Below are 72089 nucleotides of genomic sequence, written 5' to 3'. Positions count from 1 at the left end.
AAGGAGGAGACAGCTTAACTTATTCCGTTTAGCCCAATCGATAACCTCATTGACCAACAAGACTCCGTCCAGCATATTCCTACCGAGCACAAAAGCTGATTGATTGCACGAGATAAGACTCCCCAGCATTTTTTGAGCCTTGCTGCCAGCATTTTCGATAAGATTTTGTAAAGGCTTCCAACCAAGCTAATCGGCCTGTACTTGGTTAAATCTTGGGGATTCTGATTTTTGGGGATAAGGGCAATAAACGCCGAAGAGACAGACTTAACCAGTTTGCCTTTGGAATAAAAGTCAGAACAAAACTTAAGCAAATCATCCTTGAGGATCAACCAGAAACTTTTGAAGAAATCAATCGAAAGCGCCTCCTTTAATTCTTCCAAAGAAAATGGGCTTTCAAGCTCCAAAGATTGAGACATAGAAAGAGATTTCAAATTAGGAAAAAAACACACTGGTCTATTATGTTCTGGCTCCGTAAAAAAGTCGTTAAAATGATTAAAAACGGCCTCCTTTATTTCGGACACTTCCTCTAACCTCCTGCCATTATATTGAAGAGAACACAGCTTATTCTTGCTTCGTCTTCCTTTTAGAGAGCAGTGGAAAAACCTCGTGTTATTATCTCCCTCGGTTAAGAAGAATCTCCTTCTTAAAGAGGTTTTCCCAAAAATCTTCCACCACTTTTGCCCTCCTTCTCACCTCCTCGTCATGCACCGTACCTGCAAAACTAGCAAACAAGTCATCTAACAAACTCAGCTCTTCTTGGGCGCTTTTTATTTTTAAGTCAATCCATCCAAAAACTGATTTATTCCACCAAGCCAGCTGTCCCTTTAGAATCTTCACCTTTTCAACCAAACAGAAGTCCCCTCTCCCTTTAACAACTATCTTACTCCATTCTTCCTTTACAAAACTGCCAAAATCCGGGTGTTTTAACCAACCATTGTTGAACTTAAAGGGTTTCGGCCCCCAGTCCTTCCTGTTATTTTTAATCCAAATCGGCGCATGATCAGAGATGTCTCTAACTCCTATATATTGCCCCTCGATGTTCCAATCCTCTATGAAACTCTCAGATAGTAAGAATCTGTCGATCCTGCTCATAGATTTGCCGTTACTGTTGAACCATGTGAATTTACCTCCTATTGTAGGTATGTCCACCAATTTCATTTATGTTATAAAATCCTGGAACTGAGATATCTCCTTCCTAAGGCAACGACCTGTAACCCCCACCCTTTCTTCTTGGGCTGACACAGCGTTAAAATCTCCCCCAACACACCAGTCACCCTGTTGAAACTTACGGCTATACTCTACCAGCTTCTTCCACGTGGTCCTTCTATTCGAATTAACACAAGAAGCATAAACGTTTACTAGATAAATCAGCTTACCATCATTCTCCACACACTGCCCTAGAAATCCCTCTCCTCTAAAGCTGAACAAAACCTTGAAAAAATCCTTCCTCCACATCGTTAAAATCCCTCCCGAAGCCCCTATAGCTTCCAGGTATGAAAACTCAAACGTGTCCTCACCCCACATTTCCTTAACCATGCCCTCGTTTAAACCTGACATCTTAGTCTCCTGAATGAAACAGACGTCCGCTTCCCCTGTTCTATTCATAAACCCTATTCTTTTTCTTTTCACTATGCTTCCCCCTCCTCTAATATTAAAGGATAGAACTATCATTTCACCTCAGAATTGTTCGCCTTGGTAATCCTCCCTTCATGACGATCTCTATTCTCTAACTCCACTATTTTCTGAACAGGATCAAAAGACTCCCTTGAATTGTTAACTATACCTAGTCTATTCATTGATTTCCACAAACCTTCAGACACCATCCTCTTTCCTCTATTTTGGATTCTTTTGTTGCAGTTCAAAATATCTTAGTGCGTAAACGAGCCACTCGACATTTGGCTATCGTCGGACCCTAACTTGGAATTAGAGCAAAAGGGGGCATTACCTGGAATTTTGACTTCGAAAAGTTGCTCTGAAGGTAGTCTCTCCTCAACTGGGTAACAGAAATCCTCCACCTTGATACCAAGTTCTAAGACCTCTCTTAGTTTCTTCCTGACTACCTTCGAATTTTTCACCCTAGCACATTGTTCATCAAAAGAGACTCCTTTCTTTCTATCTAATTCGACCACCTTTTCAATTTCCCTGGGAAGCAAAGCTTCCGTGCTGGAAGCACTAGGGTCTCCTTGGGCCTTCACAGAATTCAACCCATCTACCCTATCCTCCCCCTTACCACTAATTGGCCCAAAAACATTCTTTTTGTCAAAAGAAAGCCTTGTTTCTGTTCCCGGTTTATCTATAATAAAAACTCCTCCTTGACCCCACTTTCCATCCACTTTGGCAAATGAGTCAACACTAGAAGCTGACTCTAGTGAACATCCTACGATGCTAGAAAAGCTGTTAGATATACTATCCGACGAACAAAGACACTCCTTTTGATGGACATCCTTTGCCAACAGCGTAACAGCATCCTATTCCTCTTCTCTCACCTCCAATAAGACATCTATCACCTTTTTGCTTTCTGAAAACACAGGAGTACTTTTGGCAACTTCGGATAAGACACATCCCGCAGACCCTACTTCCAGCTTCTCTCGAATGGCACCCTCTTCCCTAATTGAAGCCCCTCTCTAGTCTCGTCTTCCGACGCGTACAAGCTATCACCGGAGATGCTAGAGCCAGATTCATCACCATGGAAACCACCGTGTTTGACATTCTTGAACGCTTGATCTTCTATCACCATCAAGTCCACCCAAACTCCATCCAAACACACCGAAAGCTTGGTCCTAATGAATTCCAGATACTTCGTGAACACCATCACGTTGATAACGTCAAACCTCTCAATCTCCTCCTCAAGCACGTCGCCATTTGCGAACACTCCAATATAAGCCAGCAAAACTTTGAGAAAGGAAGCGTTCCTCACGTGACAAGGAACGCCATACACGTATAACCATGCTACCCTCACGCATTCCACATCAGAGGTTTTCCACTGCCGCACCTCCTTGAACCACCTTTTAAACCATTCTCCACCTTCTAAAAAATTACTCAGCGCACCCTTTTCCAATTCCTCCAACAGGCACAGGTTTAGCCCTAAAAGAGTTTCTTTAACCGAAAATATACCTTCTACTACAAGGTTTCCCCCCACCCCATACGCCGTTCCTTGTTCAGCAACAACCCCCACCATAGCCTTACCATCCTTCCACTTCTTCTCTTCCTTAGAAGTGTTGTAAACGAAAGCACAACACGCCTCCTTCTTCAAGGTTGGAACACCCGTTCCGCCACCTTTAAGAGCTTCCGCAAAAGACTTCCCATTAAAGTTTTCCGTAGGTTTAATGGAAGGGCCAGAAGCCGCCATCCCTCCATTAAATCTCCTATTGATGAACCGAGAATTTGACGAAGGCCTGGAGTTTTTACCCCCCTCACCGAATCTGGGAGTCACATCTTTCCTTTTGATATTCGATATGTTCACCTTCAACTTCCTGTTGTCCAACCACAGAGTATTTAGCTTGACTTCCAGCAACCTTTCATCCGGAACTCCTGCAAATTTTGCAAACCCGTACCTTTCTCCCTTCCAGTCTCTTTTTGGTGGAATAACAATCTCATCAAGAACACCTAAATCTTTGAACTCGAAGAAAAAATCCTTAGCCCTCCAATCTTCTCCAAACTCAGTAAAGAAGAACGTAGATATTGTTTCTTTAACACCCCTTCCTCATTCTTCATGATGTCCCATTTCGTGGACAAACCTTTCCTCCCATTTTTGCTACGAACCGGAACCCACTTGCCCGACACATCAGAATTTTTGAGGTCCATGAAGTTTCAAAGTAATACCAGAAAAAGTTAAACCCTAGCACACTCTCATTTGAAATATGTATAGTTTAAATTCAGCTTATTCAATTAACGAATTTCGTTTCCCAAAATTATTTCCCTTATTTCAATCTAAAGCTTGAAAACCTTATCCACCATACGAAAACATCTTTATCTCAATACAAAGTCCTTCCCCTTGAATCTCTATCATTACATTGTCTCGCTCTCATTGTCAGTTTTCTTCCAGTCGTCGGCCCATCGGATCTGCTCAATAAGCAGGCTCCGTCAATTTTCACAGCTCTAACTCTCGAGTATAAAGGTTCTTCTTTAAGTCACGACTCCCTTAGAAATTGCTACTTCTTTTCAAACAAGTTACTGGTTCCATACATGTGAGTTCCCCTATTCTCCTTTTCCCTTTACTTTGATTGACTTTATTTTCAATTTCTCTCAGTATTCACAATTTTCTTCCCGTTATGAACTTTTACAATCTTAAAAAACACTTTCAATGCCCTTTTGATGTTGGATCTAAGATTGCAATGGTTTCTTTTAATTAATAAAATTTTAATTAAAAACCAAATTTAAATTTAAGGCGTCTAATGAAAGGGATTTTATCTCATTTGACGAGTTAATTAAGATAAATTTTTATTAGAAAATTTAATATTTGTAGTTGGAAGTTTTTCACTTGGGATAAGCAATTAATACATCAAATACTTGTCAAGGCACAGTAATCACAAATTTGATTCATTTTGTCTTGTGATCATTGAATGAAAACTTTTCTTTGCCAAAATATATTATGAAGATTTTAGATATATCTTATTGTTTCAATTAATTTCACCAATAATAACTTTTACACAAAACCTTCACAGACACAAATAATCTACTGATACAAATGATCATCAAATCTTTTAAATTACAAACATTAAAATCATCAATTGTAATTGTGACAGATGATTCAAAATTTACTTCAATAGAGTCGGAATTAAAATCATCAAATAAACAATACAAGACATACCTCCATAATGACATCATCAAGACTTTTTTTGTTTTCTGTATATGATTTCAGGATGTCCAGAAACAATGGATAAACATGACACTGCTGAACACGTTGAAATCGAGTCTGTATTAAAAAAGAAACATCAGTTGGCCTAAAATAATATCGGACTGCAAAGACACTAGCCTAAAACTTACCTCCACCTTACGCACAAATTTCGCAGCATATTTTATATCCACGGTTGGCTTCTTAGCACCTTTTTCTTCCATCTTCTGTGATTTTAAATCCATAAATTATTTATACTATTAGAGACATCAATAATAAAATACTAATAAAAAATTGAAAACAAGAAAGTTTCATATAGAAAATTAAAAGGAAAAAAACTAGCAGAAAGAAATAATTTGATTTATTTCATAGTATTTTCCAAAATGGCATAAGAATCAAAAATTTTGATTAAATTAAATGTATTGGTCAAAGAGCATATGTAATATATATTATTATATTTCCTAGTGCCATTTTAGTATTGTATATTGAAAGATGAATTTATTAACATACCTTAAATAATAATCTCATTCTGATATTATAAATAATTTATTATTAATTTAGAAAATATAATAATTAATAATAATATTTTTTTCCCAATAGATGTGTATATCAATCATAAAAATTTAAATACATTGAGTTTCTTTTTATTCCCATGAAACAAGTCCAAGAAAAAATGTTTATGCATATGGCTTACAATAATTGATTAAAATTTTCACCTCGGCTTTAAATATGGTTTTTTTTTCAACAGCCATACGCCAAATTTGGTTTTTAGTATCACATCTACTAAAACGCTTTTAGGCAAAAGCGCTGCTATAGGTTTCGCTAAAAACAAAACTAAAAATAAGTGAATAAAAGCGCTGCTATAGGGGATCCTATGAAAGCACTTTTTTAAAAGCGCTTTCTAAGTCTACCTTAACAAAGCCCTTTATAAAAGCGCTGCTATAGGTAATATATGAAAGCGCTTTTAAAATTGCTGCTATAGGGGTAGGAAACGAAAAACTTTTTTTCTTAAAAGCGCTGGTATAGGGATGATTATGAAGGCGCTTTCAAAAGTGCTCTCGTAGCTTATTCAAAAGTACTTTTTTCTTAAAATTGATGTGAGTATTGGTTGGTTGCTGTGAATATGATGTTAAAAAAGAGGGTGATAGCATATGGGCAGTAGGTGGGTACTGCTACTGTAAGTATGTGGTGCTTTTAAGATGAACCCTAATATCTGGCTCATGTACATTCTATTTCCAACTATCCCTAGTTAAAAAAACAAGCAACAAAACATAGAGTCTATTCTTTTAAAATGATCCATATGAGGTTGCTTTCAATTTTGAATTCCTGAAATCCGATGGTGAATCATATCTCATCTTACGCTGGTATTGTTAGTTGATTTACTAGTATATCTCAATAGTCATGAGGGATGCTAAGTTTTTAATATACAGATTGTAGCTCTAGTTTCCTCTAGTTCTTCATCATTACTCATACCTTGCTTAGAATAGTGTACATGTAAGTTGTACAGGTTTTAGTTCATGTACATGCACACAGATAGCTGTTTCCTGACTAACAAGTGATGTGAAGTTGTATGATCAATGGATAGTAGTTCATGTCTATAGGAAGAATTAGAATGATGATTAGTTTTTAACTTCTTGTTAATTGTTTGCTTAATGATTGTTGTTTGTTAAATAGTATTATGTTTGATTGTGGAAATAAAATTGGATGTTAAAAACCAGTTAATAAGTTACTACAATGTAAAGTTCATTATATATTAATAATGTTGTTAATCGTTAAGAGATGAACTTACTAACTTTGTGAATTTGCTATAGGGGTTACTTGTGAAGAGTGAAAGTTTGACCGTTTTCAAGAATCTTACATTGTGTGGGTCTAGAAGTTGCATACGTCTATACAGGTAATTAATTGTTCTCTCTGATCAAAGTAATTAGTTGTGCTTTGAATGAACGGCTATGATGGATCATTTCCACTTTAATTAGTTGCTTACTTATCTACTTATTAATGATCTATAATTAGTGGTTGAGTCGGTTTTTATTGTATGAAATTTTTTATAATAGAAGTTTTCCTTTGAATTATCAGCGTTTCCTGACCTAGTTCGACGTACAACGCTCATTCTCTCCGTTTTCTTGAGTTCGGTAAAATATGAGGTCAATTTCTTTCCCAAATTATTGTATACTTTGCGTTTTGATAGAAACCCATTACACTGTTTTGTGCCTTAATTAGTTGTTTTTGTTTAGCTTAATTAAGACATGGATGCATTCAAATCAATTGTCAAAATAGTACGAGAAAGGGGTATTGGAATTCGTTAAGTTTGCAGCTGCGCATGCCGAAGACTCGAGTCGAATGACGTGTCCTTGCTTGGGTTGTTGTTATGGGGGTCAGGTTGACGCGGATCAGTTGGCATCGCATTTACTACGGTTTGGAGTTGATAAAAGTTATACATGTTGGAATTTGCATGGTGAGAAAAGAAACAGGAATGTTGAATCGAGGTATCATACGACGTATGCTTCAAACGACGATTGCACAAACACATACGATTATGATCGATTCGAAGAGATTGCAGAAGCGCTTAAAAAAGATCTTGAGGATTGTCCCAAAATGTTCGAGAGGTTGGTAAGCGATACAGAGAAACCTTTGTATGATGGTTGTACAAAATTCACAAGATTGTCTGCGGTGTTAAAGTTGTACAAAGTTAGTTTAATTGACCATGGTTTTTTGTTCATACTTTGCAGGACCAGGATCGTCCGATCGTCGGATTTTGAGAATTTCAGGCTTATTCTGATTTAGCTATTGTTAGAGATGATTTAGTTATATGTATCTGTTGCAAACATGTGAATCAAACTATAATGGTGTATATATTTTATTTTGGATTATAATGGTATCATATTGGTATATAATGGTATATAATGTCCTACATACGGGTTTTTTTTGAAATAATGGTATATATATATATATATATATATATATATATATATATATATATATATATATATATATATATAGGGTTTTGCTACAATAGACCCACTTGTTTTTATGAAGGTCTATTTTAGCAAGCTTTAACTACAAAATGGTTAAATGCACCTTAAGGTGCATGTTGCTAAAATAGACCTTCATAAAAATAAGTGGGTGTATTATAGCAAACCCCATAGAAGTTTGCTATAATACACCCACTTATTTTTATGAAGGTGTGTTTTAGTAAGTTTTAACTAAAAAATACTTAAATGCACCCTAAGGTGCATGTTGCTAAAATAGACTTTCATAAAAACAAGTGGGTCTATTGTAGCAAGACCCATATATATATATATATATATATATATATATATATATATATATATATATATATATATATATATATATATATATATATATATATGTGTGTATGTGTGTGTGTGTAAGGCTTGAATTACAGATTTAGGGATTATTTACAAAAATATTACAGGTTGAAAATAAAAATAAATTACTAATCAAACTGGGAGGCTTAAATTACAGGTTGCACTTTAAAATATTGCGTTTAGAAACGAAAGCGCTTTTATAAACGCTCTTAAAGGCCTACATACGAAAGCGCTTTTTAATAAAAAAAATCACTGCCTAAGATGATAAAAGAAAGTATAAAAGATGTAAAAAAGCACTGCTAAAGGGTACTTTAAAAAGCGCTTTTTTCCAGAAAAAGCGCTGCTACAGACCCACCTTCGAAAGCGCTTTTCAAGGGAAAGCACTGCTATAGACCCACCTACGAAAACGCTTTTTATGGGTAAGCGATGTCTGAAGTAAATCTAAGGCAGCGTTTTTGGCATAAAAAAATATTGTCTTTACCTACGGCAGCGCTACCATAGGCAGCTTTTGAAGCGCTGTAAAAGGGCAAAAAAAGCGCTTTCGTAGCCCTTTTCTGGCGTAGTGTAATAATCAACCATTATGAAGATCTGGCATTTTCATTTTCATTTGATTCATCGCCTTTTTAAAAAGTTAAAAAATGTCGGATGCATGTCATGCATTCTATCCTCCGCCATTTAAACACGTTTTCCAACAATATTTTAATCAACTATCTAACTAAGTTAGGTAAGAGAAGAAGATATATTCAAACTATTTTAATTTTTTTATTAAATAAAATTACACTAATAAACTGTCAAAAGTAATCAACTATATAAATAAGAGAAGAAAATATGTCTAAATTTTTTTTTCAATAAGCCATTTGATATAAGTAATCGCACTAGTGGTGCAACCATTACAAAATAATACTGTTACAAAAAATTAAAACAACCCAAAGGTTTTATGAACCAATCATAAAAACAATGAAAAAACACCGGATTACATCTAACCAACCAACTCCATGAAAAGAACATAGCATTTAAACAAACAACGTCGAAGCTATATGATGCTCTCTCAAATATCATTGCATTCCTCATCAACCATAAACTCCATGTTGTCGCTATCCAAATGGAATTGATCTTAATCTTCGCATTTTTGTTCTTCACCTTCTGTTGGATAGAATTAAAATTCAAAAAATCCTCAAAATTAAGCGGTAGATCTTCCCCCATCCATGTAAAAATCCTGCCCCAAACATGTCTCGACACTTCACTAGAAAAGAGCAAATGAGTCGAATTCTCTGGTTGAATCCCACAAAAATCGCAGAGAAGATTTTGGGATTCTATAGCAACATCTCTCGTGATCAACATGTCTTTCGTTGGTAATCTTGAAATGAGCATTCTCCACATGAAAATCTTGATTCTACTCGATGCTATTGTCTTCCACATAGCGTTCAGATTTAGAATAGTTGAAGGTGACCACACTAAATCTTTGGAGTCCAACACCATGGCTGAAATGCTAGTGACCGAAAATAAAACCAACTAAATTGGGCCTCCACACATAGCGGTCCTCCCCTTCCTTCGCAAGACAAGTCGCGGCCAGCAGTAGAGAGTTGCTGCCACTGCGATTTTGTTTCTACACCGGCGGTGCTGTTGAAGACAACAACCTCTACACCAATAATTTTCTCCTGGTGCCATACAACATCATCATTATCCCAAGTGAATGTCTCAGCTACTGTGCACAGTTTGTCTGCACCATACAAAAACAGTTCCGGAAATAAAGTACACAATAATTGATCACTTATCCACATGCTGCCCCAAAACAGAATATCCTTTCCTTTCTTTAAATCGCAAAAAAAACATACCTCAAGAAGCCTTCTTCTCCATTGTCCACCTTGATATCGTTCAAAATTATATCCCTCCATGAATTAGAGTCTTTTGGTTTACAATCTTCACCATTTAATGTACCACTTTGATTTTTGAACCTTTATAGCGTAAATCCAAGAATCTACTCCATATAGCATTGTCCTTCTCAAGGATTCTCCATTTCCACTTGAGAAGGAGAACTTTATTAATCTCCCCCACATCTCTGAAGGATAGAAAAACACTTAGAAAGGGGGGGATTGAATAAGTGTGACTTTAAATCTTGGACGATAAAAATAAATTGCACAATTATTTTTATCCTGGTTCGCTGTTAACGAAGCTACTCCAGTCCACCCCCGCAGAGATGATTTACCTCAACCTGAGGATTTAATCCACTAATCGCACGGATTACAATGGTTTTCCACTTAGTCCACGACTAAGTCTTCTAGAGTATCCTGATCACAACCTGATCACTCCAGGAACAACTGCTTAGACAACTTCTAAGACTTTTCTAGAGTCTACTGATCAACCTGATCACTCTAGTTACAAACTGCTCAGCCAACTGCTAAGACTTCCTAGAGTATACAGATCACACGATCACTCTAGTTCCTTACAACTTAATGTAATCTATTCAAGAGTTTACAAATGCTTCTTAAAAGCTATAATCACAAACTGTGATATTTCTCTTATCGTTTAAGCTTAATCTCACTAAGATATTACAACAGCAATGTAGTGAGTTGATGAAGATTCTGAGCTTTTGATTGAACAGCGTTTCAGCAAGTTTATTTTCGTTCAGAGTTGTTAAGAATTGGTTAACCTTGCTTCTCATCAGAACTTCATATTTATAGGCGTTGAGAAGATGACCGTTGAGTGCATTTAATGCTTTGCGTGTTCCGTACAGCATTGCATTTAATGTTATACGCTTTTGTCAACTACCTCGAGCCTTGTTCACGCTGTGTCTACTGACGTTGCCTTTAGTAGCTTTTAACGTTCCTTTTGTCAGTCAGCGTAGTCTGCCACCTGTACTTCCTTCTGATCTGATGTTTGTGAATACGACGTTTGAATATCATCAGAGTCAAACAGCTTGGTGCATAGCATCTTCTGATCTTCTGACCTTGAAGTGCTTCTGTTGCGTGATACCATCTTCTGATCTTCAGTGCTTCTGATCTCATGTTCTTCTGATGCTTCCATAGACCCATGTTCTGATTCTGCTTCGACCATCTTCTGATGTCTTGCCAGACCATGTTCTGATGTTGCATGCTGAACCATTTGAGACACATCTTCTGAGCGCTGAATTATGCGTACTCTTTATATATTTCCTGAAAGGGAAATTGCATTGGATTAGAGTACCATATTATCTTAAGCAAAATTCATATTATTGTTATCATCAAAACTAAGATAATTGATAAGAACAAATCTTGTTCTAACAATCTCCCCCTTTTTGATGATGACAAAAACATATATAAATGATATGAATTTGCGATCAGAAAGAGTAGACGGCAAAAGACAAATTACACAGCTATAGCATATGCATATGAATATGTCTCCCCCTGAGATTAACAATCTCCCCCTGAGATAAATAATCTCCCCCTGAAATAAATACTCGAAGAACTTTAATAAAAGACTTCCCTGATTATTTCGGTAGAGACGATCATATAAGCTTCTGCCTTCAGAGAATTCATAGCTTCTGACTTCTGCTTCCATTGGACAGCTTCAGAACTTGAATTTCTTTAGATCCTTAGAACACTCACAGCTTCTGATTCCTGCTTCCATCGTGGACAGCTTCAGAACTTGAATTTCTTTGATCTTCAGAACATTCACAGCTTCTGATTTCTGCTTCCCTCGGATAGCTTCAGAGCTTTGAATTTCTACCAACATCACTTCATGCTAGATTTGTATCAGAACATTGTTGAATGTACCAGAGCATCATCTGAGCATCTCTACATCCTGAAATGTTACAGAACAAAAACTAAACGACAAAAGTCAGCATGAACGAGTTAGAACATAAAATATATGTTTGGACACATTATATGTATCAGAGCCATATAGGCTGAAATAATGTATCAGAGCAAATAATGTATCAGAGCCATAACATTATATGTATCAGAGCAAATAGAATTTTGTCAGATCAAATAGACAAATATGGATCAAATTCTATCATCAGTGCTTCTGATTCATTCTTCTTTCTTGCTTCTGATTTCTGAAGCTTGACAGCACTCAGCTTGCTTCAGTTTCCATGGTTTTGCTTCTTGTGTTTGCTTTTTGCTTTGAAGATTTTCTTCACTTCTTTATACCTGCAAAACACTTAAACCATATAGAACTTGCAGTTCTTGTTAGTGAATGTGTGGGAGCCTTTACCCAGCAACTGATAGATTTAATCAAAATCATTTATCATTTATCTTCTCCCCCTTTTTGTCATAACATCAAAAAGAATATTTAAAAAGATTCAGATGTATAAAAAAAACGACAAAAAGCATTTACTGGAATGTAAAACACAAAGAAACTTTTCATTGATAATCAAAAGATATTACAAAAGGTTCCTATGTTTAACAAGATGAGAAACATTCCTAGCAAATACAAAGTAGAATTTCCAAAGAGGAAATTACTACAAAAATTAAAAACAGAACCCTAGCTAGACACGCTCTGTGTCAACCCATCAAGAATCCCGGAGGACTTCTTGTCTTCCAGACTGAAACCTCCACTGTAGGAGAGATCCCAGAACCAAGGAGGAAGTGAGGGACAGTTCACAGACAGAGAGCTAATGTTGCAAACGGGGCTTTCCCTCAACATAGACGTTGAGCCTATCTTCCCACAACTCAAGAAAGTCTTCTGTCTTTGGATGAAAGTTGATAACAACATCAAAGAAGGTTCTGACTTGAGAGGTATTAGAAGAGCCATCCCGAGATGCACAGAGATCTGTCGCCTTTGAGTCATGGAGCTTCAACAGGCTTAGGGTGAACGCTAGGTTTTGAGAGAAGAAATGAAAAACGAGAGAGAGAGAGAGAGAAGAAAAAAAAACTTTAAGAGGAAAACAAAGAGATAGGAAACCAAAAACCATTTTGAAGAGTATTTAAAAGAAAATAAAGTGAAGCAATTTAAGAAAAACATTTAATGTTGCGTGAAAAGAGGAGAGATAATAAAGACAAATGAGGTGACTAGCACAGTTACCTATGGTCGGCGTCCCTTCAACTGCACGCGCGCTTATCTATAAACAGTAACAACAGGTTTACCATCCCGAGATAAAGCGTTACAGCTGTTTTGCTTTAAAAGAGGTTCTGAATCAACTTAGACAATGAAACGTTAGTAATAACCGAATCATAATTTCTAAAAGATTTCTATCAGAACTTCTGATAAACATTCATTTCAGAAGATACTTATACATGAGAACTTCTCATCTTCTCATTCTGGGCATAGATCCATACTGATGTTCTTCAGAATGAATTTGAACCTATCTTCAGCCAGGGGTTTTGTAAAGATATCAGCCCATTGATGGTCTGTATCCACAAAGTTTAAAGAAATAGCACCCTTCTGAACATAGTCCCTTATGAAATGATGTTTAATCTCAATATGTTTAGCTTTTGAATGAAGGATAGGATTTTTAGATAAACATATAGCAGAAGTATTATCACAGAATATAGGAATGTTACTCTCATATATCTGATAATCTTCCGACTGACTCTTCATCCAGAGCATCTGTGTACTACAGCCAGCAGCAGCGACATATTCTGCTTCTGTTGTTGATAGAGCAATAGTTGCTTGCTTCTTGCTGTACCAGGAGATCAAATGACTTCCAAGAAATTGGCAACTTCCTGAAGTACTTTTTCTTTCAATTCTGTCTCCAGCATAATCAGCATCACAGAATCCTACTAAGTTGTATTCTTTAGATTTTCTGTAAACTAAACCAACATTAGTAGTACCTTTCAGATACCTTAGAATTCTCTTAACAGCAGTTAAATGAGATTCTCTAGGATCTGATTGGAATCTAGCACACAAACAAACACTGAACAGAATGTCAGGTCTAGAAGCAGTCAAATATAGAAGAGATCCAATCATACCTCTGTATAACTTCTGATCTACCTTCTTACTTACCTCATCCTTACCTAGGATGCATGTTGGATGCATAGGAGTTTTGGCTTCTTTGCAGTCCAGAAGATTAAACTTCTTCAGAAGTTCCTTCACATACTTGGTTTGGTGAACATATGTTCCTTCTGATGTTTGATTTATTTGTATTCCAAGGAAATACTTGAGTTCTCCCATCATGCTCATTTCAAACTCAGCCTGCATAGACTCAGCAAACTCCTTTCCAAGTGTAGCATTAGATGTTCCAAAAATAATATCATCTACATATATTTGACAGATTAAAATATCCTTTTCAAAGGTTTTACAAAAGAGAGTAGTGTCCACTTTTCCTCTAGTGAAACCATTATCTAGAAGGAAAGAACTTAGGCGTTCATACCAAGCTCTGGGAGCTTGCTTCAATCCATATAATGATTTCTTTAGTTTAAACACATGATTCGGAGACATAGAGTCTTCAAAACCAGGAGGTTGATGGACATAAACTTCTTCATCTATATAACCATTTAAGAAGGCACTCTTAACATCCATCTGACAGAGAGTGATGTTATGATGAGTGGCAAAATAAATTAATAGACGAATAGATTCTAACCTGGCCACTGGTCCAAAGGTTTCTGTATAGTCAATCCCTTCTTGCTGACTATAACCCTGAGCCACCAGTCTGGCTTTGTTTCTTATCACTTCACCTTTCTCACTGAGCTTGTTTCTGAAGACCCATTTTGTACCGATTATATTAAATCCATCTGGTCTAGGAACAAGATCCCAAACATCATTCCTTGTAAACTGATTCAGTTCTTCTTGCATAGCAATTATCCAGTCTGGATCTTCTAGAGCATGATCAACAGAAGTTGGCTCGATCAAAGATACAAGACCTAATTGACAGTCTGCATTGTTCCTAAGGAATGCTCTTGTTCTGATTGGATTATCCTTCTTTCCAAGAATGACATCTTCTGAATGACCAGAAGTGAGTCTGGATGATCTTCTGACAGATGGTTCTTCAGAAATGCTTAGATTGTCCAGAGAAGCTGATACTTGATCTTCAGATTCTTTGCTTCTGAGAAGCTCTGCTTCTGATGCATTGCTTCTTGGCTCAACAACTTCTGATATGTCAATATCATAACCTGCAAAATTGTCAAACTGCTTTGGTTTTTCAGAACCAAGCTTATCATCAAACCTGATATTGATTGATTCTTCCACAATTAATGTTTCAGTATTGTATACTCTGTAGCCTTTTGAGCGTTCAGAATATCCAAGAAGGAAACATTTTTGAGCTTTTGAATCAAACTTACCAAGATGATCTTTAGTGTTCAGAATAAAGCATACACATCCAAAAGGATGGAAATATGAAATGTTGGGCTTTTTATTCTTCCACAATTCATAGGGAGTCTTATTTAGAATAGGTCTGATAGAGATTCTATTCTGAATATAGCATGCAGTGTTTATTGCTTCTGCCCAGAAATGCTTAGCCATATTGGTTTCATTGATCATGGTTCTGGCCATTTCTTGCAGAGTCCTATTCTTTCGCTCTACAACTCCATTTTGTTGTGGAGTTCTAGGACAAGAGAAATCATGGGCAATACCATTCTCTTTGAAGAATTCTTCAAAGGATCCGTTCTCAAATTCACCACCATGATCACTTCTGACCTTTATGATTTTACACTCTTTTTCAGATTGAATCTGAATGCAGAAATCAAAGAACACTGAATGAGTCTCATCCTTGTGTTTCAAGAATTTTACCCACGTCCAGCGACTATAATCATCTACGATGACTAATCCATATTTCTTTCCTCTGACAGATGCTGTTTTGACTGGTCCAAACAGATCAATGTGCAAGAGTTCTAATGGCCTTGAGGTAGAAACAACATTCTTAGACTTGAATGCAGGTTTGGAGAACTTGCCCTTCTGACATGCTTCACAAAGAGCATCTGATTTGAATTTCAGATTAGGGAGTCCTCTGACAAGATTCAGTTTGTTAATCTGAGAGATCTTTCTCAAACTAGCATGACCTAATCTCCTGTGCCAGACCCACTGCTCTTCAGAAACAGACATAAGACAAGTCACCTTCTGACTCATAAGATCTTGCAGATCTGTCTTATAAATGTTGTTCTTCCTCTTGCCTGTAAATAGGATTGAGCCATCCTTCTGATTTACAGCCTTGCAAGACTTTTGATTGAAGATTATATCATAACCATTGTCACTTAATTGACTGATAGATAAGAGGTTATGAGTTAATCCTTCTACAAGAAGTACATTAGAAATGGAAGGAGAGTTACCAGACTTTATAGTTCCAGAGCCAATTATCTTGCCCTTCTGATCTCCTCCAAACTTGACTTCTCCTCCAGACTTAAGCACCAGGTCTTGGAACATAGACCTTCTTCCTGTCATGTGTCGTGAGCATCCAGAGTCCAGGTACCATGACATGTTGTGCTTTGTCCTTCTTGCAGCCAAGGATATCTGCAATAGGAATAATCTTATCCTTAGGTACTCACATTTTCTTGGGTCCTTTCTTGTTAGATTTTCTCAAGTTCTGATTGAACTTGGGTTTAACATTATAAGCAATAGGAGGAACAGCATGATAAATCTTAATATGAGTTTTATGATATTTCCTAGGTTGTGTCACATGCTTTTTGGTGTGTGTTAAGTGAAAACTTTGTGCATGTGAAGTGTGCCTAATATCATGAGAGTGGCCATACTTGAACTGATCATACAATGGCTTGTATGTGAGTTTCATTTCATCAACAGGTTCAAGTTTGTATGGGGTTTCACCCTCATAACCAATGCCAACTCTTTTGTTTCCAGACACGGAATATATCATAGAAGCTAGCTGACTTCTGCCTATACTTCTAGATAAGAACTTCCTGAAACTTAAATCATATTCTTTCAGAATATGGTTTAGGCTAGGAGTGGATTTTTCTGAATCAGAAGGAGATCCAACATCATTGGATAATTTTAAAAGTTTATTTTTCAATTCAGAATTCTCCAACTCAAGCCTCTTTGTTTCAAATTCAAATAGCTTTTTCAGCTTTTTGTATTTAATACAAATCTGAGACTTGGATTCCAGAAGTTCAGTTAACCCGGAAACTAACTCATCTCTAGTAAGTTCAGAAAATACCTCTTCAGAATCTGATTCTGATGTAGATTCTGATCCGTCATCTTCTGTCGCCATCAGCGCACAGTTAGCCTGCTCATCTTCTGAATCATCTTCTGACTCATCCCAGGTTGCCATAAGACCTTTCTTCTTATGAAACTTCTTTTTGGGATTTTCCTTCTGAAGATTTGGACATTCATTTCTGAAGTGTCCTGGCTCATTGCATTCATAGCACATGACCTTCTTCTTGTCAGATCTTCTCTCATCAGAAGATTCTCCATGTTCAAATCTCTTTGAACTTCTGAAGCCTCTGAACTTCCTTTGCTTGCTCTTCCAGAGTTGATTTACCCTTCTGGAAATCATGGACAGTTCATCTTCTTCTTCAGATTCTGATTCTTCAGGATCTTCTTCTTTGGCCTGAAAAGCGTTAGTGCATTTCTTGATATTAGATTTTAATGCAATAGATTTACCTTTCTTTTGAGGCTCATTTGCATCCAGCTCAATCTCATGGCTTCTCAAGGCACTGATCAGCTCTTCCAGAGAAACTTCATTCAGATTCTTTGCAATCTTGAATGCAGTCACCATAGGACCCCATCTTCTGGGTAAGCTTCTGATGATCTTCTTCACATGATCAGCCTTGGTGTATCCTTTGTCAAGAACTCTCAATCCAGCAGTCAGAGTTTGAAATCTCGAAAACATCTTTTCAATGTCTTCATCATCCTCCATCTTGAAGGCTTCATACTTCTGGATTAAGGCAAGAGCTTTTGTCTCCTTGACTTGAGCATTTCCTTCATGAGTCATTTTCAAGGACTCATATATATCATAGGCTGTTTCCCTGTTTGATATTTTCTCATACTCAACATGAGAAATAGCATTCAGCAAAACAGTTCTGCATTTATGATGATTCCTGAAATGCTTCTTTTGATCATCATTCATTTCTTGCCTTGTCAGCTTTACGCCACTGGCATTTACTGGATGTTTGTAACCATCCATCAGAAGATCCCATAGATCACCATCTAGACCAAGAAAGTAACTTTCCAGTTTATCTTTCCAGTATTCAAAGTTTTCACCCTCAAATACCGGCGGTCTTGTATAACCATTGTTACCGTTGTATTGCTCAGCAGAGCCAGATGTAGATGCAGGTGGATTTGTCGGAGTTTCACCAGCCATCTTTTAAATGAAGCGTTTTTCTCTTCCTGAATCTTTTCTAAACACGGTTAAGTGCTTGCACCTTAGAACCGGCGCTCTGATGCCAATTGAAGGATAGAAAAACACTTAGAAAGGGGGGGATTGAATAAGTGTGACTTTAAATCTTGGACGATAAAAATAAATTGCACAATTATTTTTATCCTGGTTCGCTGTTAACGAAGCTACTCCAGTCCACCCCCGCAGAGATGATTTACCTCAACCTGAGGATTTAATCCACTAATCGCACGGATTACAATGGTTTTCCACTTAGTCCACGACTAAGTCTTCTAGAGTATCCTGATCACAACCTGATCACTCCAGGAACAACTGCTTAGACAACTTCTAAGACTTTTCTAGAGTCTACTGATCAACCTGATCACTCTAGTTACAAACTGCTCAGCCAACTGCTAAGACTTCCTAGAGTATACAGATCACACGATCACTCTAGTTCCTTACAACTTAATGTAATCTATTCAAGAGTTTACAAATGCTTCTTAAAAGCTATAATCACAAACTGTGATATTTCTCTTATCGTTTAAGCTTAATCTCACTAAGATATTACAACAGCAATGTAGTGAGTTGATGAAGATTCTGAGCTTTTGATTGAACAGCGTTTCAGCAAGTTTATTTTCGTTCAGAGTTGTTAAGAATTGGTTAACCTTGCTTCTCATCAGAACTTCATATTTATAGGCGTTGAGAAGATGACCGTTGAGTGCATTTAATGCTTTGCGTGTTCCGTACAGCATTGCATTTAATGTTATACGCTTTTGTCAACTACCTCGAGCCTTGTTCACGCTGTGTCTACTGACGTTGCCTTTAGTAGCTTTTAACGTTCCTTTTGTCAGTCAGCGTAGTCTGCCACCTGTACTTCCTTCTGATCTGATGTTTGTGAATACGACGTTTGAATATCATCAGAGTCAAACAGCTTGGTGCATAGCATCTTCTGATCTTCTGACCTTGAAGTGCTTCTGTTGCGTGATACCATCTTCTGATCTTCAGTGCTTCTGATCTCATGTTCTTCTGATGCTTCCATAGACCCATGTTCTGATTCTGCTTCGACCATCTTCTGATGTCTTGCCAGACCATGTTCTGATGTTGCATACTGAACCATTTGAGACACATCTTCTGAGCGCTGAATTATGCGTACTCTTTATATATTTCCTGAAAGGGAAATTGCATTGGATTAGAGTACCATATTATCTTAAGCAAAATTCATATTATTGTTATCATCAAAACTAAGATAATTGATAAGAACAAATCTTGTTCTAACAATCTCGGACCCCTAAACCACCTTTCTCTTTCGGTTTGCAAACCTTTTTTCTAATTAACCCAATGAATACTCCTTTTGGTCGCACTACCACTCCATAGAAAATTGCTTAAGAGACTTCTAATCTCCTTGATAACCACCACCGACGCCTTGTAAAAAGAAAGAGTGAAAGAAGGTATAGCGTTTAGCACCGCATTAATGAGTGCCACTCTACCTCCAATCGAAATGTTCTTACCCTTCCAAGAAGACAATCTTCCTTTAATTTTGTTGATCACCTTAGTCCACACCTTCCTCCTTCTAGGACTCGCTCCCCCCAAAATTCTGAGAAAAGTGAACGAAATATCCCCTCTATTATAGTTTAGGAAAGTAGTAGCGGATTTCATGAATCCATCTCCTATGTTAACCCCACAAACATTACTTTTAGAGAAATTTGTTTTCAAACTCGAAACAAGCTCCCATCCTCTCAAAATAGCTTTCAAGCTCCAAAGGTTGTCTCTTGTTGGTTCGGCCAATATGATAGTATCATCCGCAAATTGTAACATTTCCACTTTTACCTCCTCTTCAAAAAGAAATGGTGTAAGATCCCCCAATGTCACCGCTTTTCTAATGAGAGCGGTCAATCCTTCCATGGTTAGAACAAAAAGGAAAGGAGACAAAGGATCCCCTTGGCGCAATCCCTTTTGCACTTTGAAGTCACTAGTAGCACTACCGTTTACCAAAATCGACAAGTGACTAGTGAAAATGAAAGCCTCCATCCACTTCATCCACTTAACTCCGAACCCTATTTTATTCATCACAAATCTTAGGTAATTTCAAGAAACAGAGTCATACGCCTTTTCAAAGTCAACCTTTAACAAGAAACAACTTTTTTTTCATTTTTTTAGACCGATCCAATAACTCATTCACCATCATCAAACCATCCATCATATTTCTTCTCGGAAGGAGACCAAATTACCAATAAACTTTTTGATTCTAGCGGCCAACAACTTGGCGATAATCTTGTAGAGACTTCCCACCAAACATATAGGACGATATTCAAATAAATATTGTGGGTTCTTGTTTTTGGGAATTAAAGCTATAAAAGACGAGGTGATTGATTTCACAAGCTTCTCTTGGGAGTGGAAATCGGAGAAAAACTGCATAATATCCTATTTAAGTAGCGTCCAAAACTTCTTGAAGAACTATCTTAAGTTCCCTTTCTTATTATAGTAATATATAGTAATAAAATATCAAAAAATAATAATTAGCAAATGTCTCCATCTTTTTCATTTTCATCAACCACAAAATAACAGTATGCTTCAAATATTTTTCATTCTGTTAATTTATTTTTTAACTTCAACTTTCTTATTTTTCATTCTCTTTTCTTAATTTAAATTTCAAATATCTTCACACGTCTTTTCCTCTGATTTTCTATTTTTCATTTTAATTTGTTCTCTTTCATTTTATTTTTATTTTTATTCTTTTTAAGTTTAAATAAAAAAATTGAACCCCTTTTTAATGTAACGGAAAAAATACAAAAATATTAAATATTAAATATAATTTAAAGTTATAAACTTAATAAATTATTTTAACAAATTATTCAAAAAAGAAACGAGTATATATGATTATTTAATACAATTGAACTTATATTGTTATTATTTATTTTAAGTTTATATGGGTATTTAAATACAATTTATACTTATTCAAATTAGATAATAATTAATACAACTGTAAACAATTATCTTTTCATCTCACAGGTCAATATCAATCTATTTTATTTTATTTCAACAATTACATTTATTTAAGAGACAAATTCTTTATTGTTAAATATCAAAATTTTCCTTTTTTTCTTTCTCCATTTTATGTTCCTTTTTTATATAATTAAGTTTATAAAAAAAAATTCATTTTACAATTAAGTAACTTATTTCAAATTTACATATCTATCTAAATATATTTATACTATATCAAAGGAATTTTACATGAGGGAACCCATAATTATCTTAATAGGTCTCTCACATAAGCAATACGGTGCTTTTTTCTTTTCATTTTTAACATTTAGTAACAGTTTCTATCCGTCACAAAATGAGTAGTAAAAGTTTTTTGACGTTTCGAAACTGTCACAAAATTAACAGTAAAAGGTTTGCGATGGTTTTAAAATAGTCACTAAACGAATGTAAAAGTTTTGCGGTAGTTTGAAACCGCCTGTTATTGTTGAAAAGGAAAAAAACAACATTGCTTACGTGAGAGTCGTATTAAGGTCTCTCACCGTACACATCCCCTTGTATTTCAACGAAAGAAAAAAGTGCATGGAAGGAAGTTTCTAAATATGAAAGGCAAAACACACATTATAATGCATAAGTATCGTTAATAATACATGTTTTTGTTTTAAGATCATTCTCCTAAAACAAATACCACACGTTAAAACAAGGTGATCAAGACTAAGTCAAGGAGATTAGAACATTACATCGATCAAATCCGTCTTAGTACCTTAGGACAAATTTATCATCAACCAAAGTATTTCACATGATCCTTGATCAAATGGAAAGTAGATTTGAATTGCTGAAAGTTTATCAAGTAAGGGATCATAAACAAAATTTGATCACAACTAGGACATACTTCATCAAAATCAACCATCCATTTTGGTGGATTTCGTCTTGTAGACCTATCAACACCCATGTTCCATTAATGTTAATGAAATTCATTACCAAATAAGTCACAATCCAAGGCAATCAGCAACCAAACAAATCACAACGTCATTAAACAATTAAAACTATTTTTAAATGATTTTTTTAAAATGAAAATAAAGGAGAAAATAACAACGTATATTCAAGACATCAAATACAAATCAAATGAAGTTACCATAATTCAGAGACTACCATTGGATCATATAAAATTCATAATTTTTCAATACATAAAAATATTTTTAAACTGTTTAAAATATATTCATAGTTCATCTTTAAGTCACGACTCCCTTAGATATTGCGACTCCTTTGTTGCACAGCTTTTCAAACAAGTTACTAGTCCCATACATGTGAGTTCCCCTATTCTCCTTTTCACTTTACTCTGATTGATTTTATTTATAATTTCTCTCATAACTCACAATTTTATTCCAGTTATGATCTTTTACAATCATAAAAAACACTTTCAGAGCCCTTTATTTTGGATCTAAGATTGCAATGGTTTCTTTCAATTAATAAAATTACAATTGGAAGAAAAGTATAAAGATGTAGGTTTAAAAGAAAATTAAGTGCAGAAAAAAATTTGTGGCTGAAAATATTGATTATTTTTAGAAAAGTACTTGTATTATTATGTCTTCTTCTATTCTTCATCACTTTATGAAAATAGCCACTATTAGAATCTCCCTCTTTAAGCCACTTCAAACTAGATTTTTGAAGGAGCATATTTTCTTTACTCCTCGAATTCCCCCAAAAACTACATGTCGCCTCTTTTCTAGCCTCCACATTCTCCTCTAAAAAAGAAAAAGAATTAGCATTAGTGAAAGAATCTAACCTTTCGTCGGCAAGATTAATCTCGTGCACTCCTTCCGCTAGATCTAAGTCGATCTTACCGAAGACTTCCTTATTCCACTTTTTGAATTTGTCTTTTAAAAGTATAAGCTATTCTTTCATAACAAAATCTCCTCTTCCTTCCACCTTCAAAGACTTCCACTCCTTTTCCACGAAAGGAATGAAAGAGTCAAAAGAAAACCATTCATTATTGAACTTGAACGGTGTCGGCCCCCAATTGTATTTATCTGTCATAATCCAAATGGGACAATGGTCCGAAATGTCTATATCCCCAATCATTTGACCAATAACTTCCCATCGACTCACCACAATGTTAGATAATAAGAAATGATCAATCCTACTCATAGACTTTCCATCTCCACTATACCACGTATATTTTTTCCCATAACACGGAGTATCTACCAAAGCACTGTTAAGAATGAAATCCGCAAAAAGGTCTGCCTCCTTCTTATAAATCCCACCCGCTCTCCCTTTTCTTTCTCTACCATTCTTGATCACATTAAAGTCTCCTCCTATGATCCATTCCTCGTTGCTATAAACCTTCTTCAAGTCTAATAATTTATCCCACAAATCCTTCTTCTTATTCAAATCACAAGAAGAACAAACATTCACAACATAATAAAAATCATCCTTCCAACACACTTTAATTCCCAAAAAGCCTTCCCCTTTGAAGCTATGTAATACATCCATGTTACTTTTCTTCCATAACGTAATCAAACCACCCGATCTTCCCACCGAATTTGAGAAAGAAAAACCAATCTACGGGTTTTTCCATAAACTAATAGCATAGGCCTCATTCATATTGGTGATCTTTGTTTCTTGCATAAGAAAGATATCCGCATTTCCTTTGTTGATCAAAGAACTAATTCTCCTTCTTTTGAGCGCATTTGCTCCCCCTCTAACATTTAAAGAACCAATAATCATTGTCCCACTATATTATGCTCCTTCCTTCTTTCCCCTAACTCCTCTCGCCCTTTTTCCAAATTCATAATCCTACTAACAAGATTGCTTTGACCTTTCTCGTCAACTACCTCCAACGCAACAATTGCCTCCCATAATTTGTCACCAACGTCCCTCTTAAGAAATTCCCATTGCCTTCCGTTGTTCCTACATATGTCCGACTCCTCCAATTGATTCCTGTAACACACCGATGTATCTCCATAACTATCACTTCCCTTTACCTTACTCAGATTATCCACCCCGTTTGCCTTCCCCTTACTTCTAACCTGGCCATTGTTTTTGAAAATATGACTACGCCCCCCATCCTTACCCCTTTTAATAGATGACCCCACTTCTTTAACCAACCTATATCTCACCTTCTTCCTAAAAGAGTTAACTCTTTCACATCCTAGAGAGCACATAACCCTTGACTGTAACGAATCAACCGCCTCTGCCCCTTTAAAATAGTTATTGTCTGCTCTCCCTTATTTAACGATGTAACAGATAGTGCCTCACTGCCTTTATTGTTGTCCCCAATGAACTCCTCCCATGCACATCCAGAAGCGGTCCGTGCGTCTTGCAATTTTTTAGACACAAGCGCATCATCAGATTCGGCCTCCCTACATCCAACAGTATTCTGGCTCCGAGACAGCTCCCTGTTCGCAGAAAAAACCGGCCCTTGAGATCCAGACAACGGCCTGCTTCTGAATTTGCTGAGAGAAAAATCAAACAACCCCCTTTTTGAATTCAACAAATGAACATTGTTCCCAGCACCCTTAACCTCCATTTCCTTATTCAATGTGACATCGTTTACATTCAAAACAACCGTATGCCTCTTCTTCCCGACATCTTCTCTGCCTTTACCATCCAACGATTGCTTCTCTGAAAACTGCTCGATGCTGTCCGACAAACTATCCTCCACACCTTCACACTCATCCAACCACCCTTCTTCCAAGTCAGAAGAACTGCCCTCAGACGACACGGCCAACAAAACTTTTGAAGGAAGTCTAAACTGTCCTGGTGCATCCTCTCTAACGTACAGCTTAAAGTCCAGACCATCAATGTTGCTTGAAATAGCATCGGGTAACTTAAGAGCTATAGGAAAGTTAACCGAAATTCTCGCAACATCAAAAACGTCTCCTTTCGAAATAGATTCATCGATGCAAATAAACCTCCCCCAACATTCAGCCAAAGCTACAAAGAATTCGGAACACCACGCGTGAAGCGGATATCCGTATATTCTAATCCAAACATCCCTATTTTGTTCCACCGCACCTTCTTCCCATTTCTTAATCTCTGAAAACCAACCCTTCCACCAATTCTCACCTTCTCCTATCAAATCTTCAATAAAACCTTCCTCTAATTCCTCTAACAGACACGAATTGCTACCCAATGGTGAAACTTTAACCGCAAAAACGCCCTCCATTTCAAAATGTGTTTGGATATTGTACGCCGAACCCGGAACACATACTTTGCCCACATAAGCTTTGGCCAATCTACCTCTTTGTTCATCAGAAGATTGATAGCGCAAAAGATTATTCAGCGCCCCTTTCATACCACTCACAACGTGATCGTTACTCACCACCTCCGCATAAGATTGGTCTTTCCTATTAGAATCAGTCCTTAAGTTAACATTGCCCACATCTGCAACCCTAACCTGGAATCTGCCCTAGCTTCCCCTAACAGGCCCTCCAAAATTCCTAACACCCCTAAACTGACCCCTGTTAAATCTAGGTAAGTTGACATGGATCTTCTTACCTGCAATAATAATATTGTCCAAGCGAACCGCTAGTAATCTCCCATCGCAAACCTCCACAAACTACGCAAACCCGAACCTCTTCCCAAAGGAATTCCTCCTCGGAGAAATCGCTACCTCGACCACATTCCCAGAACACCCAAAAAGATCGAACACATCTTTAGCCGTTGTCTCATCCGGAAACTCATAAACGAACATAGAAGTGACCTCCTCATTCTGTGAAGTTTCGATTTCGCCCACCGAAAGGAAAAGTTTTCCATCTCGGTACAAAACGCTTGTTGTATGACACTTTTGTCCAACCACCACTATGCATCTAAGAAAAAGCTCCCCGGCAGAGAGAGAGCACTAAAACAGAAAATAAAGACGACGGAAGAAAAAAAGACGATGATGCTCCCAAGACCTTGTCAGTGAAAACAGTCCACCTCCTCAACAAGGTCCCTGACCCTTAGGGCAGGAATTTAAACCGAAATTGAAAAGGTGAAACCCTAACAAGTGCCCTTTGAAAGAACACCGAAAACCTGCAGCGCTACCTCCGCTCAGTCCTTCGACATACTTCGCCATAGACTCATGTCGCCGGAAATCGCCACTATAATGCTTTTTGAAAATATGACATTAATTCAGCAGCCATGTAGAGGGGGACTAGGAAAATCCAAAGTGAAGTAAAGTTTGAGGACTTAAAACAAAGCTTTTAAAATAGAGAGGCTAAAACTTTATAAAGTTAAAAATAAGAGGACCAAAAGTGTATTTAAGTTAAAATCTTTTTAAACTATTTAAAATGCATTCATTGTTCTTCTTAAGTCACGACTCCCTTAGATATTGCGACTCCTTTGTTGCACTGCTTTTCAAACAAGTTACTAGATCCATACATGTGAGTTCCCCTATTCTCATTTCCCTTTACTCTGATTGATTTTATTTTCAATTTCTCTCATTACTCACAGTTTTATTCCAGTTATGATCTTTAACAATCTTAAAAAACAATTTCAATGCCCTTTTGATGTTGGATCTAAGATTGCAATGGTTTCTTTTAATTAATAAATTATAATTGGAAGAAAAGTATAAAGATGTAGGTTTAAAAGAAAATAAAGTGCAGAAGAAAAATTTGTGCCTGAAAATATTGATTATTTTTAGAAAAGTACTTGTATTATTATAAATAATCATGTAAGTTTGATGGTTTTATTCACTTTATTTTTTTTATTTGTTGCCACTTAGATAGCTTTTATCTCGTGGGAGTTGTAGAAGGATAGATTTGGTTCTTAAGAATAACTTTGATTTTTATATGTGAATGTCAAAATTTGTCTTTCACATTCTCCTAAGCATAACAATACTATACAAAACAAATTGCTCTTTTGAAGTTATTCATCCTTTCTAACAATTTTTGAATTTTTGAACAATGTGAAATTGATTATAACTCTTTTATTCTACCTTGTTGTCACAATATAAGAGTTGCATACTGCATGTATTTCAAGCTTAACTTTGTTTCCTTATACTACAAAGAAGAACTAACTTTAGAATACTCTGTAGATTTTGTTTGCAATTACGAGGTTGGTAATCTTAAAAAAGATGCTTATAGTAGAACTTGTTGTAGACCAACAATTATTGATCCAATATTGGTTTCTAAAAAAGAACATAATTTTGGTAATAAAAGATTCTCAACTACTAAGTTTCACGTGAAGGATAAATGAATCACTTCATCTTATTATACTGAGGTACTTGCCATGTCAATTGTGCATTTTTCATAGTTTGTTGAAGTACTTGTATGTCAATTATGCATTTTTCATAGTCTGTTGTTTTCACTCGTGATGAAAATTTTTATTTATTTTTAATAATTAAAATAAAAAAACATGTTCCACAACTATAAATAAAATACAAAATCGTAATTGTAGGTAATCGAAAGTTATTTTTAAGAGACATTTCCCCTCAATTTTCCTCACAATAAAGTGAATAGGTGATATATTTTTAATTAAAAACCAAATTTAAATTTAAGGCGTCTAATGAAAGGGATTTTATCTCATTTGACGAGTTAATTAAGATAAATTTTTATTAGAAAATTTAATATTTGTAGTTGGAAGTTTTTCACTTGTGATAAGCAGCAATTAATACATCAATTACTTGTCAAGGCACAGTAATCACAAATTTGATTCATTTTGTCTTGTGATCATTGAATGAAAACTTTTCTTTGCCAAAATATATTATGAAGATCTTAGATATATCTTATTGTTTCAATTAATTTCACCAATAATAACTTTTACACAAAACCTTCACAAACACAAATAATTTACTGATACAAATGATCATCAAATCTTTTAAATTACAAACATTAAAATTGTATCTAAGACATCATTTTATCTCCATATTCAAACCCTAAATTTTAACATTTGCAATTATATTATTTGTCTTAAATAACTCATTCATATTACGAGCACAATCAAGGAAGAAAATTAGTAAAGTCGTCAATCAGATCATCATGACCTATGAAAAGAAAATTAACCTGAAAATAATCCAATTACAAACATAATGAGTATCACACAAGAAACTTTTTTGAGTATAGTTTTATGATCTCAATTGTAATTGTGACAGATGATTCAAAATTTACTTCAATAGATTCGGAGTTAAAATCATCAGATAAACAATACAAGACATACCTCCATAATGACATCATCAAGACTTTTTTTGTTCTCTATAAATGATTTTAGGATGTCCAGAAACAATGGATAAACATGACACTGCTGAACACGTTGAAATCGAGTCTGTATTAAAAAAGAAACATCAGTTGGCTTAAAATAATATCGGACTGCAAAGACTCTAGCATAAAACTTACCTCCACCTTACGCACAAATTTCGCAGCATATTTTATATCCACGGTTGGCTTCTTAGCACCTGTTTCTTTCATCTTCTGTGATTTTAAATCCATAAATTATTTATACTATTAGAGACAACAATAATAAAATATTAATCAAACATTGAGTAAAAATATCAAAAAATTAAAAATAACATTATGAGGAGAACGATTTAAACACTGTTGTAATACGTAACTTCTTGTCACATTTCCAAACAAAATATAGGTTTTACTTAAGATTAGAAAATTAAAAAAGTTTAGCAAAGAAAATTAAAAACAATAAAAATGAGTAAACAATTTTCACACTTTAATAAAATAAATAGCTTATTCAAAAATTGAAAACAAGAAAGTTTCATATAGATAATTAAAAGGAAAAGAAACTAGCAGAAAGAAATAATTTGATTTGTTTCATAGTATTTACTTAACCTTGGTCATCACTTAGAGTGTAATATGAAGACCACAGTTTTTGAACGAAATAATGAAAAAAAAAAAAAACAAATTAAGTGAGTAAAATAATTCACCCTTAGATGATATATATAAGAGAAAAATGCGAAAAATAAAGTGTTGACTGGATTTTTCAATAAATACTATTAAATGAGTCTTGTATATATTTATAAATATATTTTCAAAAATGGCATAAGAAACAAAAATTTCGATTAAATTAAATGTATTGGTCAAAGAACATATGTAATATATACTATTATATTTCCTAGTGCCATTTTAGTATTGTATTTTGAAAGATGAATTTACTAACATACCTTAAATCATAATCTCATTCTGATATTATAATTAATTTATTAATAATTTAGAAAATATAATAATTAATAATAATATTTTTTCCCAATAGATGTGTATATCAATCATGAAAATTTAAATACATTGAGTTTCTTTTTATTCCCATGAAACAAGTCCAAGAAAAAATGTTTATGCATATGGCTTACAATAATTGATTAAAATTTTCACCTCGGCTTTAAATATGGTTTTTTTTAACAGCCAAAGTATCCAAGCACTACAACATTTTTACTATACGGCAACGGCCGAAAACCGTTGCAAAATCCAAAAAATCCGTTATCAGAACGGTTTTTGGACCGTGCCAATCTGAGGCGTTCCCTTATCCTTTTGCAACGGTTGTTTATCCAACAGCAACGTCTTACGTTGTTTAATATTCTTTAGAGAACGTTGCCAAACAACAACGGCTGCACCGCGTTCGAAAATTATAACAGTTGCAATTGGTTTAGTTTAGAGAACGGCTGTTTTACTTTCTATAGAAATGGTTTTTTACTGTAGTCCATGATCAGCCGTTCTAATAGACTCTAATATCAATTTCTTCTTCAATTACAACAGCAACTACAAAAACACTTTCTAACCGTTGCAAAAGCTGAATATTTTTTTTTAAATATAAAATCGGTTTGTTTTATAAACCTGATAAATAATATCAACCATCATTCACTTATTATATATAAGAATACTCAGATGCAAATTTTAATATGATATTAAATATTTAAAAAATTAAATAACAAAATAACATCATTCATTCATTATATATCCCAATGTCAATCATGTTCACAACCAAAATGACATCTTTAATGTACATATTTGAATGCCAATCATCATCCATAACCAAAATAATATCTTGAATCTCTAAAAGTAAACTTAAACTCTATAATGTTAAGCATCATCTTTATCAAAATAACATCCTGAATCACTAGAAAAAGTTAAACATCTACATCTCTAAATCTATGTTTCTTCATCTCCGAATGACTGAAAATCTCCATTGATATCATCATTCATGTTCTGCAAAATAAAAGTAATTTAATTTAAATAAGATTATTATTTGAAGGCCCTAAAATTAGAATGTAAAGAATAAAATAATTCAATTTTACTTGATCATTAGTTGGAGCATGTGTTGATGCAGAAGAACGTAAGGCACTATTAGCATCAGTTGCAGGAGCTGATATCAAAGTTGCCAGAGCCTCTATATCCAAATTTGAGGTGTTTTGATTCAGAATGGTCTTAAGGAGAAGTTGCATTCTTCTTTCTGTTTCCTCCTTATCTTGACGACGTCTCTCCTCCATCTCTTGTATCACATGTCTAACCTCAGCAACATGATCTCTTTTAAGTTTTGCAATTTCTTCATTTCTTTTCAAGAGAGTCGGTGTTGTGGTTCTTCCGTGGCAACGCACTCTTCCAGGTTTTTGTTTGCCTAATACACTTTCAAAAGCTTCTGAAGAAGATTTACCTTGATTTTCAATCAAGTCTTGAAGCTTTATCTAGCATAAAATACATAACAAAGTAGTAGTAAATAAAAGGAAAAGAACAGAATACAAAATCAACCCCGTACTCAATGTACACAATATAGTAGAAGTAAATAAAAGTCAAAGAACATAACAAAATACAAGAGAGAACAATCAAAATAACACAGCCAGAATAAAAACTAAACTACAATTATTGGACATTCACTAGATGGATGATACTTTTCAAATAATATTCTGCCTTTGAACTTTGGGTACATTGACTAATGTTGATATATTCTGCCAAAGCACACATCTTTTTTATCTGTCCTAACTTTTAAACAAACAAGATCGACAACAACTCGCAATAATACTTACAATTGCAGTATTAGTTTCTTGATCCAACTCCTTTCCTTTCCTACTTTGTCGAGTAGCAATGAACATTTCAGCTTGAGTCGGAGGTTCTTTATCTTCATTACTTTCACGCTAAACCAAGTAAAACAAAGAGTATGAGACTATTAGTAAAGTAACACAATTTAATATTCACTTAGAATAATTTTAAAAAGAATACCATTTTTTCTCTTATAACAGCAAAGCCTTTATTTCCCATTCGATGTCTCCATTTCAGTTGAGCTACATTTTTAGCATTTTGTTGACTAAATTCCTACATAATAGTTTGATGTTAGTCATAAAGCCCACAAGAAATGTTACTTTTTACATTCAGCATAGTATGTATTTGAAAAGTGACTTTAATTCAACACATAATTCAGCATGTAAAACATGAATATGAATATAACTTACTTGATTTTTTCCATCTCTCCAATACTCCAATAGCTTTCTAAAGTCTTCTTCCGGTACCTCTTGTGGACGATTTTTTAGCTGCTCGCGTAAGTTTTTGTTCTTACTAAAATGATTCTTTTTAAGAGAGCATTTGTATCGTCTCCAAGCATCATTTACAATAGAAAATACAGCCTTCCTTCCTTCCTTTGGGACATTGTATTTTTCTTGCAAAAAATATATTTAGAAAGATGTATACATTAAAGCATGCTAACAAACACACACAATCAAATAAAAAAAGTAATTACATTGACATACTCCCACACGGGATCTATCTCGTGTTCCTCCCAATACTTAACCAAAGCAATCCAATTAATGAAAGTGAGAGGACATAAATTTGAATTTCTTCCTATTGTCCCCAAAAAACTACTAAGTTCAGACACTGTCTTTTCATCTGGCCCAATTGGTATTCCTACTTCATTCAAGGTAATCTCTTGTCTATCTTTGAATTCCCGTTGTCGCTACCGCGAAAAATGGAATCCAGAGTCGCCACTAATATATTTATCCCATCGAGGGAAAGGAATATCAGAAACCTAACTCAGAATAAGAACAAGGTCTTTCGACCAGAGAATAGGGCACGGGAGTCGGTTACGCAAGAGGAAGGTGCTAGCACCCCTCACGCCCATCGTACTCGATGGTATCCACCTATGTTTGTTTCTATCTAAAGGGTGTATATCTATGTCTAAACCTAAATGCGAATGAATGCAAAAGAAATATGGGGAAAAGAAGGAATTATTTACAAGTGTGCTCGCTTAGGCCCCGCGACCCAATGCCTACGTATCCCTTAAAAGGATTCAGAGCGACCGTAGTTCGGCTCCATAGTTTCCATTTGTTTTGTGTTTTTTAGTTGAACAGCGGTTAAGGTCACAATCCACGATGCTCGACCTTTGGAGACTTATACGCCTAGTTTTGGAAAGGACTTAACTTGTTCTTAAGCGCCTAACAAGGCAAAAGAGTGAACTTAGGTTTGTGTTTTTTATGTAACTACATGATGAACAAAACCCAATACAAGGTTTCGCACCACTTCGTCACTTTGTTTTAATTCGAGCCTTTATTAAGTGTTTTAAGTGTTTTTGGTTGAGTAATTTTTAAGGGAATTGACTTTGCGATTAGAATCACATAAAATGTATAATGATTGAGAAGCAGATTAGGGAATGAATCCCACTCACTTCTATCCCATTATGTAATGATCGAGAAGCAGATTAGGAAATGAATCCCACTCACTTCTCTCCCATTAATTAATGTTTGAGAAACAGATTAGGGAATGAATCCCACTCATTTCTCTCCCATTAAGTAGTGACCGAGAAACAGATTAGGGAATGAATCCCACTCATTTCTATGCCACTAAGTGATTGAGAAACAGATTAGGGAATGAATCCCACTCATTTCTCTATCACTTTCTTAATGTGATTCGCCTCTTTATTTATTAATGTTTTAATGTTGAAAAAGAAAAAGAATGAAAGAGGGGAGACTAACCTATTTTCTAGCCTACGTTATTCTAATCTAAGTCTAATGGCCCTAAGGTCAAGGATAACTATCCTAACCTATCTCAATTCCTCTTAACAAAGAAGGAAGAGTCTAAGGGAACATGGCAAAAGAATGGAGTTACAACTCCAACAAGATGAGAAGAGAGCCCTAGGGCAGTAGCAAACCAAGGAAATAAGTGTCTTAAATCAAACACAAAAGCATCATGACATCACACGAAAATATTCACAAAGAGCTACCAAAGTATCACATAAATCGTCACTTAACAATTAGCGAACAAACATCCATTAATCAAAACAAAAAGCAAATAAAAACATGAACAAAGCTTAAAGTCAGTAGCAATTAGTTCATTTATAGGTCCAAGACCTTATACCAATCTATGTTAGTCAATTAACTTGAAACAAGCAAAGTTCTAACAAAACTATACAAAACTAGGTCAAAACTAGTTAATAGAGTTCAAATTAGGAGTGAAGTTAGAAAGATGTATTTACATGGTAGAAGTCAGTAGCTAATGACCTCTAATAGATGTCTAAACAATCATGGAATCAAGTCACAAAGTTTCATACAAAATTATAGGTCATTCAGAAAAGTTATGGTGCAATCGTTAACCAAAGGTGAGTTATTTACAAGTAAGAAAGGAAGATTCAAGTAAAATAAGAAAACATGACTTGAAAAATTCAACTCCAGGTCTTAGGACCTCTAAACATCCCTACTTATATGTACAAAAAGAAACTAAGTCAATTGCATAAAGGTAAAGCAAATTATAGGTCAAATTCACATGGTTATCCGTTTGGGAACGTACATAAATCGGGTATAGAAAATCTAATGAAAACCTAACCAAAACATAGAATTAGACTTTTATTTTTTTTCACACAATATGGTATATGAGTCTACTGATGTCACACAAAAGTTGGTGATAAAACTTTGATCCTAAGGTATTAAACAAAATTAATTTGCAAAACATATCAAACATAGAAGGAGAATGAACACACTAAAGAAAATGATTTATTAAAAAACAACAAACTAAGTTCTAAAAATCTAACAAAAATATAAAAAATTTCTACACACATTATTCTGTTTAAAACATATTTTTATTTATTTTTTATTTGAGTTAGAACTGGTCAATGAGTAAAAAGTTATGAAGAAAACAAAATGAAACAATTTCTAACAAGAAAGCCTACAGGGGGTGCACTAGCATTTTCATATGAACTAAGCTTTACTGAAGGCGCACGGGCCCATAGCTAGGGGGTGGCGAAATCAAAAATTGAAGCCCAAACAATAACTCAAAGATATGGCCCAATTTCCACTTAATACATTTTTATTTTATTCTTATTTGTAATAAAAGCATGCCTTATTCCATTTTATTCATGTGATATCTATTACATCATGTAGATTTATCTTCTTCTTTTTTTGAAACGTGACATGCCTACCACAAACTTTGCATTAATTGGTCAAGTGCATTAAGTGAGAAAATGACAAAAAGAATGATCCAGCCAATCACATTACCACACACGTTCCTAATCATGATAAGTGAAGAAAAAAAGAAATTAGAAGCCAATAATCTTGTGCCACTTATTACTCTAATTACATGAATGAGACATGAAGGCATGTATTAAGAACTCACGTGAACAGTACCCGACGGTACTGTTCATCATCTTCTCCGACGCGTTAACGCCTCCCATGGCGGTGCCGGCAACGGTCGATCTTCAGAAACGAAAAGCAGGACCACCTTTCCCCTCGAAATTTCGTGTAGATCACGAAAATGACCTCAGTTTCCTCTAATTCCTCCTCTAAAATCCAAACCGATCCCATTCTTAAAACCCTAACCAACAAGAACTTACAAAAAATGCCAAGCAACGGTACCATAACACTCAGATACTCGTGTTGAGTTCAAGAACAAGCTTTAAATCCATGGAAATCCAAGTATAAACCATAAAATCACATAGCTAGATTCACATACAAGATGCAACATACACTTGAAAACATGGTGGTTCTAATTGTCCTAACCCAAATCCCTGATGATGGGAGTACCAGTCCTATAAATGCTTCTAATGCGAAGGAAAAGAATCACTTACTTGGAAAGATCTTGAGCGGAACCTTTGAGAAACCAACTTCTACTCTTTAAGCGTCTTGGATTTCAGAGATGATAATGATGATTACGTGGCTTGCAATGATGATGATTACCCGGATTTGAAGCGTGAGGCAATGATAGTGGTGCTTGGAAATAGCATGGTGGTGATGATTGTAGATAGAGTGAAGATTTGTGGTGGTTGACAATGGTGGTGATTGAAGGTGATGAAGAGTTTGTTGTGGTGGTTGAAGGTGAAGGTGGTGGTTAGAAAACGGTTATGAGAAGATGATGAGAGAAATGAGGGAAGGGAGAAGAGTTACGGTTTGAAAACTGAAAATGAAAAATGAAGTCCTCATTGAAAGAGTGAGGTGAGAGTTTATATGATGTGAATGTATGAGTGTTATGGTGGAGTTGCATGTAGAGTAGTTTTTCACTAAACTTAATGGACAAGGATAAGCACATGTGGTACTTCTTATACACGCTTTTTGCAATTCAGAACCGTGCATGGCTTAATGAAGAAATATGCTGATGAATCTTATCACCCATGCTGCATCATTTTCTTGTCCAGTTTTCATGTATGCCTTGTAGTCAAACATTTCCCAATATGCTCACTTTACATGCTAATACCTCAGACCATGGTTCATTATTTGATTCACTTTTGGGCTCATTGTAAAGAGGGCGCGGAGTAGAACAACATTGATGTTGGAAAAGTTAACAAATGACGTTGATAGCTTCCTCAAATTCGCTTCGGAATTTGGTGATATACTCTTACGCTTTGGTCAGTACGCGTGACATGAAAACTGGCCCGTGTCTTGTTCAACATGAAGCTTTGCAAAGACGTGCCTTTGAGCCTTGATATCTTCTCCAATATATATCCAAAGTTGATGATCTTGAGCCCATTGTGAAGACCTCATGGAGTAGAGTATCTTTGCCTTGGTGTGGAGTTCATGAGATGCTTATACTTCCCTAAATTCAACGTTGAATTCTGCCTGCCACGTGTTTGATAAATTGCTCACGCATGCCCTGGATTTTTGCCCAGCCAGATGCTCAATCTTGATCAGTGTGAGTATGGTACTTTGGAGCCTCATAGATGACTCAATACTCATCCAATTACCTTGATCTTGGTCTTGTTGGGTAGATGGCATGGCTAAGAAAAGGTTGAAACCAGGTTTGAATTTATAGACCTTTCGTAATGCTCTTAAATTAGATTCCTATGTGACCCACCATGTGTTTGATCTATTGCTTGCGTGTGCCCAGAAATCTGCCTTGCCATTTGACTTGTGTTCCTATGAAAATGTTCAACTTTAATTCTCAATAACTTTTGATTCAATCTTCAAATGAAGAAGATATCAACTACAAAACTGTTCATCTCCATGAGGTGAACAATATTGATGTTGAACTTTCTACAAAATAATCTCTTTAGACACATGTAATCAAGGCTTGAAGTTGACTGCTTATTCATTCCAAAATTTCAAAATAATTTCTAAGTATTGTGGCTTTCCTCTTTTGGCAAGTTTCCATTTCAACTAATTTTCCAAATTTGGCAGTTTTGACATTTTCTTGATTTTATTTATTTCTTTGACTTTTCTTTGACCGATTTTTCTACCAAAAGTCAACATTTGAATATTGACCCTGATTTTGACCAAAAAGTCAACTGTTCTAATTTCTCTGATTCCAGATGAATTTCCCGATTAATCCGTTTCGGAACCAATTCTCAATCAACTTCCAACCAAATAAACTCCAGTGAATGATATTTCTTCAAGACAGCCTTATCTCACGTCCACAAACATCTCCTGATTAAATCCTGACCAGAAAGTCAACATGGTTGAATTTGGTCAAAAACCCTAATCTGAAAGCCCTGATGAATATGAGATTTGTATCTTTTAACTAAAGCTTTGACTTGGAAATGATGAAGCCCTGATTTTAGGAGTATACCAATGGAAATGATCCTCTTCAATAAGACCTCAGATCTGATTCTTCTTAACCAAGAATTTCCTCAACCTCAGCCTCTTTTTGTCAATTTTCTTGAGCAGTAATTGTGATATGGATGAATGTAATGGATGTATGTCCTAGATGAGGTATGCACATGAATGTAAGGTGAGGCCAATTGGGAAATAAATAAATGGGCAAATTTTGGGGTGCAACAGCTGCCCCTATTCAATCTTCTTAAACCCGAATGCACGAACGACACAAGTTCTGGACATTTGAGGTGTAAGTGGATTGAATACCAAAGAACCCAAAAATTTGCGCTCAGGAGTAACAACTCTGAGGTGGTATTTTGCAATTTTGATTTAGAGAAGGAACACCATTTACTACTGATTCCAAACAGGGGATACTATTAAATGCCTGATATAAACAAGAAGCGCCAGTCAACTACTGGACATTTGCCGATAACAACCGGACTTTGAAGGAAAGGACCAATACCAATCAGACCCATCCAAAGGATGCCTGTAACAACGGGACTTTAAGGGAACAGACTAGTAACAACTAGAACTGCCCAAAAGATGCCCGTAACAACGGGACTTTTGCTGGTAACAACCAGTCTTTCAAGGAAAGGACCAATAACGATCAGACCCAGCCAAAGGATGCCTGTAACAACAGGACTTTAAAGGAACAGACTAGTAACAACTAGAACTGACCGAAAGATTCCTATAACAATAGGACTTTTGCTGGTAACAACCAGACTTTCAAGGAAAGGACCAATAACGATCAGACCCAGCCAAATGATGCCTGTAACAACAGGACTTTAAAGGAACAGACTAGTAACAACTAGAACTGACCGAAAGATTCCTATAACAATAGGACTTTTGCTGGTAACAACCAGACTTTCAAGGAAAGGACCAATAACAATCAGACTCAGCCAAAGGATGCCTGTAACAACAGGACTTTAAAGGAACAGACTAGTAACAACTAGAACTGACCAAAAGATGCCCGTAACAATGGGACTTTGCTGGTAACAACCAGACTTTGAAGGATGCCTGTAACAACAGGACTTTAAAGGAACAGACTAGTGACAACTAGAGCTGACCAAGGGATGCCTATAACAACAGGACTTTGCTGGTAACAACCAGACTTTGAAAGAAAGGACTAATAACAATCAGACCTAACCAAAGGATGCCTGTAACAATAGGACTTTAAAGGAACAGACTAGTAACAACTAGAACTGACCAAAGGATGCCTATAACCATAGGACTTTCGCTGGTAACAACCAGAATTTGAAGGATGTCCATGACCATGGGACTTTAAGGAAAGAGATGCCAATAATCATTGGGCTTGACTGAAGGAGACCAGTAACGACTAGACTCTTATTGGGGATGTGTTACTTTGTGCCTTGGAAGTACATACAAACTTGGATTTATGCATTGATGCATGTTTGAATTTTTCCACGGCGTAATGCTTCATATTCATGGAAATGCTACGCACTTTTTGTAGATGCAATGTGAATGCAATGATTACTATATGCAGAGATAACGGGGGCCCTTTAGAGAATATTCCACTGAATTGTCAATCGAACTTCGTCTCTGACCTCGGGAGAGGTAAACACCAGGGAGAATCCCCTTAGTGTTAAGAACTCTGTGGGGTGCCAATAGACATTGGACTTTTAACTTGCAGGATATACTTCTGATTGTTGACTTGAAGAATAATTTCTGACTTCTCACCATGTGCCATAGCTCGGAGAATTTTTAGCTTGAGGAGATTCCCTCAATTTACCATGTTAGGGATGAGAAACCTTGATGAGGAACTCTTTATGGGATGAGTGGAACAACTTCGAGGAGAAATAAACTCCTATACTTGGGGAGAGAATGAATTCTCAGGAGAAATAACCTCCTATGCTCGGGGAGTGACTTTTCCAGGAGAAATAAACTCCTATGCTTGAGGAATGGAATCAACTCTCAGGAGAAATAAACTCCTATGCTCGGGGAGAGAGTAACTTACTGGGGAAAAGCATTATGATACTTCTCCACTCTATGATGGCCAACTGCACTTTTCAAGTGAATGATGGTTTCTTCAATACAAACCAAAAAGGTCATGCCCCAGGCCGCCTGACTCATGAAGATATCTGATTTACAAAGATATTTGCCTCGAAAGGATCCTTACACCACAATTACTTGAGATAATTCTGCCCCAGCATATTCAAGCGCTTGAAATAGTTCCTCATGATCAATGGATCCTCGAAGAGATTTGTCAAATCTCGACATAATTGCCCCAAATTGAGTGAGCTTGAGAGATTCCTCGACGTCGCTACTTCAGATTGATTGAACTCAAGAGAGAGATTCCTCGACTTGATTAGCCCTGATTAATTGAATTTTGAGATGTTAAACCTCGATTTGATTGCCCCAGATACGATGAATTCACGAGAGAGATTCCTCGTCGTGACTGCCCCTGATCATGTACATCTTATCAGAATCCTCAAGTTTACTTCCCTTGAAGTCAAACAAACTATGGAAGCAACTTTATCATATTCAATGGAGTCTTCAAAATCTTCCCCTCAAGGATACTTAATCAAAATGCATCTACTCAACAGAGTATTCAGACTTCTCCCCTCAGGGTAGCCAATCAAAGAAGGTATCAACTGATTTGCTCAATGGAGTATTCAACCCTTTCCCCTCAGGGTAACCCCTCAAGGAAAGTATCAAATTGATCAGGCTCACCGGAGTCCTAAGGAATTTATCCCTTAATGATCAATCAACGAGGGCATCAAACTGCACATGCTTAATGGAGTATTCAGACAACTTGCTTTGATAATGATTTCTTTTTACTCTACGGAGCTCTCAAGTCCCTTTTACTTTGACATGATAAAGCTCTTCATGGATTCTCATCATGGAAACTTCCTTGATGTTTAAGCAAATTTTTGTATGCAAAAGAATGTTAATTCTAAGAATGATAATTCTAATGCAAAGCCTATGCTAGTCTTGAAGTTTAAAACAAACTTTTTATGCAATGAGGTGGCCACCTCTTATGAATGAAATGCAAAGCGGGCATACAATACCAACATGGATATGTGTTACGCTTCATTGGGAGTCAGCTAAACGCTATCTTTCCGGAGTGTGTCTTCGAAATAAACCCTACTTCAATTAGGACTTTTAAGGGTTGTAACTTGGCCAGGTTCACGGTTTTCATAAACAAAGGATTTTTAAGGCTCAAAATTATTTGGTGCCCACCCCCTTCGTGATGTTCTCCACTCCTAAGTTCAATTAACTCAACACGAGTGCTCATCCCTCACAAGGAATTTTAAGATGGTTGAGGAATCAATGAGGTTTTTTCGGACATGGCAGTCGCTCACCTTTTATTCTTCTGATTCATTATCACACGACTTTGTTCTTTCTTTATTTTCACCATCATTTTTATTTTTATTGCTATATTCTTTTCTTTCATCACTTTTTTCCATTTTTTTCATTTTCTTTTTCTCTTTTATTTTTTTTTTGAACAAGTCGTGTGACCTCGCATTGTCTTTGATTCATTGGAAGTGATTGCGACTGCCTCATTCTTTGATTAATGAAGGATTACCATTGTGGTACCGTCATCTTTTGTCCTCTTGGTAGGTGAAGGATAACCATCACAGTTCTTACTTTCCTCAACCTTTTGAAAGATAACCATTATTGTATCCTTAGATGCATATTATTTGTGAGTTTTGAACACTTGATCAAGTTAAAGGAACACTACCCTGCCCCAGGGTTAAAATTAAAGGTTTTTTCTGATAAAACAAGAAACTCCTCCTTCAAGGCTCAAAGGGGTTAACGAGGGTCTATCTCCCTTATATCTCCGGTGTTTAGGGATTTGAAACAATGCATGTACATCATCAGTAGGGTTTTATTCAAAAACACACAGTTAGGGATTTTTGCATTTTTATAATCATCATCATTCTCCCTCCGCTCGTTGCCTAAGCAAGCGATAAGTAAAGTTGGTATCGTAATGCCAAAAACATTTTTTTGAGTGAAAACGAATGGATTACTTCAAGACAAACATAAACAATGCATTATGGTTTTCATTCGAAAATTAACAAATTTTTACCTGCAATCAACGCTTAAACAAACAATGAAATGTTACCAAGGAGAATGCGATAAAGATCTTAAATGAATGCCATTATTGAGGAGACTTGACTCCGTATGGACTTATTGCTCTTGAATGCTTTATGTAGTTTTGGTACCCCATTGAGGCTTCAATTTTTGCATAAAACTCTTGGACTGAATGAGATTGCTCTGGAATCGTCGAGGACTTGAATTCTGCCTTTGAATGTCCTACCACCTTTAGTTAAATGGCTAGGTGCCCCAGCATGGTAGCCACTTAGCATTATCATATGTTCCTTCCACACATTTTAGATTACTTCCCAAAAGAAAATTCCAACAAAGGCGTACAAGAGTGGTGCAATATGCCTTACTTTAGGGATTCGAGCAATGCAAATGATGCAATACTCAAGATAAGAATACGTCTTGCTTATCCCTCGGTCGGGAGCCCCAAATATAGATGCTAGAACAGTAATCACCATCATGAATGAAAGAAAATTACATTATCATTGAACTCAAGAGAGCTATACGTGGTGAGGAAGGCCCAACACACCAACTGAAATACCAACAATCAGGGAGATAACTAAGCACAAGGCACTGAAATTACACCGATTCATTTCTCGTATTATTTCATTCTCTGTTGACGAGCAAAGGCCACTGAGATGAACATTCCGGGAAGATATAACATATGATATGAAGCGACAGCTTGAGAACGAGAAATGCCTCTGCAAAACACTCTTGATTACCACATGGAAAAAGATTCTGACGAAGTTGCACAAGAATTTGTAATGCTTTAGGGATTCGAGCAATGCAAATGATGCAAGTGCTCAAGATAAGAATACGTCTTGCTTATCCCTCGATCGGGAGCCCCAAGAAATTTCCACATATGTACAAGAGATGAATACCACTCTTGCTTGCATGTCCAAACTATCCAGAGAGAGAATAAATGACCTTTGCAGCTATTGACATCAAGCACTAGGCACAATCCAACGATGTCTATATCAACGGAGTCACAATCTTCCATGGCTTTCAACCTTGTCTTCAAGAGGTGGAATCTTTTTGTTATTTTCAATACTCGGAAACTTGAAGACTTCAATTCCCAAATTGTTCTCATAATGTAAATTCTCCTTAATAAGAATAGGAATCTTAACAGTATTTCAGACATTCTGATTCACAAGACTTGGGTGAGATTAACATTTGTATTAAGCCTCGGAAGAACCTATATGAACTCTTCTTGTCTAAGAGAAACACCTGAACAATCTCCATACATTGATTCATGTTAATCCCCATTTTTGTTCTCATCTCAGTCAGAAACCTCACGGAGTCATTCCAATACCAACTTTCGAGCACGTAACGGTGAGAAGTCAATTTGTTGCTGGAGTCAGTATCTGAGTAGAAAGGGCCCCCATAAGCTTCTATGAAATGCATGATAGTATGAATGCATGTTTCATTTCTAAGGGGTCCTAAAGTCTTTTCATCAACTTTTGTTTCTCTTTTATTCTCTTTTTCTTTTCATATAATATCTTTTCTCCTTTTTTTTCTTTTCCATCTTTTCTGTTTTTCTATTTTTTTTCTCTTTTTATTTGAAAATAGACTTTAGAATCCCCCACAAATGAAGTGGATAAAGTAATGATGTTATGCAATGCAAAAGCAATGGGATCAAGGTCCATAAAATCTGAGTAACCGCTATACAGTTCTCTGAATAACTGATGTAGGTCAGATGTCACAAGATCAAAGGTCCGACGCCCTTTCGAATACCAGGAGACCAATAGTCACCAACAGAATAGAATAGTCACCAACGGTACCTGTCATGTATATCCCACCCCACTCACAGGTGAATCTAGGTCAAGGTAGGTCAAAAGGTCTCCAGCGTTAACAACTCTCCTGAAACACCATCATTGTTGCAAATACATGCCAACAACGGTATCCCATTCGAGTCTCGACTGGTCGTGGGTCTCATGATCGCAATCAACAGAACCTGACGTTCTGTTGGCGTCATGACTATCCACTCTATCCTAGGTATCCTATGTGTCAACTCTGGCCTGGGTATTGGGCCTTTTACCTCATATAACATCCCACCCAACCTGCAAAACAAAGCAGAAAAATATGTGGTCCCCACGGGGACCCATAATATAGTCCAGATGCATGATATGCAAGCGGAAAATAAACATGATGTGCAAGCATATATACAACATGTAAACATATAAGCAAACAAACAAAGAAACACCCAATAAACAAACAAACAAAGGCTAGGATCGACTCGCTAAGAACGGACCAGCACAGGTCTAGCAACGTCCCCAGCAGAGTCGCCAGCTGTCGCTACCGCGAAAAATGGAATCCAGAGTCGCCACTAATATATTTATCCCATCGAGGGAAAGGAATATCAGAAACCTAACTCATAATAAGAACAAGGTCTTTCGACCAGAGAATAGGGCACGGGAGTCGGTTACGCAAGGGGAAGGTGCTAGCACCCCTCACGCCCATCGTACTCGATGGTATCCACCTATGTTTGTTTCTATCTAAAGGGTGTATATCTATGTCTAAACCTAAATGCGAATGAATGCAAAAGAAATATGGGGAAAAGAAGGAATTATTTACAAGTGTGCTCGCTTAGGCCCCGGGACCCAATGCCTACGTATCCCTTAAAAGGAATCAGAGCGACCGTAGTTCGGCTCCATAGTTTCCATTTGTTTTGTGTTTTTTAGTTGAACAGCGGTTAAGGTCACAATCCACGATGCTCGACCTTTGGAGACTTATACGCCTAGTTTTGGAAAGGACTTAACTTGTTCTTAAGCGCCTAACAAGGCAAAAGAGTGAACTTGGGTTTGTGTTTTTTATGTAACTACATGATGAACAAAACCCAATACAAGGTTTCGCACCACTTCGTCACTTTGTTTTAATTCGAGCCTTTATTAAGTGTTTTAAGTGTTTTTGGTTGAGTAATTTTTAAGGGAATTGACTTTGCGATTAGAATCACATAAAATGTATAATGATTGAGAAGCAGATTAGGGAATGAATCCCACTCACTTCTATCCCATTATGTAATGATCGAGAAGCAGATTAGGGAATGAATCCCACTCACTTCTCTCCCATTAATTAATGTTTGAGAAATAGATTAGGGAATGAATCCCACTCATTTCTCTCCCATTAAGTAGTGACCGAGAAACAGATTAGGGAATGAATCCCACTCATTTCTATGCCACTAAGTGATTGAGAAACAGATTAGGGAATGAATCCCACTCATTTCTCTATCACTTTCTTAATGTGATTCGCCTCTTTATTTATTAATGTTTTAATGTTGAAAAAGAAAAAGAATGAAAGAGGGGAGACTAACCTATTTTCTAGCCTACGTTATTCTAATCTAAGTCTAATGGCCCTAAGGTCAAGGATAACTATCCTAACCTATCTCAATTCCTCTTAACAAAGAAGGAAGAGTCTAAGGGAACATGGCAAAAGAATGGAGTTACAACTCCAACAAGATGAGAAGAGAGCCCTAGGGCAGTAGCAAACCAAGGAAATAAGTGTCTTAAATCAAACACAAAAGCATCATGACATCACACGAAAATATTCACAAAGAGCTACCAAAGTATCACATAAATCGTCACTTAACAATTAGCGAACAAACATCCATTAATCAAAACAAAAAGCAAATAAAAACATGAACAAAGCTTAAAGTCAGTAGCAATTAGTTCATTTATAGGTCCAAGACCTTATACCAATCTATGTTAGTCAATTAACTTGAAACAAGCAAAGTTCTAACAAAACTATACAAAACTAGGTCAAAACTAGTTAATAGAGTTCAAATTAGGAGTGAAGTTAGAAAGATGTATTTACATGGTAGAAGTCAGTAGCTAATGACCTCTAATAGATGTCTAAACAATCATGGAATCAAGTCACAAAGTTTCATACAAAATTATAGGTCATTCAGAAAAGTTATGGTGCAATCGTTAACCAAAGGTGAGTTATTTACAAGTAAGAAAGGAAGATTCAAGTAAAATAAGAAAACATGACTTGAAAAATTCAACTCCAGGTATTAGGACCTCTAAACATCCCTACTTATATGTACAAAAAGAAACTAAGTCAATTGCATAAAGGTAAAGCAAATTATAGGTCAAATTCACATGGTTATCCGTTTGGGAACGTACATAAATCGGGTATAGAAAATCTAATGAAAACCTAACCAAAACATAGAATTAGACTTTTATTTTTTTTCACACAATATGGTATATGAGTCTACTGATGTCACACAAAAGTTGGTGATAAAACTTTGATCCTAAGGTATTAAACAAAATTAATTTGCAAAACATATCAAACATAGAAGGAGAATGAACACACTAAAGAAAATGATTTATTAAAAAACAACAAACTAAGTTCTAAAAATCTAACAAAAATATCAAAAATTTCTACACACATTATTCTGTTTAAAACATATTTTTATTTATTTTTTATTTGAGTTAGAACTGGTCAATGAGTCAAAAGTTATGAAGAAAACAAAATTAAACAATTTCTAACAAGAAAGCCTACAGGGGGTGCACTAGCATTTTCATATGAACTAAGCTTTACTGAAGGCGCACGGGCCCATAGCTAGGGGTGGCGAAATCAAAAATCGAAGCCCAAACAATAACTCAAAGATATGGCCCAATTTCCACTTAATACATTTTTATTTTATTCTTATTTGTAATAAAAGCATGCCTTATTCCACTTTATTCATGTGATATCTATTACATCATGTAGATTTATCTTCTTCTTTTTTTGAAACGTGACATGCCTACCACAAACTTTGCATTAATTGGTCAAGTGCATTAAGTGAGAAAATGACAAAAAGAATGATCCAGCCAATCACATTACCACACACGTTCCTAATCATGATAAGTGAAGAAAAAAAGAAATTAGAAGCCAATAATCTTGTGCCACTTATTACTCTAATTACATGAATGAGACATGAAGGCATGTATTAAGAACTCACGTGAACAGTACCCGACGGTACTGTTCATCATCTTCTCCGACGCGTTAACGCCTCCCATGGCGGTGCCGGCAACGGTCGATCTTCAGAAACGAAAAGCAGGACCACCTTTCCCCTCGAAATTTCGTGTAGATCACGAAAATGACCTCAGTTTCCTCTAATTCCTCCTCTAAAATCCAAACCGATCCCATTCTTAAAACCCTAACCAACAAGAACTTACAAAAAACGCCAAGCAACGGTACCATAACACTCAGATACTCGTGTTGAGTTCAAGAACAAGCTTTAAATCCATGGAAATCCAAGTATAAACCATAAAATCACATAGCTAGATTCACATACAAGATGCAACATACACTTGAAAACATGGTGGTTCTAATTGTCCTAACCCAAATCCCTAATGATGGGAGTACCAGTCCTATAAATGCTTCTAATGCGAAGGAAAAGAATCACTTACTTGGAAAGATCTTGAGCGGAACCTTTGAGAAACCAACTTCTACTCTTTAAGCGTCTTGGATTTCAGAGATGATAATGATGATTACGTGGCTTGCAATGATGATGAATACCCGGATTTGAAGCCTGAGGCAATGATAGTGGTGCTTGGAAATAGCATGGTGGTGATGATTGTAGATAGAGTGAAGATTTGTGGTGGTTGACAATGGTGGTGATTGAAGGTGATGAAGAGTTTGTTGTGGTGGTTGAAGGTGAAGGTGGTGGTTAGAAAACGGTTATGAGAAGATGATGAGAGAAATGAGGGAAGGGAGAAGAGTTACGGTTTGAAAACTGAAAATGAAAAATGAAGTCCTCATTGAAAGAGTGAGGTGAGAGTTTATATGATGTGAATGTATGAGTGTTATGGTGGAGTTGCATGTAGAGTAGTTTTTCACTAAACTTAATGGACAAGGATAAGCACATGTGGTACTTCTTATACACGCTTTTTGCAATTTTGAACCGTGCATGGCTTAATGAAGAAATATGCTGATGAATCTTATCACCCATGCTGCATCATTTTCTTGTCCAGTTTTCATGTATGCCTTGTAGTCAAACATTTCCCAATATGCTCACTTTACATGCTAATACCTCAGACCATGGTTCATTATTTGATTCACTTTTGGGCTCATTGTAAAGAGGGCGCGGAGTAGAACAACATTGATGTTGGAAAAGTTAACAAATGACGTTGATAGCTTCCTCAAATTCGCTTCGGAATTTGGTGATATACTCTTACGCTTTGGTCAGTACGCGTGACATGAAAACTGGCCCGTGTCTTGTTCAACATGAAGCTTTGCAAAGACGTGCCTTTGAGCCTTGATATCTTCTCCAATATATATCCAAAGTTGATGATCTTGAGCCCATTGTGAAGACCTCATGGAGTAGAGTATCTTTGCCTTGGTGTGGAGTTCATGAGATGCTTATACTTCCCTAAATTCAACGTTGAATTCTGCCTGCCACGTGTTTGATAAATTGCTCACGCATGCCCTGGATTTTTGCCCAGCCAGATGCTCAATCTTGATCAGTGTGAGTATGGTACTTTGGAGCCTCATAGATGACTCAATACTCATCCAATTACCTTGATCTTGGTCTTGTTGGGTAGATGGCATGGCTAAGAAAAGGTTGAAACCAGGTTTGAATTTATAGACCTTTCGTAATGCTCTTAAATTAGATTCCTATGTGACCCACCATGTGTTTGATCTATTGCTTGCGTGTGCCCAGAAATCTGCCTTGCCATTTGACTTGTGTTCCTATGAAAATGTTCAACTTTAATTCTCAATAACTTTTGATTCAATCTTCAAATGAAGAAGATATCAACTACAAAACTGTTCATCTCCATGAGGTGAACAATATTGATGTTGAACTTTCTACAAAATAATCTCTTTAGACACATGTAATCAAGGCTTGAAGTTGACTGCTTATTCATTCCAAAATTTCAAAATAATTTCTAAGTATTGTGGCTTTCCTCTTTTGGCAAGTTTCCATTTCAACTAATTTTCCAAATTTGGCAGTTTTGACATTTTCTTGATTTTATTTATTTCTTTGACTTTTCTTTGACCGATTTTTCTACCAAAAGTCAACATTTGAATATTGACCCTGATTTTGACCAAAAAGTCAACTGTTCTAATTTCTCTGATTCCAGATGAATTTCCCGATTAATCCGTTTCGGAACCAATTCTCAATCAACTTCCAACCAAATAAACTCCAGTGAATGATATTTCTTCAAGACAGCCATATCTCACGTCCACAAACATCTCCTGATTAAATCCTGACCAGAAAGTCAACAGGGTTGAATTTGGTCAAAAACCCTAATCTGAAAGCCCTGATGAATATGAGATTTGTATCTTTTAACTAAAGCTTTGACTTGGAAATGATGAAGCCCTGATTTTAGGAGTATACCAATGGAAATGATCCTCTTCAATAAGACCTCAGATCTGATTCTTCTTAACCAAGAATTTCCTCAACCTCAGCCTCTTTTTGTCAATTTTCTTGAGCAGTAATTGTGATATGGATGAATGTAATGGATGTATGTCCTAGATGAGGTATGCACATGAATGTAAGGTGAGGCCAATTGGGAAATAAATAAATGGGCAAATTTTGGGGTGCAACACCCGTGCATGAATTTTCCGACATAAAGTCTTTCCACGTTTTCGTACTAGTCCTGAGGATGAAGCACCTAAGGTATTACCTTCTTCTTTATTTACATTTTTCCCCCAACTTCCTCACCATCATAGTTGCTACCATTCTCCATATATTCTTCCATTTCATTTTCTTCTATATCTTCATCGTCAAATTCCTCTACACCATGTTATTCCTTATTCCTCATAGTTTTTTTCTTATCAAAGGCTTGTTGATCTACCGTTGATCCTTGGATTTGATTTTCCTGCATAAATAAACATAATTTGGTTAGGGAAACATTACACAGCTTCTTACTTTTTTGTTATATAATACAATGCAAGAAGTATTATACTGTTATGTTATACAATATAATATTATCACTACAGCATTTTGAAAACAAGTAACCACGGTCCTGTTTTTCAAAAGGTAAGTAAAGCACCATTTCAAAAGGTAACCAAGCATCATCTACAGTAGCAAATACAATCTTTAATTTCATATGTATCTGACAAGTATATGCCACTCTTCCACTTCATATTTTCTCAAACACTAAATAGATTAAAATTATGCACTCATCTTTGCATATATCTCACTAATTACCATTAATCTTTTATCAAGAAAAAACTATTTTAATCATCAAAATAATGAAATTCGAAAATTAAATAAGAGGATTAGATTTGAAGTCAGACACGGTCTTACCTCTTTGGTTTGCTCGTCAATGTTCTTTGAGACTCGTGATTCAATTAAACCTTTAACTTGATGATCCACCGTACACTTCAATTTCTTCTTAGTATTATTGTTAACAAGCACTTTGCTCGGCTCAACAATTTTCTTAGAGGCTTCTACTAACAATTTCCTCTTAATATTCTGAATAGGAACTTTGCTCGTCTCAACAACTTTATTAGAGACTTCTACTTCAAATTGCCTCCTAATATTACTGTTTTGTACAGACACTTTGCTTGGCTCGACACTTTTCTTAGTGGCTTGTACTTCCAACTGCTTCTTATTGTTGTTCTGAACAACAGATTTACTTGACTCAACAACTTTCTTGGAAACTTCTACTTTCGATTGCTTCCGATGGTCCAGCTTTTGAATATTTCCAACATTAGTTTGTATATTATTGATTTCTTGATTTGTTGGGTTTCTTTTCAAAGCTCTATCATTTTCAACCTTGATTTTCATCTTGAAGGAACCAAAGGAAAGTGTCTCAAAACTTTTGAAGGAACTTTATGAGACTTATGATTTTTTTCAACTTCATCATTTCCTTTTACATCTTCATTCCACCGTGGAGCACCACAAACACGGCAAGAAGTATCATTCTCTTGATCTTTCCAATATAGCATGCAATCATTAGGGCAAGCATCAATCTTTTTATAATCCAACCCTAAGTCCCTTATCATGCCTTTAGTTTTGTTGAACGTATCAGGGATGTTCAATGAAGGCATAGCTTCTCTCAACAACTCTAAGAGATCATTGAATGATACGTTGCTCCAACCGTAAAGACATTTCAATAAATAAAGACGAATGGTGAACGACAATTTAGAGAAGTTTTTGCAACCTGGATACAAATCTTGTTTGGCTTCTTCGACTAGATTGTAGAACTTTTTTGCATCTTCGTTGAGGCCTACATTCACTTCATTTTCTTCTTGTACAACATCTCTAAATCTTTCATGCAATATTCCATCAATATCATCAATTTGATCCTCTTTATGATTCATATTATTATCATTAAGATCACTAGGTTTCGGTTTCTTCTCCCCATGTTGAACCCAAATATCATATCCCTTTTGAAATCCAAATGCAGTTAAATGATTTCTTAATTCATTCCTCGTTAACCATTTGCTATTGTAACATTTAGCACAAGGACACGAAATCTCTTTCCCGCGGGGTTTTCCTTTGGTGTATGCATAATCTAGAAAAAAATCAAGACCACTTTGATACTCTTTACTCGCGGGGTTTAACTTTGTCCATTCCTTGTCCATCGAGTTTGTGAGGAGACTACCATATATGAAAAAAAGTGTAAGCAAGACAAAATATTAAAGTTTTAATTATATTAGTTACAACATAATTAGAGTTAGTCGCAAATCATCGGGGTTGGAATGAGTCGAACCGAGTCAAATTTGATTATGATTGATTCAAGTTTGATATGAATCATCAAGGATGGAAAGGATTCGAACTGAATCAAATATGTTAAACGCGAATCATCAGGGTTGAGAATGAATCATCGAACCGAATCAAATTTGATTAAAATTGATTCAAGTTTGATGCAAATTATTTGTAACTTGACTTCAACTCAATTCAACAAAATCCAAGATGCAAGATATACTAGTTTTAAAATGGATTTTGTTACTGACAAGAGAGATTCCTACTCACGTCAGTAAGAAAATTGTTCTAGTTTGTAATTCTCTATGTTATATTTACAATATGAATCTTCTATATACTTGATATCAAATTTAAAATAAACACAAATCGTACCTAAATCCAACATTTCATAATATGTACATGACTAACAATCATAATAGTCTAAGCATCCAACCATGAAAAGTGTTTGACAGACATGAAATCCTAATTGAAACTCAAAAAAAAACTACATTATAATATAAAATCTACATGACTAACAATCATACTTCAGTCATTAATTTTTGTATTGCAAATTTACCCAATACCATCCAATTCTATTATGGATTTACAGCATTTACACAATTATTATAATTAAGTCAATTATAAAAACTACATTAAAATAATGGATTATATATTCAAACTTCAATTTAAAGCTATCATATGAGATAAATAGACTGTCAGTATCAACCAGAATATTACCATATAATTAGCCTCACTAAAGTAGACTAAAGTAGATCTAATTCAATACAAGCACATCTACAAAACGGTGGTGGTCCTCACCACTATATATTATTGTAATATTTGTTTTATATGGCATAAGAAAATGAAGTTTTAGCTCTTATAAATCATATTTTTGTTTTCATGAACTAATTCATGTCAAATTATCAATCCTTTATCACTGGATATGAAATTTAAAATTAAGATAATTAGCACATTAGAAGAAAAATCATCAAGAAGAAACACATATTGTGACACTAAAAGGAAGTTATAACAGCTCACATTCGAAATTCATATTTAACATTAATTTAGTGAACACCGACTTTTGTTTTTTAAGTTTGTAATTGACTATATACTATAATTCATTAATTTATAGTAAAACTAAGTTCAAAAAATCATACTGGGAGAGAAAGTAAACTGTGATGCTAAGAAGGGACTCCATAAGCATGCATTGATGCTAAGAATATATTGCAGTCATAGATATTATATCCAAAAAAAAATTCAATTCAAACTCCAACAATAGAATAAAGTATAAGCATCAGACTAATAAAAATGGACAACCATACCTTTATAGATGCAGAGGTGGAAGTGGAACAGTGAAAGGCAAATGCTTTGGTCTTGCAGTCAGTATGTGCTTCTTCTCAAGTTCAATTATCTGCAATTTTGTGCATGTCCATTCAAATTTCAAGTAAAATTGGCAATTACTGATTGTTTGAAATAAATTGAATGCAGATTGACAGAGATTAACAGTAGAGAATACTTGGGGCAGCATGCTGAGATCTTGGCAGAAAAGAAATAAAGAGATTGGTTTCTACTACTATTGTTGTTGTAGCATATACCGGTAGTGAAATTGAGGAAATAATGTTATAAACACAAACAATAATTTGAAACAGGGAGTGAAAATGATTGAAACACAGAATAATTTGAAAGAAAAAGAGGTTCATTTGCAGACCCTGTGATATATTTCAATGAGTGGAAAGGATGGTAAAGTAGTTTGTAGAGTTATTGAGATTAGCCAAAAAATAATGTATTGTTGAGTGAGTGATGTATAAAAATTCAATTCAATTTAAATATAACTCATAAACTAAAATATAAACCCCCTCCTTGAATAGAGGCAACCAAAACAAATTCATTGAACTCAAAGTGGTTGGAGGTGTTTACTTGCAGGTAGCAGTGTAGTAATTAAGCTTTATGAAATACATACAAAACATAAAGTAGTGGCAAAAATGAAATATATCACAATTTTGGTTTATAAATGAAGCTAACACTATAACATGAAGATTCCATTTCCATATAAACATAGATGTGTTTCAACAATGTACAAGTAGCTTAAGTTTATCTTCAACAAAAAAGTTAAAAGTAATAATATAGATAAATAAAATCCCTACAAAGATAGACTTGTTCAACACACTAGCTTAAGCTATCATGTTCATCATACAATCACCTTGATTTCTCTAACATTAAGACAAACTATTCTCTAATTGCATGAAAATAAAGAACAAGCACAAAGAAACCAGTATATAGAAACAAGTTCAAGTAAATGAAGCAACACTCATATCTATTGACATAAAAACACTCTGAATCATGGTCTCTGACTCTAATAAAAAGTTACAAGTAATTGATTATCATGTCAATTGTAGTTAATCATCACCTTAACACTCAATAGTTAGGGAACTCGCCAGTTACTGCAGTTGAGTATGCCAACCTTGAAATTTCTGGAACCCTTGAGTACACCAATAACTAAAAATCTTAAACCCTAAAAAATCCACAATTCAAAATAACATTAGTTTCAATTTATGAATTGATTCCACCAATCATTTTGTTAGTGATAAAAAGTGCAGAGAGCATGTTCTCGAGTTCGACAGCATTGCTTGCCACGTACAGGCCTAGAGAGATGAGAAAGGGGTACAAATTAAAGATTACATAGATAATGAAATATAAACCGGTTGAACTAAGAAGTGGTGATACCTCGTTCGTGAGTGATTTTGGTGTTCTTCGTTAACCTTCGTTCTCGAGTGACCAAGGCAATGAACTTACACAAGAGATCCAATCGATATTGACAAACCGGACACGCAGGAGAGAATCATGTGTGATGAGAAGAAAGGGTTAGGTTCAAATTGATTAGCTTGAAGAATGAAAGGGTTAGGGTTTGTTCTAATTGTTTTGGTTGAAGAATAGTCAAGAAAATTCGCTGGGAGGGAAGATTTGGGATTTTAGCGCTCAAGAAATTTTGGAAAAGGAACGGCTACAATTTAGATTAGCGCTCACTAATTTTTGGAAAGGGAACGGCGCTTTTTGAGAATTAGAAAAGTCATCTCTTCAATTAAGCCAAATGAAATTTTTCTTATAATAAATATTTTATTAAATATTAAAAAATATATATTAGAAGAGTTTCAATCCGTTGTTAATATATGTCATTTTTTTGTGATCTACGAGAACGGTTTTTAACCGTTAATATAAAATTTATAAGAAATATATACCCTACCACAACAAATTATAAAATTTGTTGTCTATTACTCTCTACGAGAACGGCGTTTTTACCACCTTAAAATTAGGCGTTGCCATAGGATAAAAATGTTGTAGCGAAGTAACACTACGCCAAATTTAGTTTTTAGCAGCACATCTACGAAAGCGCTTTTAGGCAAAAGCGCTGCTATAGGTTTTGCTAAAAACAAAACTAAAAACAAGGGAAAAAAGCGCTGCTATAGAGGATCCTATGAAAGCACTTTTTTAAAAGCGCTTTTTAAGGCTACCTTAAGAAAGTCCTTTATAAAAGCGCTGCTATAGGTAATATATGAAAGCGCTTTTAAAATTGCTGCTATAGGGGTAGGAAACGAAAACGCTTTTTTTCTAAAAAGCGCTGGTATAGGTATGGTTATGAAGGCGCTTTCAAAAGTGCTCTCGTCGCTTATTTAAAATTACAATTTTTAAAACAAAAGAAACAAAGAGTGTGTTTTGCCTTCAGTATTGTTCTTTTATGAAACAACCCTATCTCCCTCCGCTGCTACTGTTCATCCATTCTCCATTCTCAGTTCTCCTAGTCGCATAACAAAACAACAAAATCAAACAAAATCCAAAACCCTAATCCCAAATCTGATGAAATCGACGAAACCTTACTTCAAATTCAACGAAATCATCGAAAGCGTTGTTTAAATAAACGAAATCGTCTTTCGACAACAACTTCAACTTCTCTTCTGTGTTTCAGGTAAGCAAATTTCTATTTTTAAGATTTTTAGTTTCATTTGAACCCTTTTCTTTCAATTTAATTCGTTGTTTTCACGACTTCTGTTTCTGAATTTTGCTTGTTCATGCTCCTTTTTTAGCGCTCATTCTGAAACTTTAGTTGTTTCAATTTTTGAATTTTATTTGCTCCCTTTGATTTTAGCTTGTTCCTACATTGGTTGCTTGATGTGAATTTGATGTGAGTATTGTTTGATTGCTGTGAATATGATGTTAAAAAAGAGGGCGATAACATATGGGCAATAGGTAGGTACTGCTAGTGTAAGTATGTGGTGCTTTTAAGATGAACCCTAATATCTGGCTCATGTACATTCTATTTCCAACTATCCCTAGTTAAAAAAACAAGCAACAAAACATAGAGTCTATTCTTTTAAAATGATCCATATGAGGTTGCTTCCAATTTTGAATTCCTGAAATCCGATGGTGAATCATGTCTCATCTTACGCTGGTATTGTTAGTTGATTTACTAGTATATCTCAATAGTCATGAGGGATGCTAACTTTTTAATATACAGATTGCAGCTCGAGTTTCCTCTAGTTCTTCGTCATTACTCATACCTTGCTTAGAATTAGGAACATGTAAGTTGTACAGGTTTTAGTTCATGTATATGCACACAGATAGCAGTTTCCTGACTAACAAGTGATGTGAAGTTGTATGATCAATGGATAGTAGTTCATGTCTATAGGAAGAATTAGAATGATGATTAGTTTTTAACTTCTTGTTAATTGTTTGTTTAAGATTGTTGTTTGTTAAATAGTATTAAGTTTGATTGTGGAAATAAAACTGGATGTTAAAAACCAGTTAATAAGTTACTACAATTTAAAGTTCATTATATATTAATAATGTTGTTAATCGTTAAGAGATGAACTTACTAACTTTGTGAATTTGCTATAGGGGTTACTTGTGAAGAGTGAAAGTTTGATCGTTTTCAAGAATCTTACATTGTGTGGGTCTAGAAGTTACATACTTCTATACAGGTAATTAATTGTTCTCTCTGATCAAAGTAATTAGTTGTGCTTTGAATGAACGGCTATGATGGATCATTTCCACTTTAATTAGTTGCTTACTTCTCTACTTATAAATGATTTATAATTAGTGGTTGAGTCAGTTTTTATCGTATGAAATTTTTTATAATAGAAGTTTTTTTCCTTTGAATTATCAGCGTTTCTCGACCTAGTTCGACGTACAACGCTCATTCTCTGCGTTTTCTTGAGTTCAGTAAAATTTGAGGTAAATTTCCATCTCAAATTATTTATATACTTTGCGTGTTGACAGAAACATATTACATTGTTTTGTGCCTTAATTAGTTGTTTTTGTTTAGCTTAATTAAGACAAGGATGCATTCAAATCGATTGTCAAAAGAGTACGAGAAAGGGGTATTGGAATTCGTTAAGTTTGCGGCTGCGAATTGAATGACGTGTCCTTGCTTGGGTTGCTGTTATGGGGGTCAGGTTGACGCGGGTCAGTTGGCATCGCATTTACTATGGTTTGGAATTGATAGAAGTTATACATGTTGGAATTTGCATGGTGAGAAAAGTAACAGGAATGTTGAATCGAGGTATCATACGACGTATGCTTCAAACGACGATTGCATAGACACATACGATTATGATCGAGTCAAAGAGATTGCAGAAGTGTAACACCCCCAATTCTATACTAAACAAATAAGGCATATATTTGCATAAATCAGAGTAAAGAAGCATGCATCTCACGAGGGCGTTACACATATTTCAAAATAGAACAAACATTTTATCTTGAAACATGCAATGGTCATTTCCAAATAACACGGGATTTAAAAAAACATGCAAAACCATAGCGGAATAATCATCTCATCAAATAAATGGTAAAATAGGATGATTCACATACATCATCCACCATGTTTCAACATCTTGGCTCAAGGCCACACATTAACCAAAATAACATATTCAAATATGAATACAATATGAGTAAACAAATATCTCATAATATCGAGTCATAAAAACATAAAACCCAACTCCCATGTGTTACGTATGACCCGAGCACAAGTGACTACTTAGTCACGACACCCTACTAGAGATCTAAATCTCGACGCTAAGCCTCCTTCGAAGCGTCATTATCCACGAAACCTGGACGTTACCAACAAAGGATAACATTCAAACTGAAGGGTGAGAATTCAACTTCTTATAGAAAACATAATAATGGGAAATGTAAAATACAATAAGAATACATTTCAAGAATTCATCACTCTTCCCATAAACATGCATCAAATGCAATTAATCAAGATTCACATGTTCATGTCATACAACATAGCTCATTCAATTCTAAGTGATCAAACATGATTCGCATATCCACACACACACACACATATATATATATATATATATATATATATATATATATCATTAATACATATAAATTCACATCTATATCACATATGTTCCAAATCACATATATCGCATTCATAACACAACAACAATTCATATCAAATGAATCACCAAATCCACATATATGCATATCCATAAACATCATTCCACACAATTCATATCACATAAATCACACCAACAATAACATTTTACAACGACACGTGCGACTCAACTGTGACTCAATGCGATATGCATGTGGATCCCTCTGTTATCGTTTTCGGTCATGCCGATTGCCACTCTCTATGGACAACATAACCACTTCAAAGCCCCATACTCGTTAAGCTTTCAAACCCCATACTAATTAGGTTTGGGACAAGCAAATAATCTCCACGAGGTTACCCGACATTGCCTCTTCCAAATACCTCAAAGCCCCATACTCGTTAAGCTTTCAAACCCCATTCTCATTAAGCTTTCAAACCCCATACTCGTTAGGTTTGGGACAAGCAAATAATCTCCACGAGATTACCCAACATTGCCACTTTCAAAGACTCATGCTTGTGTACGTGTGCAACAAAACAAGACTCATGCATTTAAGACGATCTCTCTATCTCTTAAACTACATAATCACATCTTCTCAACATTGAACAATATACACAACATGACTTCAATGCCAAACAATGCATCACTCAACACACATCAATGAATCACATGCATTCAATTCTAGCATCATCATTATTCAATCCACATCTCGAAATATACACATTTAAATGATCATTATAAACAATACACATTCAAATAGTGTATATATATATATATATATTCATTCCAACATATCATGGATATCACATCACTTAACACATCTATGAATATTAATTACAAGCCATTAATTCATAATGCACTCATAAGTAATCACATGTTATCCATATATTAACATCAAATTCAAACCATTCCGCATCAACTAGCATTTAGAATTCAATTCTCAATTATAGGTATATTCTATTCTCAATTATCATCATAATTAATCAAACAAGTGCTAATCCATTCTATTACATCATATAGATAATTATTTAAGCTTCAATATGCTTCATACGACACCTAAAAAGGAGTTACGGATCAAAAGTTATGATATTTCAAAGTTTGGAAAATTCTGCGTACAGCAGGGTCCGCTCAGCGGACCTCCAGCGTAGCCAGGCAGCAACTTTCTTTTTCGCAGCTCCGCTTAGCGGGGCCTGCGATTTTCATAAAAAAACAGCAAAACACTGAACTGCAGAAATCACATAAAACTACTCCAAATCACTTCCAAACATCAATAAACATCAAATACAACTAATATTCACCATTATTAAACAACGTATATCATCAAAATCATGTTTAATCATATAAATCTATATAAATAGCATAAACCCTAACTTTTCTATGTGTTCATGAAATTGCAAAGATGAAGAGATAATCAAAACAAAACACATTACCCAATCATATAGTCTCACTACGCCAAAAAGGATTTTAGGCAACGCCCCTTAGACAGCGCTTTTTTCCAAAAGCGCTGCCATAAGCTAAATAAAAAGTAAAACACGGAAAATATATAAGAAATTGTGTAAAAGCGCTGCTAAAAGGCCCACCTTAGACAGCGCTTCTTAAAAGCGTTGCTAAAAGCCCACTTTAAAAAGTGCTTCACAAAAGTGCTGCTAAATCAGTCACAAAAGCGCTGCCTAAAGTCCACTTTAAAAAGCGCTTCACAAAACCGCTGCCTAAAGCCCACTTTACAAATCGCTTCAGAAAAGCGCTGCCTAAAATAATTTAAAATTAAAAATAGATTCTATTCCCTCTTATTCTATTCACTCTTTCTGCTATCGTTCTTCTTTCCCTAAGCGAAAAAACCTAAGCAAAAACCCTCTGTCACGCCATCTGCCGTCCTCCGTTCTTGTTTCAAGTTTTTGCACAGTAACAACTTTGTTTCACTTCTCTAATTCATTTTACAATAAACAACAACAAAATTCAAAAAATCACTGATGCCCCAACATTTCTGCTGCCGTCGACAACCTTCCCTCCGCTGCCGTATCTCCGTTACTGACCGCTAGGGTTCGCTGTCCCTCACTTCACTACAGTCATTCTCATCCGTTCAGTTCTCAAACTTCACTTTGCTGCCGCTTGCGTCTCCATCGAATCTAGCATCTCCATTATCAAAAATCAAGGTAAGAATATGTGGTATCAGTTAGCAGTTAATTAACTATTAGTTAGAATATGAATGTTTAGAGGTTGAGAAATTGTTAGTATGTTAGGAGGTGAATTAATTTTGCTCGTTAGCTGTTAGTTAGATGTTAACAATTAATTAGTTGTTGGTTTGAGTTAGCTTGAATTTTATGGTTATCTGGTTCAACCATGCTTTCATTAGGAGAATCGTTGGTTTTGGACTCGCTGGAAGTTACATAATTATATGTAATAGCAAAGTGTAGATGTAGTGAAATAGACATCAATGAGCAGAAAACTTTTAGTGACAATTGTTTCTACATTTTACTCCATATAAGAAATATAGAGAAAAATATTTTGAGTTCAATTTTCTATTGCACTTGATGGCAAAAGTAGGAAATATAATGCACTAACCATGACAAAATAACACTGCTGTTGGAAATATATGTTTTCTCATATTGTTGTTTCTATGGGTCTTTGTTTTTCAATGAAATCATTTTGCATTCTGCTATCGATGAGAAAGACTTAGTGTTGAATTTATTGCTAATTTTTGTATGTACCAAGTTTCATGTATATGAAGAGTGCTACAAGTTTTGTCATCAGTGATTATTCAATTGTCTTGATGCCTTCCATGGATCATACAATCTTTGATATGATAAAGAACTTTGGAATAAAAGTACAAGCTTGAATAAAGAAATGACTATTATTTTCACTAAGCAAAGGGTTTTACATTTGCAATTTTGTCTGCTAGATGATTATTAACAACTTCTTAAGTTCATTAGTCTTTGATTGATTTGTCCTCCTATTCTGTAGGTATTGGTCCAATAGTATTGGATAGGTTGAAGTGTTCATTATTTTCCAAGACACCTCCACCGTTTTGTATTGTAGAACACTAGGTGTTAGTTATTTATGTTAGCAGGTCTTAGGTCAATTAGAAATAACATTTTAGTAGACTTATTTCTATATTTGTGGGGTGAGACTTGTGTTAATTTAAAACAAGTTTGTCACGAATCCTTTGAGTTTGATTATTTTTATTCATCATGGAGATGGATTTTAAGATTATGTTGACACACAAGAACTTTTAAAATTGAGCTTTGTAAAACTAAGTGGAAATGAACATGTATAATTGAAAATTGTTAGTGATATGTATTTTTTGTAACTAAGTGGGGGGAAAGAAGTCAAAGCAAAATTGAATGATTCTGAATGAGGGATTGAAAATGGAATTGTATATTAGTTTATGAACGAAGGATTGGTTGTTCATATGGAAATAGTTACTGCTTGGATAAACTACTAAGTAAGAGACCTTCTCAACTAAAATGAGTTTTATGTTCATCACTTATGAAAAAACTCCATATAAGTCAATAGGTGTTTATTAAGTAGTTAAATAACAAAATTGAGACGCAGCTGTTAATTTTAGTTAATATAGAGATGATATTATGTAAAATATATGGATAGTTAGTTGTTTTAAGAATAATATTTATTTTTCCATAGGTGTTTGTGGAGAATTTTTCGAAACTTACTATTAGTCTTGTGAAATTAGTTTGTGAGAAAGCGACTATTTTATTTGTTTGGCATTAATTTTTCAAAAGTTCGCATGGTTGTGACATCGGGTGCTTTCTCATTTTGTTTTGAATCTTATTGAGTTGAAACTATCGAGCATTCATAACTTGTTATAGTTGCTGCCCGGTTTTTGTTTAATCGAATAAATCATGTGTTGAAATCAATTTTCCATGTTCCAATTCTTAAATTGTGTAACAAAATGAGTTCTTTGATTTTATTTTCATTTGAGGATTGGTATCGTGATTTTATTCTCAACTCTATGCATTTTCAATGTTAGTGTGCTTACTAAAAAGTTGGTTAATACTTTTTTGTATTGGTGTAGTTAGTCGAAGACCATCACCGATTCGAAGAACATCAAAGCAGCAGCATCCGTCGTTGGCACTAATAACCCCCTCTTCTTTCTTTGGTAAGTCAAGTTCAAATTCAACATTACTAACTCGTTTATTTATGTTCTTTTGAAATAGTTGCGTGAATAATTATAGTGTTTTTGTTTACCTTAATCAGTAGTAATTCCATGGATAAAAAATGGATGACTGCCGATCGATTGTCAAAAGAGTACGATAATGGGGTATTGAAATTTGTTAAGTTTGCTGTTGAACACGTCGAAGACGCCAGTCGAATGAAATATCCTTGTTTGGGTTGTTGTTATGGGGGTCGGGTTGACGCAGATGGATTGAAATCGCATTTACTGACGCATGGGATTGATCGAAGTTATAAGTGTTGGATATATCATGGTGAGGAAATTAACGAGAATGTTGAGCCGGAGGAGAAAAGTAATACGACGACCTATGCTCCAGACGAAAATGACATGGATACATACGATTGTGATCAAGTCGAAGAGATTGCAGAAGCACTTGAAGAAGATCTTAAGGACTGTCCCAAAATGTTTGAGAGGTTGGTAAGCGATGCAGAGAAACCGCTGTATAAAGGTTGTAGTAAATTCACAAGACTGTCGGCGGTATTAAAGTTGTACAACTTAAAGGCAGTCAATGGATGGTCGGATAAATGTTTCACAGAGTAATTAGCCCTTATGAGAGATATGCTTTCGGAGGATAATGCTCTTCCTAATCGAATAGAGATTCCGTCCAAGGTATGGATTTCTAACTTAAGAGTTATTTTAATATTTAACACATATTTCTCATATAATTAAATAGTTTTAACTTAAACATACCATGTTATATTATTTTGTAGTACTTTGATGACTTCAAGTGTGCTACACACTCAAGATCTAAGTTGGATGAACTTAAGGAGGATTGGTGTCAATTCATAATTGAGTTGAAAGTTGTATAGGTATATTGAAATCTTACTATAATTGATGAGAATTTAAAGTATAGCCAAGTGCATGTTGTAATATTTGATTTATCTACATAGATTATTTAGTGATATGTAGGCCGTTTGAAATACATTCGTGGCAAATGTAGAATGGTTTTATGGACACTAATGTAGAATGTTTTTCACCTTTATATTATTTTGTTTTTGGTTTTCTGTTATTCTGTTTTGTGATTGTAATGGTTTGATGCAATTGCAGGATATTGACGGGTAAAAATGTTACAGTTGCTTGCAAGAAGAAAAAGTAGATATTTAGCAACCTTTTGACTTGTGTAAAAAATAATAATTTTTTCACTACAACATTTTTGACTTTAGGCAACGGAAAAATAGGCAACGGCCATTAAACCGTTGCTTAAAGGGGTACAAGCGACGGTTTCCTACGTGTTGACAAGTTTCCAATCTCTAATTAAAAACCGTAGTTTATTCTCTTTCGGCCACGGTTTTGCACATGTGGGCGTAACAAAACCGTCCCCTATTCACCAAAAGCTGCGGTTTTATGTTTTTGGTTCTAAAGTTATTTGAGTCCACATGGTATCCAATATTGATAGCGTGGCATTTAAACTTTATAACACTCACAACAAAGCCACGTGTCTTATTATGCTACCAAAAAAAACCATGTGTCTTATTATAAGTTCTTCATCAGTTTATTTGTTAATATGTTAAAACAACTTTATAAAATATAAAAAAAGCTTTTACATATTACCAATTTATTATATTAAAATAATTTTTGATAATTATTATTAAAGTATTTAAATAAAAATTAATTGTTGGTAAATTTTATTATTAACATCTATGATTATTTTTCATTTGTTTAAGAAATATAAAAAAAATTGTAAAAAAGAAAAAATTAAAAGAGAAATTATAGATTTTGTGCAATATCATATGTTTTCAAAACACAGGTTTCTCTTATATTATAAATATTAAAAGAGCTTTTTAAAAGGAAAATACTCAATATAAATTTGAATATATTGATATAATGAGATTAAATAAAAGTTAAAATTTTCCTAATATAATTAAGTTTACCTTTTAGTGAGATTTAAGCCTTTGCAAATTATTACTTTGATTTAATTTTAATTACTCTTTAATATTAAGATTTTGTATCAACTAATTATTATGACTTTATTAATTATATTTTCTAATAAATGAATGAATAATATAATATAAAATAAATAAATAAGTTTATAACTTAACAATATTTTAATAAATTAGAAAAAGTAGACGCATTTCTGCCCAGAAAACAAATTCAGTTTCTTCTAAAGTCCTTTTCTCATAAAACCCTAGCCGTCACTCTTCTTGGAGCGCCTCTACACTTCTCCTTTCATCATTCTGGTCGCATCCTACAAGGTCTCTACTTCATCTGATGTGCTTTATCACTACTCCATCTTCGATCTACATTCACTCTTCGTCTCTCTTCAACAGTGATGAACAGGTCTTTAATCTCTTACTGTTATTCGATTTTGATTTACAGATTTGGGCTCGCAAAATCTAGTTTCTGCAATTCCTTAACATTATGCTCGAGATCTCTCAATCCCTAATTCTCATCTTTGACAATTTCCATATTTCTCATTCAAATCCCTAAATCTCCTATTTTATCAATTTCTATTTTTTTAAAAATAATAACTTTGATTTGAGAATATTTTATTCTTCCTTAGGCTTATTTTTGTTGTAGTTTTGAAGTTGTCTATCGTGTCTTATATTGAAAGGTATTTGATTTTGAATAAAATTGACCCTATGTTGAAAGGTCTGTTAGCTGCAGAGAAATTCTCTGATATAGTTTGTCAATAAAGGATTTTTAGAATTAAGGATTTTTAGAATTAAAAGATTTGGATCAAAGAGGGTTGGTATATATGATTTATAATTATTTTGTGTGTGTAGGTGTTTCACCTGAACTCAGGAGTTGTTGCAGCCTTCGCAAATCCTCTTTGATTTAAATTTACAGGGAAGACAGGAATACAACAAAAGCTTAGGCAGATTTTGCTAGAATTTGATGAATGTATTTATTGTTGTATATTTAGATTTAAATAGAGTTTAGCTATTTTTAGTGGAATTTTTTGATGTAAATAGAAAAATGAATCCTATTTTTATATTAATTTTTTTAATAAAATTTGTAATTTTCAATATTATTTGTAATATTAAAATATATATTGTCTAGAACAGGAAAAGCTTTTGTTAAAATTTAATGAATGAATGTATTTATTATTGTATATTTAGCTTTATTGTATTTTAATTATTGAAAATAGTAAAAATTAATTTTTTATTAATTTTAAATTATTATTTTTGATAAAATTTGTAATTTTCAATATTATTTTTAATACTGAATAGGCAACAGTTTTAAAAGTGTAACTTAATAAAATAGACTGCGCTTTTAAATATGTAGTTTATTCAAAACCGTTGTCTAAAATTAGTTTAAAAAGTGCAGCCTATTCACAAATTTTACGCGACGCTTTCTCGTTTTTGTGGGCAAAAGTGAAAAAACCGTAGTCTATAAGAAAAGGCACCGGCGGCATATTCCACGCCTGGATAACCGTAGTCTAAAGTAATAGGCTACGGTTTTTAAGCATTTGACTACGGTTTTCGGTCGTTGCCTAAGTGCATTTTTGTTGTAGTGTTTGGATGATGCAATTGTTTTCATTGAATTGGATGTAATTTTGTTGTTGTTTATTAATATGTTCTTAGCATCTTAGCATATAAAAAATACAAAGTTTATTCGTATATGTATATATATATATATATATATATATATATATATATATATATATATATATATATATATATATATATATATATATATATATATATATATCTTAGCATCTTAGCTCTGAAAAATAGAGTTTTTTGTTGTTGTTTATATGTGAAATTTGTAATGGTATATATAGGTGCAAAATGTGGTGAAAACCTGGGGCACGCCTTTTTTAAATAGATGCATCTAAAGATTTCGTGGACATTAGACAGCGCTTTAGAAGAGAAGCGCTGCCTAAAAGCTCTTTAAAAATTTTGTTCAAAAAAGCGCTGCCTAAATGGGGCCTTTAACAGCGCTTTTAAGAAAAAAGTGCTGGCTAAAGTGGGTCTTTAGCAGCGCTTGTGGGAACAGCGCTACCTAAAGGTGGCCTTTAGCAGCGCTTTTAAGAGGCTTTTTCTTAAAAATTGTTTCAGAAAAGTGCTGGCTAAAGGGTGCCTTTAGCAGCTCTTTCAAGGTGAAAAAAAGCGCTGCCTTTACCTACGACAGCGGGGAAATAGACAGCGCTTTAAAGCGCTGCTTGAAGCCAAAAAAAGCGCTGTCTTTTTCCTTGTTTGGCGTAGGGTCTATAAGAACTTGGATTCAAACCCTTACCTCTACTCTTAAATCCACCCTCTTCAAGTAATATACAAATTCCTTCTTCTCTTGTTCTTTCTCCTCTCTTCTCTTCTTTCTCTTCTTTCCCCAAATTGTGTTATCTCTAAAACCCTAGTTTTGTCTTCTTACTATCTTACTGTTAATGGGCTTAGTCATGTTATTACCCACTCATCCAATTATTAGTTAGGTCCAATAAATAGTATACTACTAATAACCTAATTATATCATAAAACACAAATATGCATATAATTAGATATTTCAATTAATTAGTAATTCCACATAATAATTAAATAAACAATTAATTAACAAAACACACAAATAAACTAATAAATAAAATCGGGTTGTTACAAGAAGCGCTTAAAGAAGATCTTGAGGATTGTCCCAAAATGTTCGAGAGGTTGGTAAGCGATACGGAGAAACCGTTGTATGATGGTTGTACAAAATTCACAAGATTGTCTGCGGTGTTAAAGTTGTACAAAGTTAGTTTAATTGACCGTGGTTTTTTGTTCATACTTTGCAGGACCAGGACCGTCCGCTCGTCGGATTTTGAGAATTTCGGGCTTATTCTGATTTAGTTATTGTTAGAGATGATTTAGTTATATGTATCTGTTGCAAACATGTGAATAAAACTATAATGGTGTATATATTTTATTTTGGATTATAATGGTATCATATTGGTATATAATGTCCTACATACGAGTTTTTGTTGAAATAATGGTATATATAGGGTTTTGCTACAATAGACTCACTTATTTTTATGAAGGTCAATTTTAGCAAGCTTTAACTACAAAATTGTTAAATGCACCTTAAGGTGCATGTTGCTAAAATAGACCTTCATAAAAATAAGTGGGTGTATTAAAGCAAACCGCACACCTACTTATTTTTATGAAGGTGTGTTTTAGTAAGTTTTAAATGCACCCTAAGGTGCATGTTGCTAAAATAGACTTTCATAAAAACAAGTGGGTCTATTGTAGCCAAACCCATATATATATATATATATATATATATATATATATATATATATATATATAAGACTTGAATTACAGGGGATTATTTCCAAAAATATTACAGGTAAAAAGTAAAAATAAATTATTGGTCAAACGGGAGGCTTAAATTACAGGTTACACTTTTAAATATTGCGTTTAGCAACGAAAACACTTTTATAAACACTCTTAAAAGGTCTTTTATTCAAAAAAAAACTAGAGTAATCATTCCCTAGATTTTATCAAGTAAATTAAATGAGAAAAAATGTTATTTTTTTTAATATTAAAATAAAAAATATTACATAACTATAAATAAAATACAAAAACGTAATTGTTGGCAATGGAAATTTATTTCTGAGAGATATTTCCTCTCAATTTTCCTCACAACAAAGTGAATTGGTGATATATTTTTAATTAAAAATCAAATTTAAAATGGCGTCTAAGAAAAGTGATTTTATCTCATTTGGTGAGTTCATTAAGTTAATTCTTTATTAGAAAAAATAATATTTGTAGTAGGAAGTTTTTCACTTGTGATAAACAATTAATACATCAAATACATGTCAAAGGCACAATAATCACAAATTTGATTCATTTTGTCTTGTGATCATGGAAAGAAAACTTTTCTTTGCGAAAATATATTATGAAGATTTTAAATATATCTTATTGTTTCAATTAATTTCACAGATAATAATTTTTACACAAACACAAATAACTCATTGAAACAAATGTTCATCAAATCTTTCAAATTACAAACATTAAAATTGTATCTAAGACAACATTTTATCTCCATATTCAAACTCTAAATTTTAACATTTGCAATAATATTATTTGTCTTAAATAACTCATACATATCACGAGCACAATCAAGGAAGAAAATTAGTAAAGTCGTCAATCAGATCATCATGGCCTATGAAAAGAAAATTAACCTGAAAATAATCCAATTACAAATATAATGAGTATCACACAAGAAATTTTTTTGTGTATAGTTTTATGATCTCAATTGTAATTGTGACAAATGATTCAAAATTTACTTCAATAGAGTCGGAATTAAAATCATCAAATATACAATACTAGACATACCTCCATAATGACATCATCAAGACTTTTTTTGTTTTCTGTATATGATTTTAGGATGTCCAGAAACAATGGATAAACATGACACTGCTGAACACGTTGAAATCGAGTCTGTATTAAAAAAGAAACATCAGTTGGCTTAAAATAATATCGGACTGCAAAGACTCTAGCATAAAACTTACCTCCACCTTACGCACAAATTTCGCAGCATATTTTATATCCACGGTTGGCTTCTTAACACCTGTTTCTTGCATCTTCTGTGATTTTAAATCCATAAAATATTTATACTATTAGAGACATCAATAATAAAATACTAATCAAAATATTGAGTTAAAATATCAAAAAATTAAAAATAACATTACGAAGAGAACGATTTAAATACTGTTGTAATACATAACTTCTTGTCACATTTCCAAACAAAATATAGGTTTTACTTAAGATTAGAAAAATCAAAAAGTTTAGCAAAGAAAATTAAAAACAAGATAAATGAGTAAACAATTTTCACTCTTTAATAAAATAAATATCAATTCAAAAATTGAAAACAAGAAAGTTTCATATAGAAAATTAAAAAGAAAAGAAACTAGCAGAAAGAAATAATTTGATTTATTTCATAATATTTACTTAACCTTGGTCATCACTTAGAGTGTAATATGAAAGACCAGTTTCTGAACGAGATACTGAAAAAAAACGAAAAATGAAGTGAGTAAATTAATTCTCCCTGAGATGATATATATAAGAGAACAATGCGAAAAATAATGTGTTGACTGGATTTTCCAATAAATACTATTAAATGACTTTTGTATATATTTGTAAATATATTTTGAAAAATGGCATAACAAACAAAAATTCAATTTAATTAAATGTATAGGTCAAAAAACATATGTAATATATATTATTATATTTCCTAGTGCCATTTTAGTATTGTATTTTTAAAGACTAATTTATTAACATACCTTAAATCATAATCTCATTCTGATATTATAATTAATTTATTAATAATTTAGAAAATATAATAATTAATTGATAATAATTTTTTTTCCAATAGATGTGTATATCAATCATGAAAATTTAAATAAATTAAGTTTCTTTTCATTCCCATGAAACAAGTCCAAGAAAGAATGTTTTTTTCTTTTTATTTTTTTTATTTAAATAAAAAAAATTGAACCCCTTTTTAATATAATCAAAAATACACAAAAAATTTTGAATATTAAAAAATAATTCATACTTATAAAATTAGTAAATTATTTTAACAAATTATCTGTAAAACAAACGAATATATATGATTATTTAATACAATTGAACCTATTTTATTATTATTTATTTTAAATTTACATGTGTATTTAAATAAATTTTATACTTATTCAAATTGGATAATAATTAATATAATTGTAAACAATTATCTTTTCATCTCACAGGTCAATATCAATCTATTTTATTTTATTCTAAAATTACATTTATTTGAGAGACAAAATCTTTATTGTTAAATATCAAAATTTTCCTTTTTTTTCTTTCTCCATTTTATGTTCTTTTTTTATATAATTATTTAATATAATTAAATTTATAAAAAAATATTCATTTTATAATTAAGTAACTTATTTCAAATTTACACATCTACCTAAATATATTTTATATTATATCAAAAATATTTTATATGAGAACCCATAAGGATCTTATTAGTTTTACGGGCCAGGCTACGGTGAGAGACCTTAATTGTCTCTCACATAAGTAATATGGTTTTTTTTTTTCTTTTCATTTTTAACATTTAGTGACAATTTCAAACTGTCACAAAATGAGTAGTAAAAGTTTTTTGACGCACTGTCACAAAATGAATAGTAAAAGGTATACGATGGTTTTAAAACATCATTAAACGAACAGTAAAAAATTTGCGACGGTTTGAAATCGTCACTAAATGAATAGTAATCATCACGAAATAAACAGTAAAAATTTGCGGCGGTTTTAAAATGAAAAAAATAAAATTGCTAACGTGAGAGATGTCTCTCACCGTAGACATCACCTTGTATTTCAACAAAAGCAAAACGTGCATAGGAGTAAGTTTCTAAATATGAAAAGCAAAACACAAATTACAATGCACAAGTATCGCTAATAATACATATTTTTGTTTAGTGACTCTCTTATTGGTAAGCGAATCTAAATAGTACACGAACCAAATACACCAATTTATAATTGTACTTTAGACCGCCAAACAACTTATAATACATCTAGAAACTACAGTGAAATTACACTAGTTTGATGGCTTGTCAAAATGCATCGGTATGAGGATTTGAAGGAGAGACATTTCTTGACATTAGATACATATTATTCTTGGTTTTTTCTTTACCCACCTTCCTATGGGGTCACCCCCAGCGAAAACCCCACTTTACCCCTGCTTCGGAAATCCATTTCCGAATTTTTTTTTTTTTAATTTTCCTAGACTTCGGAAGTGCACTTTCGAAAACACCAAATGGGGGTGTTTTCGGAGATGCACTTCCGATAACACTTTTTTTTAGATTTTAGTGTAATTCAGAAGTGCATTTCCGAATTATACAGAAGTCTCTTTTTTTTAATGGTTTTTCTAATAGTCCTGTACGAAAGATATATTGCACGTATAATATATACAAAACGAAAAAGCCGAACAAAACAAACGATATATCAACGTAAAATACGAATATAATAAATAAAATTCAAATAATATATACAGACCGAGTCATAGTGTGCGAAATATATAATCCGAATACAAAAAAATTAAACCCGAACCCCTACTGGGTATGCCTAACCCTCTCTCCCTGGGACCTCCTATGCCGCCTGTATGCCGCCGCATGGTCCGCATCAATGACGGCGACTGCCTCTGGACCGCCCTGATCAACGATACCTCGATCCAACGCGTCCCGCCCAAGCATCTCTATCCGCTGGCAAATTGGCAGGAGATCAATGGCGTGGTCATCCTCGGCCTGCTGGTTCTCTAGGATCTCCTCGTGTGCTGGCTTGGGAGTGTCGGGTCTCATCAGAGGATGTGACACCCGATAGAACCATGTGACTGTTTACGGTGATTTCCGGTAAACAACCGCTAGTCCTCCAAACTATAATAAATATGATTTGGTTACTTGCAGGATCGACTAGATTGATCCTAGGACACATAGTCAAGAAGATTGTTATCAATGTTCATTTGAATCATATTCGTAATTTGTCTTCTTCGATGAGTATTGTTCGTTTCAAGAATCTTGGTAATTGCTTCGTTATATGTAGTTATAACTTCAACAAGAAAAATAAATAACATAACATATGAAACTTAAAAATTGTTAAAACATAAAGGATCTTAAACTGCAGAAATGTTAAAGGCTTTAAAAGTAAATGATCATGAAAGTAAATTCGAAAGTAAAATAAAGATACAGGAATGTAAATGACAAGAAATAAATGAAATGCAGTAATTCAGAAATGTACTCGAAAATGAAATACAATACACATGTATTAAAATGGTGGTGTCATACGTACATTTTCTCAGCGAACTCTTTCTCGTAACACTTGATACTTGAGTAAATATGTGAGTGATTTGTACAAAATGAACACACGGAATCCTAACATAAAGACCCCTATTTATACTAGTTTCGACCTTAACGGTCCTACACTAATCTGCTGCCACGTTTCTCATCAGAACTTCCAGCGAAGCCATCTGTTATTGAACGGTTACGAAACCGTCTTCGAATTTCAAATCTTCCCGCCTGAGTCCGTCTTCGACGCGTGGCAGTGTATTACACAAACACTACTAAAAAACACACTAAGTAGTAATACTTGAATATATACTTTATAAATTTTGTCTAAGTCCCGAAGACATACACTTTCATTAGTCTTTCAGTGTTCACTATCTTCAATGAACTTAGAAGTCTGTATCTTCGAGGCATGACCATCAGTAGCCATTCTTTCACTTTTTAAGGGATGGCCATCAGTAACCATCTTTCCTTCGATTCTCAACTCCTTCGAAGGACAAACAATATAAAACGAAATCTTCAGCTAACAAATTGCCCCCAATAAATGCCTGTTTCGAGAATCAACAGAAATAGGCGTTTCTTGTCATTATAAGATTTCGTTTTTATGATCTTTGAAAGTTCCAAGACTGCTGACTAACGTCATAATCACTGATAACACTGTTTCCGAAACGTCTTGTCATTTTCAAAGATGTCTTCTCATAACTTACATTCCCACGTTTTAACCTTACTTACTGATCATTATTCCTATATACTAGGAGTAAGGCTAACTTATTCAACCGCCGTTGGATTAAATTACCAGCCGCCACGTGTCTCTCGGGTTTTACCCAAAAGATTAAAAGGGTTTCCGTTAAACCTTTAAATATTTGACCTGGTGCCT

General features: G+C 34.5%; 3 protein-coding genes and 1 long non-coding RNA gene across 4 annotated transcripts; 1 reads left to right on the top strand and 3 right to left on the bottom strand.

Moving 5' to 3' along the window:
- Positions 1-30387: 30387 nt before the first annotated feature.
- LOC131649419 (uncharacterized) lies at positions 30388-50025 on the bottom strand. Its single transcript, XM_058919178.1, has 5 exons — positions 49543-50025; positions 31453-31545; positions 31260-31367; positions 30534-30920; positions 30388-30444 (listed from the first exon to the last, which is right to left on the bottom strand). Exons 1-5 carry the CDS (start codon positions 50023-50025, stop codon positions 30388-30390), a joined length of 1128 nt encoding a protein of 375 aa, XP_058775161.1.
- LOC131649418 (uncharacterized) lies at positions 50022-50825 on the bottom strand. The gene has a single exon (XM_058919177.1). The coding sequence runs from the start codon at positions 50823-50825 to the stop codon at positions 50022-50024; it is 804 nt and encodes a 267-aa protein (XP_058775160.1).
- Positions 50826-63591: 12766 nt separating this feature from the next.
- LOC131646320 (uncharacterized) lies at positions 63592-64430 on the top strand. The gene is made up of 2 exons (XR_009297413.1): positions 63592-63768; positions 64215-64430. It is a non-coding gene; the product is annotated as an uncharacterized LOC131646320 (long non-coding RNA).
- A 3025-nt stretch (positions 64431-67455) lies between these two features.
- Positions 67456-67984, bottom strand: LOC131646319 (paired amphipathic helix protein Sin3-like 6). The gene is made up of 3 exons (XM_058916384.1): positions 67913-67984; positions 67737-67841; positions 67456-67582 (listed from the first exon to the last, which is right to left on the bottom strand). Exons 1-3 carry the CDS (start codon positions 67982-67984, stop codon positions 67520-67522), a joined length of 240 nt encoding a protein of 79 aa, XP_058772367.1. The 3' UTR covers positions 67456-67519.
- Between the last annotated feature and the right edge of the window lie 4105 nt (positions 67985-72089).

This window comes from Vicia villosa, linkage group LG2 (assembly GCF_029867415.1).
Source record: "Vicia villosa cultivar HV-30 ecotype Madison, WI linkage group LG2, Vvil1.0, whole genome shotgun sequence".
In the NCBI taxonomy this organism is placed as follows: Eukaryota; Viridiplantae; Streptophyta; class Magnoliopsida; order Fabales; family Fabaceae; genus Vicia; species Vicia villosa.
This window is presented reverse-complemented; position numbering and strand designations above follow the sequence as displayed.

Excerpts from the sequence above, each read along its gene's own strand:
- LOC131649418 (XM_058919177.1), bottom strand. The coding sequence starts at position 50,825 with ATGGACAAGGAATGGACAAAGTTAAACCCCGCGAGTAAAGAGTATCAA.
- LOC131646319 (XM_058916384.1), bottom strand. The coding sequence starts at position 67,984 with ATGCAAGAAACAGGTGTTAAGAAGCCAACCGTGGATATAAAATATGCT. Across the intron at positions 67,842-67,912 it reads AATTTGTGCGTAAGGTGGAG|ACTCGATTTCAACGTGTTCA; the intron begins GTAAGTTTTATG and ends TTTTTAATACAG. Across the intron at positions 67,583-67,736 it reads TTGATGATGTCATTATGGAG|GTTAATTTTCTTTTCATAGG; the intron begins GTATGTCTAGTA and ends GATTATTTTCAG.
- LOC131649419 (XM_058919178.1), bottom strand. The coding sequence starts at position 50,025 with ATGAAAATCAAGGTTGAAAATGATAGAGCTTTGAAAAGAAACCCAACA. Across the intron at positions 30,921-31,259 it reads AAGAAACTAATACTGCAATT|ATAAAGCTTCAAGACTTGAT; the intron begins GTAAGTATTATT and ends ATTTTATGCTAG. Across the intron at positions 30,445-30,533 it reads ATGCTCCAACTAATGATCAA|AACATGAATGATGATATCAA; the intron begins GTAAAATTGAAT and ends TTTATTTTGCAG.